At 38.4% G+C, this 72,089-nt stretch overlaps 3 protein-coding genes and 1 pseudogene across 4 annotated transcripts; 3 read left to right on the top strand and 1 right to left on the bottom strand.

Moving 5' to 3' along the window:
- The first annotated feature begins 18,811 nt into the window (after positions 1-18,811).
- On the top strand, positions 18,812-20,041 carry LOC307126018 (G-protein coupled receptor family C group 6 member A-like; annotated as a pseudogene). The gene has a single exon. The product of its transcript is annotated as a G-protein coupled receptor family C group 6 member A-like (transcript).
- Positions 20,042-23,064: 3,023 nt separating this feature from the next.
- On the top strand, positions 23,065-38,483 carry tmem63a (transmembrane protein 63A). Its single transcript, XM_079816373.1, has 24 exons — positions 23,065-23,166; positions 25,281-25,341; positions 26,787-26,948; positions 27,044-27,123; positions 27,293-27,362; positions 27,436-27,473; positions 27,639-27,781; positions 28,333-28,384; positions 28,471-28,579; positions 28,758-28,828; positions 29,304-29,384; positions 30,248-30,374; positions 30,461-30,591; positions 30,791-30,973; positions 31,092-31,245; positions 31,326-31,432; positions 31,534-31,620; positions 34,008-34,067; positions 34,168-34,330; positions 34,666-34,771; positions 34,852-35,019; positions 35,123-35,238; positions 35,569-35,622; positions 35,732-38,483. Exons 3-24 carry the CDS (start codon positions 26,787-26,789, stop codon positions 35,870-35,872), a joined length of 2,403 nt encoding a protein of 800 aa, XP_079672499.1. The 5' UTR covers positions 23,065-23,166; positions 25,281-25,341; the 3' UTR covers positions 35,873-38,483.
- A 7,780-nt stretch (positions 38,484-46,263) lies between these two features.
- Positions 46,264-55,486, top strand: rsph9 (radial spoke head component 9; the record flags this gene model as incomplete). The annotated part of the gene is made up of 5 exons (XM_079816346.1): positions 46,264-46,490; positions 47,979-48,147; positions 50,094-50,223; positions 50,462-50,608; positions 55,326-55,486. 5 exons carry the CDS (start codon positions 46,264-46,266, stop codon positions 55,484-55,486), a joined length of 834 nt encoding a protein of 277 aa, XP_079672472.1.
- Positions 55,487-55,737: 251 nt separating this feature from the next.
- On the bottom strand, positions 55,738-57,906 carry mrps18a (mitochondrial ribosomal protein S18A). Its single transcript, XM_079818332.1, has 6 exons — positions 57,742-57,906; positions 57,067-57,098; positions 56,799-56,903; positions 56,591-56,714; positions 56,245-56,320; positions 55,738-56,136 (listed from the first exon to the last, which is right to left on the bottom strand). Exons 1-6 carry the CDS (start codon positions 57,887-57,889, stop codon positions 55,992-55,994), a joined length of 630 nt encoding a protein of 209 aa, XP_079674458.1. The 5' UTR covers positions 57,890-57,906; the 3' UTR covers positions 55,738-55,991.
- Between the last annotated feature and the right edge of the window lie 14,183 nt (positions 57,907-72,089).

Raw genomic sequence — 72,089 nt, 5'->3', positions numbered from 1 at the left:
CAAATTAAGTCATTTTATTTTATCAGAGAAAATGATGATTATGACTTTTTTCAATGTGACATTTTCATAAAAAAATTAAGACATTTAAGAATTTTTCTCCCCCACATTGTCATTGTAACGCAAAAAAGACAATTATATATTATATAAGTTAACTAATTATATCTCATGGTAGTATTAGTTGTACTGCCTTTTACTCATTATTTTACTTAAATCTGCCTTTATACTCATTATTTTTTACTTAAAAAAAACTATATCACTACTGTATAGAAGTAATAATCTATTGAGAATCATAGCTGAGAATATGGCAATTACAAAAAAACTAATTACAGTAATGAGAATTTGAAAGGATAATGTGCTTAATTGTTATTAATATGTCACAATGCAAAAAAAAAAATGATATCAACCTAATCATAACGACTTCATTTTTAATTTTCCTAAAATATAATTACTTATTTTTAGTTGTACGGTTTTCACTTACCCGTGTGTGTGTGTGTGTGTGTGTGTGTGCAGGTATTTGTTTGATAAATAGGTGGTTGCTGTTTCTTACTCTCTGTAAAGCTGTTTAAGAATCCAGTCACATTCTAGACCGGCAGTAAAAGAGCCCTCTCCCCCTCCCCTCTCTCTCTCCTCCCTTCATCGTTTTCTCCTTCCCTGTAGCTCTTTCACACTCCTTTCTCTGTGTGCCCCCCCCCCCCCCCCCCTTTACCTCCCCCTCCTCTCTCTCTCTCTTTCTCTCCGTGCAGCTGATAAACCCTCTCACTGCGTTTCCAGGTCTGCCACCCTCACATCAGCTAGACACTGATCTCTGCCAAGCTGTCAATCAAACACGGTACAGACTACTGATACGCAGGTGAGAGACAGACAGCAAGAGAGAGAGGAGGAGGAGGAGGAGGAGGAGGAGGAGGAAAGGACTGCTAAGGTCTCTTGATTCCTCACCGTCTCTATGATACACCTTCTCTCCGTTTTATGACTCTCGCCCCTTCATCTTTCTCTTCGCTTCTTGTTTGCGTCTTTTGGTTTTTGTTTAGTTTTGTCTGCCAGTATAAACATACCTGCCTCGTCCTCGCAGGTTTGACACGGCGGTGATTGACAGCCGCACTGAGGGGCGTTCAGTCAGCGCGAGGGTCTGAGAAAGAGAACGAGAGAGCACACTGACAAACAGTGCGGCGTTTTAAATGTCATTCTTCATATCTGTCCACTTCAGAGTGTGTGTTCAACCCGTATCACACTGCTGCAGCCTCAACACACACACACACACACACACACACACACACACACACACACACACACACACACACACACACACACACACACACACACACACACACACACACACACACACACACACACACGGCGACCGTAGACCAAAGCAAATCTACTTATTGTGAGCTCCTTTGTATTATTTCTTTCCGTGCTTGACACACAGAAAGTGCTTAATCTGGTGCAAGCGATGCGATAGCGACTAAACAAAAGACAGATTCATCCAGCAAGGTGCCAGTCATAATTTATAGCAGAATATATCTTTTATTTACCACATCATACTCTTTGTCATTTATTAATTTTGGGCTATATACCATACACTTAAAACGTAAATCAGTTTATGGGCTAAATGAGTTCATTGAACACACCATAAGATTTTAAAGGATTAGTTCACTTAAAAATGAAAATTTCCTGATCATTTACTCACCCCCATCTCACGTTCGTGTCTTTCTTTCTTCAGTTGAAAAGAAATTAAGTTTTTGAGGAAAACATTCCAGGATTTTTCTTCATATAATGGACTTCAAATGCAACCAACGGGTTGTAGGTTCAAATCAATGCAGTAACAAAGGGCTTTGAAGGGGTTCAGAGACTCTACATGATCCCAGACAAGGAATAGGGTCTTATCTAGCAAAAAAACTAAATTTATATACTTTTTAACCTAAATTGCTCATCTTGCGCTGCTCTGCGACGTGCCACGGATTACGCAACCCTGTCGGAAAGGTCATGCTAGACGAAAACGGAAGTAGCCTATCAATGTCAGAAAAAAAGGTACATTGCTGTCACTGGGGCGGTACCCTAAGGTACAAAACCGAAAAGGTACTAATATGTACCTTTAAGGTATTAATATGTACTAATACGCACTCTTAAAATACTGTACCTTTTGAGGTACTAATATGTACCTTTTAGGGGTGAGTACTTTTGTACCTTAGTGTACCGCCCCAGTGACAGCACTGTACCTTTTTTTCTGAGAGTGACGCCCCAAGCAAACGTGCGAAGACTAATACAAATGCCCTTTACAAAAAAAACTCCATCTCCTCCAACTTCAAAATCGTCCGACATCGTAGGTCCGACATCGTAGCTAAAGGATGTTTGTATTAGTCTTAGCACGAGCGCTTTGTAAACACGGGGGCGGTACTTCCGCCTACGTCTAGCGTGACCTTTTCGATGTAATTGCGCAATTCGTGGTGTGTCACAAAGCAGCGCAAAATGAGTAATTTAGGTTAAAAAGTATATACATTTTTATATATTTTAGAAAATGACCGATGGTTTCGCTAGATAAGACCCTATTCCTCAGCTGGGATCGTGCAGAGCCTCTGAAGCCCTTTGAAACTGCATTGATTTGGACCTTTAACATTTTGGTTGCCGTTGAAGTCCATTATGGAGATCAAAAATCCTGAAATGTTTTCCTAAAAAACCTAATTTCTTTTCCACTGAAGAAAGAAAGACACGGACATCTTGGATGGCATGGGGGTGAGTAAATGATCAGGAAATGTTCATTTTGAAGTGAACTAATCCTTTAAGTATGGGCTAAATAAATTAAAGTCAGCATGAAATGGAAATTGTGATTGTATTGTCTCCCCTATTGTGATCCAAGTCAAACAGCTTCTCAAACAATGCAAAATGTTTGGTTGGATGTTTGTCTGCTAATAGGGCTGTGATGACTTATTTTTGGAGGCTAACCCAGAAGTTAGCATCACCCAAAAGGATTTTTCCACTTGCTTTTGGATTATAATAAGGTCTGTGACCAACAGAAGTGTATGATTCTTACACATTTTGTTCATCATAATAATCTTCACAAATGAACACAACTTTTATGAATTTTGAAGCCTCAGTACAAAATGAAACTGTAAACAAACTACATCACGGGCGTGTGACTTAATTGTCACCATCACTAAGCTTCCGACAACTCTTTCAAACATTTTCCCTCAAAGTCTGAGTTATATTAGTTTGCAAGAGTGTGATTACAACAAGGCTGTGAAAGCAGACTAGTAAAATGAGTTAATCTGTGATGTGAAGTGATTTAAAGGGGTGGTAAAACACATTCTTTTGAAGGCTTGACTGTGTTTGTGGGGTGCACTGTAACATGTGTTCATGCTTCGTTTAAAAAAAAATTGCCTTATTTTTCATATATTTGACCTTTATTCTACACTGCTCTGTCCCTCCTTGTAAAACGGTCTGATGCTTTCCGGGTTGTATGAAGCCAGTCCCTCAAAAATACGCGATGGGCTCAGATTGGTTAGCTGGCCCAGTGTGTTGTGATTCGCTAACCGCAGTGCACGTTTGTCGGAAACGTCACGCCCCTTACCTTTACCGGAGGCTGTGCTTTGGTCAGTATTAGAAACAACGGCGTCAATAAAACCATATGAGCCCGAATCAGACCCAGAACATTTGAGTGAAGATGATCGAGCAGAACCTGTTCAGTCCTCAAGAGTAAAGACTGCGGATCTATAATGATCGCTACTGAATGGCACTTTAACTTTTGTATTTTTAGAACGATTATAACCAAATATCTGTCACAAGAACTAACCCAAAACGAACACTAAGCACTGGCTTTAACTAGTAAGTTAGCCAAATCACACACAGAACCATGTTTAGCATGCCTGTAGATAAACAATACATAAAAGCTCTAATCAAAGAATCATTTACACTAATGCCAGGTTCGCTGTTGAGATTTTAACGTTAGTGTTTGTAACGTTAGGTGTTCGTAACGTTAGGTGTTCGTCGGATAACGTTAAGTATGAATGAGCATTTAACAGACTGGTTTGCAGAACAGCGTTGTCATCTGTTTACTTCCTTGCTACAACCTATTACAGGAAAACACATCGATGAAAAATAAATCAGACTTACAGGTTGTGGCCCGTAAACAGCTTCTGTTTGTAAATCCAGCTTTCAGGACAAGCCGTTGTGCATATCCTGTATTGAACTCGCAAAGTTTGTGGAAGTTGTCCTCCGTGAAATGTGCAGCGCGCGCGTCGTGCATCCACGCACCGGCAGTGTTTTTTTCACGCAGCTGACGTTGTGCAAATCCGGCATTGAAATCGCGAAGACGGTGGATGTTTTCCTCTGTGAGATGTGCTGCAGGGAGCCCTGCGCGCGCCTGTTCCCCGTCTCAAACACACGTGCATATAACATGCTGTATGTTAAACGCTCTGCAACGCACCCCCGTCCCAAGGAAGGCTGAACAGAGCAAGTACCCCAGACCTGCAATCCGGATGAAAATAACAGCGTTTCCTTGGCATCGTGGCAACAACACTCCAGCCTAACTATACCACAACAGCGCCGCGATACAAAATGGCCTCACCCCCCCTTATTTAATATTCTCGGAGGAGGGGTTTATGTAAATATTGGGGCTGGTGATGTCACCAACCCTGGAGGAATGTGTGTAGTCGCCTACTGGCTGTTTGCTGTAGTTCTTAGAAACTGATTTCTTTAAAAGCAAATATCTCCCTTTGCTTTAAACTTTGAACGTTGTAACTTTGTAGATGTTGTTTATGCTCAAGCAGCAACATTACACGGTAGCTAAAGTTAGAATAGTGAAATCGTGGTTTACCACCCCTTTAAGCAATTTTGAGCGTGGCATGGTTGTTGGTGCCAGACGGGCCGGTCTGAGTATTTCACAATCTGCTCAGTTACTGGGATTTTCATGCACAACCATTTCTAGGGTTTACAAAGAATGGTGTGAAAAGGGAAAAACATCCAGTATGCGGCAGTCCTGTGGGCGAAAATGCCTTGTTGATGCTAGAGGTCAGAGGAGAATGGGCCGACTGATTCAAGCAACTTTGACCGAAATAACCATTCGTTACAACCGAGGTATGCAGCAAAGCATTTTTGAAGTCATAACACGCACAACCTTGATGCGGATGGGCTACAACAGCAGAAGACCCCACCGGATACCACTCATCTCCACTACAAATAGGAAAAAGATGGAAAAATGTTGCCTGGTCTCTGGAGCAACATTTATGGAGTCTCTATTTCTGTTGAGACATTCAGATGGTAGAGTCAGAATTTGGCGTAAACAGAATGAGAACATGGATCCATCATGCCTTGTTACCACTGTGCAGGCTGGTGGTGGTGGTGTTATGGGGTGGGGGATGTTTTCTTGGCACACTTTAGGCCCCTTAGTGCCAATTGGGCATCGTTTAAATGCCACGGCCAACCTGAGCATTGTTTCTGACCATGTCCATCCCTTTATGACCACCATGTACCCATCCTCTGATGGCTACTTCCAGCAGGATAATGCACCATGTCACAAAGCTCGAATCATTTCAAATTGGTTTCTTGAACATGACAATGAGTTCACTGAACTAAAATGGCCCCCACAGTCACCAGATCTCAACCCAATAAAGCATCTTTGGGATGTGGTGGAACGGGAGCTTCGTGCCCTGGATGTGCATCCCACAAATCTCCATCAACTGCAAGATGCTATCCTATCAATATGGGCCAACATTTCTAAAGAATGCTTTCAGCACCTTGTTGAATCAATGCCACGTGCGAGCTACGCAGGGGACTTACGGCCCTGTCCCAAATGGCACCCTCACTGTCTTTCTCTGAGTCCGCACTTTCACGACGTAATGCCGGCTCGGCTCGGCAAAAGTGCGCATCGAGGGCGCATATCGACCTCAAAGGGGGCGCTCACGAGCACCCTTCTGAGACCTAAAATGCCAACTGGGACACCCTGCGGTCTCGTGGACTGAACTGACATGTGCAAGCAAAGGCCATTGTAAGTCCACAAAACCGAAAGTGCACATGAAGTGTGCCATTTGGGACAGGGCCCACGTCGTGAAAGTGCGGACTCAGAGGAAGACCGTGAGGGTTTAGGGTACCATTTGGGACATGGCCTTAGTTTTTTCAGTTAATTAAGTGCATCATCCGGGTAAAAAAGTGTACTTTTTCTTTATTTAAATGTTCAGTGTGATCGCACCACTCCGCATTATTTATACTACAAAACATCATACAGTGCATAAGTACGCGCATTGGGACGCACCTAGTATGTGAGCCGAGAGTGCGAATTCATTGTAGGCTATTCTTAAAATAGAATGTGAAAAGTAGCTGGATGACTACCTCCGGTAAGATTCTGAAGTGTGCATTCGATGGACACTTTACTATCCCATGAGGCCACGGGAGAGGATTTGAGAATGGAGGTAACAACTAACGCCGTAGGTCACATGATAATGAAAAAGACGATGATAGTAATGACAATATGGCAGATATAGTAGTACGTCCAAATTTCATTCATACTACACACATTTATTCTATAGGGGCGGCAGTGGCTCAGTGGTTCATGTAGGTTGTCTACAAACCGGAAGGTTGGTGGTTCGATCCCCTGTTCCACCTGACCAAGTGTCGAGGTGTCCATGAGCAAGACACCTAACCCCAGCTGCTCCCGACGAGCTGGATGGCGCCTTGCATGGCAGACACCGCCATCAGTGTATGAATGGGTGAATGTGAGGCAAAATGTAAAGCGCTTTGGATGGCCGTAGGTCTGTTAAAAGCGCTATATAAATGCAGTCCATTTACCATTTATAGAACATGCTTTTTATTTGGTTCCGAACCAAATACCTACTATACAGTATGCGATTTCGGGTGCAGCAATTAAAAGTATTAATCGATTCCGGGTTTTGGACTACAAAATTACCTCATCCCAGCAGCATTATATTGCTGCAATCTCATGTGAGTGGCAGGTTGCATGATGGGATAGATTTTTGGCAGGGAAACTGTTTGAAAACAGCAATACCCTGTGTCCCAGTTCACATAATATCCGCCCTGGATAGTATGCATATTGCCAGCAATAATCTGAGGGGAAGTTAATGTTTTTTATGAAAGATTATGAGGGCATATGATTTAAAAAAAGAAGTGCATGAATAAATTATTTATAATAACCACTGCAATATTTCATAAAAACAAAGTATTGTCAATTTCATGGTGACTTTAAGTTGTTTTTTATTATAAAATGTAATATATTTAGTGATATTTGATATAGTTAATGATGTAAACATATTAGATTTCAAATACTTACTGTTATAATTAAAAAAATTATGAATTTCTATTAAAATAATTTCAAGTACTGTAAATTTGATAGTGTCTATATCAAAATGTTAACTTTTATGTGCATTCCAACTAGCCTAAACTAGCAACCAATGGCAGATGAGGGAGTGTTCGGGAAATCAATTAGCATAATATCCCACCTAAATAGTATTCAAGATTAGTGATCTTGAATAGCCTACTATTTAGCCGTATGCGAATTGGGATGCAGAGATTATATTATGTTGTGTTTGGTACAGAAATTAGGCTACTTGTCACCTTTAGTTTAGATGTTACCACTTGTCACCTGAGAAAACATTTTCTACAGTGAATATTGTTCCCAAAATATAGCATACACACAGAGAAAAAGGGTGTGAAAATTTTACCTTTTAGGGGTACACCAGCTTGTCACTGGGGCAGTACCCTTAAAAGGACATCTTTGAACCTTTTTACCACAAAAAGGTTCATAGTATTACCTTAAGGCAGGGGTTTTCAAACTTTATGATGCCAAGGACCCCCAAATATGATGAACCTTTTACGAGGGACCCCCTTCCTAAAATCCATCTATATATTTTTTATGTATGAAAAAACATTTAAACTGTTAGATAAATAGTAAGTGTGACATTATAAATACAACATATTGTTTCCAAACTTAAATGGGCTATACATAATGTTGGATGTATAAACCTGAATAATTTTTCAATTAAAAATGATTTGAAAAAATGCATAAAAAATGACTTTTTTTAAAGCTAACAAAATGTCCTTGAATAAATACAAACCATTTGAATTTGTCACTGTTTCATAATATTTATTATATGTGCATTTTACTTAATAATGTTATGTTACATTTATAAAAGTTTATTATGTTAGGTGAACACATTTATCAATTTAATTGCCCTAAACACAGGCACCGCTCTTCTGCATAATGGTGACCACAAAATGACAGAAACTCCTCTAAATGTCCAACATAACTGAACATTAAACACTAACATAAACTAACAATATCTTTCCCTTTACTGAAAAAACATAAAATAACACTTTAATCCCTAAATTTACTCTCCTAATGCAGTCTCTTGCAAAGCATGCTGGGAACTACAGATCCACAGCCCAGTTTGTTCGTTTCACTCAGAATTGTTAAGTTGACTTAACAAACACTTAATAAGTAAAGTTGACAATACTCATTTTTAGTAGAAACTCAATAAATTTAAGTTCATGTAGTTACATGAGTTTTTTAAGTAATGTGAACAAGGATGATTTGTTCATTTTTTTGACTGTAAGCAGCTTATGTATACTGCGTTGAGAATACTGCCTTACAACCCCAGTGAGCAAGACAAAGGGGACTATGGTATGAAAAACTCACTAGAAAGATACAAAGCAAACATATACAATTCTGGAAGGTAGCCTATGTATATAGTAAGAGAGGAGAGAAACATTTAGAATGTAACAGAATGTTCGGTAGACTTTATCCATTTTTGCTTTGTCTTTTTATTCTCTGAAATTTTCTGGGGACCCCTAAGAACCTCCTGGAGGACAACTGGGGGTCCCCGGACCCCAGTTTGAAAACCCCTGCCTTAAGGTACGCATTTGTATTCTAAGGTATTAATATGCACCTTTTAGGAGTAAAAAAGGTACAAAGATGTTGTACCCCTAAAGATACCGTTTTCACACCTTTATTCTCTATAGCCGCGTTTCCACTGAAATTACCCGGAACAATTTGTACCAGGATCTTTTTTACAGGAACTTTTTTCCCCCCAGATCTGCTACTGTCTGCATTTCCACTGCGGTCTAAAGTACCGGGAAGATTAGGCAAATTAGTCCGGTGATGTAGGACTGCGCGCGGCTGCTCCTCCCAGTCAGCGACGGACAGTAATCATTTTTGCGCGATACTGTCTGCAACAATAACGAGGAGATGTAAGCAGCGCTGCTTTTGGTAGTTATGTATTGGTTTAATAAAGAGGTCATTAACAAAATGGCGGAAAAGAGACAAGCACTGATACTAAAGCGTATTCTGAAAGCTCGTAAAGCTAGATTTAAAATAAGACAACGTATGTTATTATCAGCTATTACGAACATTGACCGTGAGATGACTGAGACGAACGCGCGCCATCAGACAGAAAGAGCAAGACTGATATTTACTGAACGCAGAACGAACGAACCTCGCAAAATACTTTTAAAAATACCGGTTGAAATAAAATGCAGCGTGAATTCAACCAATCAGCATGTTCAGCGCCCAAGTCCCACCCCCGAAAGTTCCCGAACTTTGAAAAAGTACTACCCCGGGAGCAGGGCCGTTTGGAGGGGGGAATATTTACCCGGAACTTCATTTAGACCCTAGTTCCAGCGGTCGAAACACACCGAGTACCACATAGATATCCATAATAAAGGCTAGATGTCTTACGGCGGAGTCTCTAACGTCATCACCGGCGGCCATCTTGTCACAGGCAGGGCTCTATGGTACCTGATGATCTGCACGAACACAAATACTCTTATCTCACTGAAATCTTGACGGATTTACAAATGTTATTAACATGGCTATAATTATGGATGATTGAACAAATTATGAATCATTTTTCATAAGTATGCAGTGTCATAACTACATCTCTGACGTTTATAACAAACCAAACAGTTTGAAAATCGGTAGAAAATTGAGCAAGTTATGGTTATTTAAAAAGTGCAAGCACCCATGAAAACAATGTTACGAGTGAGCGAGCTGCCTGTGACAAGATGGCCGCCATGTGCGGACGTCGACCTCCATTGGCCAGCAGCTCGCACGAGACATCTAGTCTTTATTATGGATATCTATGGACCACCCAAAAGTTCCTAGTTCCTGGGGAAAGTTCCTGCGGTGGAAACGCGGCTTATGGTGAATTCAGGGTGATTGGGACACGTTTTGCCATTGAGATGACTTGGAAAAAGTGTCCCAATCAATCTGAATTCACCTGTAATATAAAACTATGATGATAATGAAAAAGCGTGTTACTGTTAATGTTATACTGGTTGCTTTGACACCTTGATTTTGTGTCTTGCTGAATAACTGATCAGTTGGAGCCATGGTCATCTACATCTAAACAGCAAAACGTTCAGGGGTCACGTTCAGTAGGACTATAGCAATAGCATCATATTCAAAATGCACACAGAGCATAACTGTAACCCAAACATGTGAGGCATCATTCTGTATGTCTCGCCACAGCAGGGGCCAAAGAACTTCACCACACTAAATTCAGTTTTATTCAACCATCCATTATGTAATTACACTAAGGCATACACAGAGACACAAAGACTTGAGCAAATGATCATCTAATTGCTGAGGAGCGGTTAACTGTATGTGTTGCTGTCCTTGTTGATTAGATTCTGTTTCAGTCTTCGCATCTGAATGTGATGTGTGAGGTGTTAGTGTGTTAGTGTGTTAGCGCATTAGCGAGGTGTCGGAACGAGGGGCCCATCAGCTCGTTAATGAGCAGAAACGCTAATCGTGTTTCACACTGACACAAACGCAATTAAAACATCTGTACCGCCGCGACCTGATCTTGCACGTCTTTCTCTCCTTTCCGCTAATGCTAATGTTTTGCAAACAGAGAGCGAGAAATTGCCAAGTGCCGTTGACTGTTATTATGACACCTGCCAATCATATTGGCTTTAAAGTCTTAATTCAGAGCGGTGATGTCTCACTTTTCAAATGACAAGAATATAATAGCCACTATGAAATCTGCAGCCATGATGCTAAGGTGTTCAGAGTGATTGCTAGCTCTTTGCTAAATAGTAACATTCTGGTTGTTTGCTAGGTGGTTCCTTGTGAAAAAGAAGTAGCCTATGCTCTAAAAAATGCTGGGTTAAAACATCCCAAGTTGGGTTGAAAATGGACTAACCCAGCAATTGGGTTGTTTTAAGCAAACATTTAACCCATTCACTGGGTTAAAACAACCCATTCACTGGGCAATTGCTGGGTTAAAACAACCCATTCACTGGGTTAAAACAACCCATTCACTGGGTTAAAACAACCCATTCACTGTGTTAAAAAAAATAAAAAAATAATTGCTGGGTTAGTCCATTTTCAACCCAACTTGGGTTGTTTTTATCCCAGCATTTTTTAGAGTGTACACTTTAGCATACTGTCCTTTTTTAAAACTATTTTTAAACTTATTACATAAATAAAACAACATACTTAAGAAATGTTGTTGGCCGGTTACTTGCATGTTATTTGCAATTAAATGAGAAAGTATTAAAGGTTGAATTTGGTTGAACTTGAATAACATTATTTCATAATGAAATATATTGTCTTTGAAATATGCATGTGTTGCTGAATGTACTGACAAGCATTCACGGTAAACTAAAATATACGTTAATGTAATTTCTATTGAAAGTTGTATTTGTAATTATACATTTGTAATGATGAAGATGCAATTTTGCACATTTAAAATATATTTACTCACATTAATATCAGATAACACACTTCAGTTAAAATTATAATCAAGTAGCCAACATTACATGTGCTTTCATTTGTTAGTCAACACATCAAAATAAGTGTACTTCCTTAAAGCACAACAAAAGTTTATTGAAACAATGATTTAAAATGAGTACTGTCAAATTGATTAATCGCGATTCGTTTGTATATAATATATGTGTGCATATTTATATATAGCCTATATGTGTGTATGTACACACACACACATAGCCTATTCACAAACTTTTGTTAGATGCGATTAATCGATTTGACAGCACTATTTAAAATGTACTGCTTTAAATTTGACATTATTACAAACTTAAGTCTTAAAAGTGCACTTAAGCGTGTTAAGAAACATAGTCATGAATGTGTTCTCTCTTTAAGTACACCTAAGTGTCCTTTATTTCATAAAATGTCTTTATTTTCTGTGCAGTACAGTACACTACAAGTGCACATTCAATACAAATAAGTGCACTTCTTTTTCACTATAGGGTTCTGTATGATATTCTAGTATGACACAAATCTATAAAGTATCCCTCTTTTAAGTCAGATTGCCAGAAAAGTAATGCATCTCTCTTCAAAAAGCCACACAATTTGAGGTATCGTTCATTTAGTGCAACTTTAATTTGGTATAGTGGTTTGTTTAAATCCCTAACACTAAATATAAGCAATGGTAATAGTGATGATTGTGTTGCGTTAAAATAATAAACATTATCAATAATTTAGGATACATGCCATTGATATGCATTTGTGGTCAAACACACTCAGTATGCAGAAAAGGCCTTTAACAACCCAAAGAAAGGCTCTTGTATCTGCAGGGGAGTGGGGTTTCTCATTTATTATGACAAATTAAAACCAGCATTTAGATTATGATATTCTAAATCTCAGAGCTCCACTACCCCCCTTCTGGCTAGAGAAAAACCCACCCGCACTGCCACGCTCTCCGTCCCACCCACAGCCCTCCCTCGTCCTCTCTAAAATGATGCATGGATGGTCGGCCCGGTGTTGTCCTTGTGATGGATTGGAGCACTTTGGGGAAAATTTCAGTTCACGGCCACCCTTGAAGAGAAGCTTAAGTAAGACTCTCTTTAATATTGTAATGGAGAACAGAGAGAGAGAGAGAAGCACCCAAAATGAGACCCCTTTAGATGATCTAATGTATATGATATGAATTCCAGGTCACTTTGAGAAAAGGATACGGTATGATTGACACTCATGTTAGTTGTTTTACAATGATTATGGAAAGGCAGATTCACTGTATCCAGGAATGAATTGCAGATTAGGTCCGTCCGTCACAGTGGGATTTCAGGTGATTTCTGCGGACAACAACAAGTAATTATCATACTGAAGAGATATTAGACCACCTGCAGGTGTTTAATACACTTGGATGGCCATAACACTGACACATAGACCCTGATATTATTAAACCACTTCATTAAGTAACTAGCGGCAATAAACAGGCCAGACTTCCATTCATAAATCCATGCTCTTTAAAATATAAATATACAAAATAGCCTGATGTCCAGTTACGGTTTCACACATTGAAGAAATTTGTATAGTGTAGAATGAAATGACAAACAGAAAGATTTTAAACCCACTACCACTGGCTTCAATATGATAATGAGACTGTAATGATATGATAATTGTATGGTAATCTGGCAAGGTTATTCAGAAGGGGAGGGGGAGGTTTCTGACAGAGCAACTGTCAAAATGTCACACGTTATAAACATTAAAAACACTCACCGAAATACACATATTGAAGGATAAAACTGGATAAGATGAATTCTATAACTCATAATTTGAAACTCAAATAATGCAAGTAATAAACGGGTATGTGATAGATACAGTGAAAGCCTACTTACAGACAGGATCAAAATCAGACGCATTAAATAGCAAACATGCCAAGACTGGCATAAATGGCAAATTATACAGGACATAAAATGACTTCACTGTCGAGTGTCGAAGAATAATAAATATCGAGTTCTTCACAGTTTTGTGGGATGAGGGCTGAAAAATATAAGTGCAGCGCTGCTCTCTAGTGGCGAGTAATAGTAATGGCGTCGACATCTACTCTCACTGAAGTGTTTTTCCCCACATAAGTTGCTGTTTTTTTTTTTTTGTAACACTAATTAGGCCTACGACTGTCTCTCCGCGTCGTTTCAACAACAACAATGACTCCTAATCGTACACATCAGTACGTTGATACCACACGAGTAGCGTTTTTCCATTAGCCTACTTCTCATCTCTTGAAGTTTTTTTTAAAAAGTTAGTAGGTACTTTCCAAGGAAAATCATCCGTGTGAGATCATGAAATATGAGAGACGCGATGTTCAAGGTAAATATCCCTTATTTTTTACTGTTCCTATAGTTTGCGATCAAACTGTGTTTTTAACAATTATGCAAAAATGTTGAACATATAATTTAACTGTGCTGAATATAGCTACACTATAGCCTATTGCCAAAAGTATTGGGACATCCCTCCAAATAATTTAATTCAGGTGTTTAAGTCACTTCCATGGCCAAATATAGCACATAGGCATGCAGACGCTTCTACAAACATTTGTGAAAGAATGGGTCGCTCTCGCAGGAGCTCAATGAATTCTAGAGTGGTACAGTGATAGGTTGCCACCTGTGCAATAAGTCCATTTGTGAAATTTCCTCACTACTAAATATTCCACGGACAACTGTTAGTGGTATTATAACAAAGTGGATGCAATTGGGAACAACAGCAACTCAGCCACGAAGTGGTAGGCCACATTAAATCACAGAGTGGGGTCAGCACATGCTGAGGCGTACAGTGCGCAGAAGTCACCAACTTTCTGCAGACTCCAGACCTCCAAACTTTGTGTGGCCTTCAGATTAGCTCAAGAACAGTGCGTAGAGAGCTTCATAGAATGGGTTTCCATGGCCGAGCAGCTGCATCCAAGACTTACATCACCAAGCGCAATGCAAAGCGTCGGATACAGTGGTGTAAAGTACGTGTGCTCTATGGAGTGACAAATCACGCTTCTCTGTCTGGCAATCCAATGGACGAGTTTGGGTTTGGCGGTTGCCAGGAGAATGGTACTTGCCTGACTGCATTGTCCCACGTGTAAAGTTTGGTATAGGGGGAATTATGGTGTGGGGTTGTTTTTCAGGGGTTGGGCTTTGCCCCTTAGTTCCAGTGAAAGGAACTCTTAATGCTTCAGCATACCAAAACATTTTGGACAATTTCATGCTCCCAACTTTGTGGGAACAGTTTGGGGATGGCCCTTCCCAGAAGAGTTGAAGCTGTTATAGCTGCAAAGGGTCCATATTGAAACCCTACAGATAAAGAATGGGATATCATTAAATTCATGTCCATGTAAAGGCAGGCGTCCTATAGTGTACCCCCAATTCACCAGGCATTAGCAATCATAGCAAAAATTAAACCCTGTATGAAAAACTGTCCCAATTTACCTAAATGCTTAACATTCATTCAATTGTATTTCTCCTAAATGCAGTGCACTCCGATCAAAGCAGTACATAATAATGATAATGATAATGCACTTTGACGCAACACTTATGTCCCTCTTTCCAGTTGTGTAATTTATTTCCTTTATTAAATAGGTCAGAGAGAACCCTCTGAACCGATCTCCCTCCTTCCTTTGAATCTTTGCTGATCTGTTCTTACATAAATTTAAATGTGCAATCGAAATAATAATAAAAAAATGGATTGTTCAAATTAAGTGGTAAAATGAAAATATTAGGTTTTAAACTCAAGCTGTGGTGGTTTATGTTGCCCTGTTTTGTCTTTATGTCTGATTTTGTGACATTGTGTCTTTGGTCGGTCAGTTGATGTGATTACTGTCTTGAGGTCATTGTGTGTGTGCATGTGTATGTTTATTACATTAAATCAATTGCTGTTTTTCAGAGTAAGAAATGTTTCTACAGCAACTATCAAACTAGCACTCGACAAGCAACAACAATTGCACCAATACAATTAACAGTGCAGCTTTAGAGGCACTAAACAACATATGGATTATTCTATGCATAATCACTTGATTATGTAAAGGTGAGTTGTTATGCAATGTGTTTCCTATACTGGGAGGTTTTTGCATACTTGGATTCAATTGTGCATTGCTGTTCGATAAACATTGATGAAAGTTATTTTATGCAAATCTTGCGTAAAATAGTATCTGGATTTAAACCTTTTTTAAGGTGTGTGTGAGCAGGGAGGAGACAAGGCATCTGTTTCTATGAGGAAACTTAAAAACATTTTAGAAACATCCTCACCTCAAACTCAGATCAGCTGAGAGGATAGGTGAGAATAGAGAAAAGGGTGAGACACAGAGAAGGAATGAAGGTGTATAACAATATGATTTGGCTTAGGGGGGTCGTGACTGTGGCCCAGTTTTAGGCGCACTGAAAGCCAAACAGTTAGGGGACATCATGTTTGGAGGACTCTTTCCAGTTCACCAAAGCTTCAAGATCAGGACGGCAAGCAGTCCAATTCAACAGGACTGCAAAAAGTGAGTCTGTGCATCACAATACATCATACAGTTTACATTAATTATTTCAAAGAGTGAGAAAATTCAAACTTGAATTTTTGAAATAACAGATTTTTTAATGTTTTGAATCAATCATACCAGTGGTGCCATCCAGAAACTGCCTTCTGAGCCCTTCTTGTTCTTTCTGACAGTTTCACCATACAGGTTGGTTCAGTCCCTAAGGATGACTGAAGCGGTGGAGGCTATCAACAACTCCTCCATGCTGAATAATATCACATTTGGCTACAAGATTCTTTGCTAAACCTCACCACAAGTCTTCTTTGTTTGAGAAACTCACTCCCAACACATCTGGATGTGATAGTTGGGCTACACCAGTCGAAGTGCTAAACAATTCTTGGAATAACCCTTTTTTCAGAAGACTACTCTCACTTCATAAGGTACCTGAATGATCTAGATCTAAGCCCTGACTCACATCCAAACAACACCATCCTGCAGCACTTCCTAAGAGGAGAGTTAAATAAAAGCCATGAAGAAATAAGGGTGACTCTAATAAAAGCTATACACCCTTGTTCGGTGTTTAGCGTAGGGCTGGCTGTGAAGTCCGTTGCTAATGCTGTTGAAGACATCTGTTCCAGAAAAAAACTGCAGAGGAGGCTTTGATATCCACTCTGAGGTACATCTCCTCTGTTATTTCTGTAAAATCAAATAACAAATATTCAAAAGCTTAAATATATTATCATCTTTTCCAGTTAATGATGCCTTGGCATCAGCTAGGTTTAATGAGATATATCAATTTAGCAAATCTGGAGACTTGGTAACTCTTTGACACTAACGAAAGTGCCACGCTACATGATTAACAATAACAGCATGTTTTTGTTCTTCCAGAATGGTGATTTCGCAGTGCTCTGAAAGTTGTCGCCCTAGATTTAAACATCCTTTTTTTGATGGCAAACCCACCTGTTGCTACAGTTGTGAGGTGTGTCCCGCAGCCTCTTTCTCAAACCAAACCGATATGTATTCATTCAATGTATATTATATTAATGGTGCAGTAAGCGATTTCTGAGAAATGCTGTTGAAAGTTTTTACTATGTTTCACAGAACCAAGATATGCTGTTGTTTTAATGTTGGCTGTAGTTACAGGACAGATTTGAGTGTCATTATTCACCTGGAGCACCTCATATGCTCTTGTGTACTGTATTTCCAATTTTTGTTCTTCCTTGACGTTTGTCCGTCATCTTCATTTGCACCGTCATTTTTCGCAAAGCATTATTTTGCTTCGCTTCAGCTATAATAAAGAGACATCTGGGCTTTGTTCAGCCCCGACAAAACGTTTTTTAAACGGAAACGGTGCTGCGTTGAACACCCTGTTCTGTTGACGCAAGAGTTGTAACTATGGCAGCCGAGAAGGCCATTCTTTGTGTTCTTTTTGAGGAATTTTCGGAGCCTGATGAAATCGATATAAATACGTGTTTAATACAGCAAAATACATGTAATCACTGCCCTTGCCGTCCAGAATAAAAGACAACATCCCAATCCCATTTAATGAACCTTTTTTATCTCCTGGTAATCAATTCTAACTTAAATCATTTTATTTCTAGTTCTTACTTTTTTAATAGCTTGTATTTTCTTTCTCACTTTATGTCAAGCACTTAATTACCATATATGAAATTTGGTATATAAATAAACTTGCCTTGCAATTAAGCTAAAGATATAAATAAATAAATACATCATCATGTTGATATATATATTACTATTAAACTCTTACGACAATCATGTCTTCTAATACCAGCGGACACATTAAACAACTTTACTTCCATTGTGTGAGCTGTCTCTTTAATACCGCGTGGTTTATATAAATTTTGCCACTGATTGGGCTGACATTTTTGACACACCCACCAAACGAGATCAAATGCATCTCAAACCTGTTACACACCGTTGCACACCGTTTCCAGGAAACATGGCGTTCAACCGGAAACCGTAGCAAAACGTTGCGCACCGGTTTGAGCTTTGAACGTGCCCCTGCTCTTGCATTGTGTGTTCATGAATTTTGGGCGCGGAGCAATGAAGGGAAGGGTGTTTGTTTGGGTTGATTTCATATAATCAACAGTATTTCTCAGAAATCACTTACTGCACCTTTAAGTCACTTACACCAGCTTCAGAATTGACAAAAAACGCTAAGTTTTGTCATACACATCCTGTTATGTAAACATACAAAAGCACACAAGCTAAACTGTAACTTGCAATTATGACTAGACAATTGCTTAATCTAATTCCATACAGAGATAGTTCACCTTAAAGAAAACATTCTGTCATCATTTACTCTCATTTACCCTCATGTCGTTCCAAACCTGTACGATTTTCTCTCTTCTACTGACATATTTTGAACATATTATGAAGTGAGCTAACCAAACCATTTTGGTTCCCTTTTGCTTCCATTATATGGTCAAAAAATACAGTGGAAGTCAATGGGAACCGAAACGGTTTGATTTGATGAACAGAATAAGGGTGAGTAAATAATGACTTAAATAAATGCTTTACTGGCTATAGGTCAAAATATCCATTTAAAAAAGTCAACTCAAATCAACTCACTTTCTAAGATTCAGAAGCAGTATAATAAAAGTATGTTTAATGGATTCTTTTTTCGTTCCTCTCCAGATTCAGATGAATGTCACAAATGTTCAGACAAATTCTGTTCTAATGCGAACTCCACCTTCTGCTCTCCCCAAAAGCCAATTTTGCTATCCTGGACAGATTATGTATCACTATTGTGGTGTTTGCTCGTCTTGGCCTTCTTTTGACACTGATTGTAATGCTTGTATTCGTGGTCAGATGGAACACCCCAGTGGTCCTCGCAGTAGGAGGTCCCATCTCCATCCTGATCTTGCTGTCCCTGCTCGGGACGTTCACCAGCGTGATGGCGGGAAACCCACAGACATACAGTGTTAAATCAGACAGATGCTTTTTGGCCTGAGCTTCACCCTGTGTGTCTCTTGCATCCTGGTCAGGTACTTTAAGATTCTGGTTGCCTTCCTGAATGATTCAGTTGTAAAACAGGCCACGAGGAAGATGTTCCTTGCCTACTGGATCATTGGCATTTGTGTACTTCTCTAGGGCATCATCTGCGCTCTGTGGTTGAGGTTGAATCCACCCGTGGTTTCTAAGAGCTCAGCAATACCGTCTGAACTTCACATCAGTGCGCTGAGGGAAACGTACTATTCTTTGGACTCATGCTGGCCCTCATCGGCCTTCTGCCATTGGAGTGCTTTGGGTTTGCCTAGGGCAGAACCTTCCTGAGTGCTACAATGAAGAGAAATCATCAGCATCAGCATGCTCATCTACATTGTCAGTTGGGTGGTGTTTGGAAACATCTCTGTGAACAAGACTGATATGGTCAGGTACAAATCTGCCATTCAGATGGTGCTGAAGCTCTTCTCCACATATGTGATTCTCCTCTGTCACTTCATGCCCAAATGTTACATCATCCTGTTTAAAAGCAAGTACAACACCAGCATCGGGAGTTCAGCAGACGCTTCCGTGGAAGTTCACGAGAGGTTCGGCGTAGGGATGGACTCGATCGCCCAGACAGCATATTTACTATTGACTCTGGCATGGAAAACATAATAAATGGATCGCTCTCAAATCCTTACCCTACAGGCAATCTTTCCTCGGTCCACCTCTCCACAGAAAATCTGACACGCGAGGTCAATGTGTCTGCAGGTTCCTTATCCGCACTGTCTTCTGGCTCTTCAGAGGAGATGAATGAGGAAAACCAGAAGAGACCGATTTTAAGCGGCTCCCAGAAACTCATCATTCGGATTAAGAATAATCGGAGAACCTTAAGCGTCCCGTGAGAATGGGGAATTTGTAATCAATAAAAAAATTTGAGTTTCCCGTTATGTTCTCTGTTTTGTCTTCAATAAGAGGAAACTAATATAACAAATATTATAAGAAAACACTCATATAGTTAATTATTTTGTCAGTGAAACCCTGTTTAATCAATTTTAAAAAATAAAGCATTTTTGTGACTGACATGCTTTCTGTGATTCTTTGTTTTTATCAGTATTGAGAGAGTGTATATTGTTTATAGTTTGCATATCAATGCATATCTTATTTAGCTCTTGTTCTGTCCAACCCAGGGAAAACAATAAATATGTCAATAAACAAGTAATTTAATAAACAAGTCAGTTAATGAACATTTCTGATTTGAGTTACGCACCTGTTTCATGTTATGTTGATAAGTCTGTGTGTATTTAAGCCCTTTGTTCCTTTTGTTTTTGGTTCGGTATTGTTTATGTTGATATGGCTATTATTCCTGAGATTCAAATTGTATTGCTAATAAAGAGTTTTTGTGTTATTTTGTTGGGCCTGCTATTACTGCAGCCTGCTTGTCATCTGTAGGGTTGTGGGGATGCTGGAGCCTATAAAAAAAAAAAAACAATAAATATAAAAAGTTTAATGATATATATAAAATGTAAAAAGTGGGAAGAACACAACTGTAAAACACTTAGAAACATATTGTGCTTGTACAACAGTAATACACCAACCAACTCAATAGTTGACATTTTAAACAAACAGTACATTCAGTACAAATCTATTTCAAATCTGGGCATTTTCACACTTAATTCGGGGGACATTGATTTTACCGTTACAGATGCAAGACAATTTAATACCATGCACCAACATCTTAATCAAAGCCACTTTGATTTAATCATAAGCTCTCCGAATTGTTGTTACTGGGGCATAAAAATGCCCAACAGCACAGTTTCTTTTTGGAATGAAATATTTTCCTGGTGTACTTGTTTATCTAATGAATTCAAATAATCTTTTTACGCATCTAAAAATGGGTTTACCACCATACGGGCTATGGGGCGTTCTTGATTCTCCAGGAAGAAACCCCATGCAATGACACAAAAACTTTAGACGGCTTCTGTGGAACTCCTCCCGCATGACAAACAATGACAAGCTTATGTAATAACTGTCTGCTGATTTTTTGTTTACCTTTCCTCCTGTGGGTTTTTGATGTCTGACATGCCAGAAATTCTTTAAACAGTAACACTGTCATTATATCTTCCTCCTCTATGATACTTTGATGATAAACAGCTTATGTAAACTTGGCTTTCCCGGATGAAGTGACTTTTATTTTTGATCTCGACATTAGTGAATCATGGCATCAAGGAAATTTGATCTTCTTGATACATTTTGTTACATCTTGATACATTTTGGGAATCCATTTTGTGTATTCCCATTGTCACCCTCTACCTGCCCAGCTGAAAAAGACATAGGCCTATACTATTAAACGTAATAAAAATGTACTTGATACTATAATGCATTTTTTAAATATTAGCCTACATATTTTTCACCTGGGTGCTTCTGGCAGAACATTTAATAAAATGCAATTGTTTCCAATTGTTGTTTAGCTATTTAGTTTTGTTGAGAAAAAAAAAGCAAAGCCTACTTTCTGTTAAAGGAAAAACAGAGACACCAAAAAGACACCATTATTCCACAAACATGTTAATGGGGAAATTTCTCTATGGAAGAGAAATCAATGGCAATTTACACTATATGACAGAACAAAATAATATTCCTTCTAGGTCTTGTTTCCATTCACTGTTGTAATCTCAGTTGCAATTTAAACATTGTTTAAATAATAAAAAAGTTACTCTTTAATAATCTCCAGTCTGAGTTGTAAGTGTAGTGCATACAGCAAAGACAGAAGATTAATGGCCCACGCTATATTTAGTGTGTTTACAGTAGCCTAACCAAGCGAAACATCTAAATGAGAATGTGTGTGCTTGTCTGTTTGTGTGTGAGTGTGTAGACTTTGACTGTTCATTTGCCACTCATGCCAGTATCTTGACTAGGCTGATTAGAGGCAGTATTCCTCAGCTGTCAGGCTGACTGAAAACAATCAAAGCCTCCATACCCCCAATCACCACAGCTCTCTCCCCGAGCGCCGCCGCCGCAATCAGCTGCTGATTAGGGAACCTGTCGCCCTTCTCCAGCCTGCAGCGGGGGTTAATTCGAGCGTCAGATGGTGTCGCAGAGGGCCACGCAGAGGGGAATGAGAACGTGAGCTGGATGATATTGGACGGATATAGCCGCCCTGTCAATCACTTGGGATTCACTGTAAAGGCTCAAAGACTCTCTTCATCTCTGTCTTTCCCCCCTCCAGGGCTGGGATAATCTATTTAAGCCAAATGTGTGGATGCACCAATTAAATCAGACACTGTTTGGAGATTTTTGCCTATTTTCAACACCTGAAAGCAATCTAATAACATGGGTGGATAAATAATGCATTACCTTGCATTGCACATAGCACATTGCATATTGTATTTTAGCTACTTTTATGTATTTATCTTTATAGAATGGACCTGCCTATTGGCTCTCCCATCTAACAGTTTTAGATTTGTAATATTTTAAAGATTAAAATTTAAAGATAAAATTCCTGTTATTCTTTTCTATTCTATTTAGTCTCTCTGGAGCTTAAAGAAACGACACTTAATTCCTAGCAATTGCTGCTGAATGCTGTTTTGTTTGGAAAAATAAACTTTAACTTCACTAAATGACCAATTTGAACAATTGACTTAATTATCATCATATTAGAGAATGCATAGCTATTATGTTTCTGAATAGATAAAATGCTATTATTTATGGTATTTTATTTATGAACGATTTGGTTTATTTTTTTATTTAAAGTAATTTATTTCATCGCGGGACTTTTATTATCTGCTGTTTTATTAATATTTTATTAAATTAATTAATTTATACTGCTTGATTGTGAATTGTATCCTATACAATGATAATTAATACAAATAAAAACAAAAAAGTGTGCTTTTGTTCCAGTGTTGTAGTGGGACACCGGGCGCAGATTGGTGTCTGCGCATGTGCGGAAATGAGTCATTGTAAAGTTTAGTTAATTCTCAGCTGACATCCCGACCGGTTTTAGACAATCCAGAAGCGGAAAAATTCAACCGAGGTATGTTTTCTGTTTCATAACATGTTTTACTTATACAATTCGAGGACGGGCTACTAAAGCTTTCGGTTTATGAAGGTAAGTTTGTCCAGCCGTTATACAGATGCGTCTTGACGTCACTGACAGCATGTCGATGTATGTTGTGAGTTTAGTGGCACGTTTTTTGTTTGTTTTGGTGTGTGTTTACATGCTGACATGAGTCCAGCGACATTTAGTTTAGTTGCTAGTTAACTGTATAGCTACCCATTTTTCGCTTTATACTCAACCAGCGTCTAGGACAGTTTTGACATCAGCTGTCAGTTTGGCAACAGTAAGTTTCCACATCATAAACAAGTCTAAACTATGGCATAACACTAATACACCATTCCCCCGGACTAATCTAAGCCTAGTCCCAGACTAAAATGCATGTTTGAGCTGTTTTAACTAAACGGACATATCTTAAAATTTGTCAGTTTAGTATGTCAACATGTCTTAAAATATGTCAGTGCCATTGTTTTGTCTAAAATATGCACGTTGTTTGTTTTCTAAGGCATGTTTATTAAAGCTACTGTAATGTACTAATTTAACTAAGGCCTAATCCTGCCTTAATCTAAGCCATTTCTGTGAAACCAGGCCTATGAGAAGTTACAGAAGTAGAAAGTAAGAAGTAGAATCATGCGTCATGGGACCATTCTTAAATTAGGTGAAATTATGTTTGTAAAACGAAAGCTCTGCTGAAATATGTTTTGCATTCACATCCATGCGATTTCAAACACACAGTGCAAACCAAGAATTTCTCAGTGTCTTCTTTAATTTGACACATACTGTAGGAGTGTGACTTATTACTGTAAAAGTGTTCTTAAGGCAGCTACACTGGGGGGAATTTTTTAATTTAATTTTAATTCTTAAATTTTTTTTCCGTGTGTTTTCCAGTACCAATATCTAAAAAGAGTTTGATTAAAACAAAACAAAAATATAATTTAAAGAGAAAACAATATATTTCTTACTCCACTGAAATATATTTTTCTTATTTTAAGCATGAACTCACTTAATTTTGACTTAATACCTTAAGTTATTTTCATTACCTTGATTGAATGTTTTTGTAATATCCTCCTGGGACCCACGAAAAGACTTTTGTCCACTGTAGTGGACATTATATTTGAGTGAATTTCTCTGACATCATAACATGTCACATGTCACAGTCTGGATGTCCTGTAAAGAGCACACTCGGGGCTTTGCAGAGATACTAAATGTTTGGAGGTTTCACCAGGGCAACAACTTCTTCTTGGTCTTTAAAAATGACTGACATTAATGTTTAGCACTCTTATGGAAATATGATAATATATTTTAATTATAATTTAAATCTGATTAATTTTCAAATTGTTTGTTAAAAATCAACATCTCAGGAAAATGTTATGGGGTTTCTAATCAAAATATGACTTTCTGTTACAAAACAGGGCATTGATTTAATAAATGACCACTGTAGTGGACGCCAAGACTTAAATCATGTTTATCAGGCATTTTGGAGACATAACAAGTGAATAGGGAAAGAAATTACATATCAATATTCCTATGAAATATTAGATATTATTTTGAAAATTTTACCAATTATTACTCCCATTATTACACTTATTTTTTCATTACATGTTGCACCAAGAATACATTAATATGCAAATTAGATGAAGTATATAGATACATTGTATTGAATGGGAAAATCCAAGTATGGCCATTTTACCCACATATTTCATAAAGTAAAATGGTATATCAATGCATATCATTGTATCTTTCATAACATAGTTCAGAATCATCTTTAAACAAAGTTTGTTTAAAAAAAATCCTGAAACCTAAAAATGTATTGGTGAATTAAAAATAAATCCCATTGTTTTTGCCTATACATGTAATTTCATGTCATTAAATTTTTTTAACAACTGAGTCCTGGTGTCAACTACAGAGGACATATCATAACAAATTAATAAAATATAATTTTTTCAAAAATGTTTTTTTTTCCCATTTGTTTCTTATGCTCTAAACAATGTAATGACATGAAAAAATAATACATTCAAAACACTTTTTTTTTTCTGCGTCCCAGAAGGATATAACAATCTGTTTTGTTAATCTGTTTTTTTCTTCTTCTTCAGAGCCACTTCAGAGTGAGTAAAACTCTTATGCATGACCACCGGACGCTGACAACGCAGAACAGTATGTAATAATAATAAGATATGATTGTATACCTTGATTTAAACATGAGTCACCTGACCTGATCTTTAGGAGACCCACTCGCCCACAGACACTGGGTGAAGTGGAAAAGGGCTTAGACTTTGACTTATTTGTGCAGCCAGTGGTCATAGTTTGATCCTTACTTAAATAAATGGCAGTACTTTGAATCATTGTGTTATATCATATGGCAACATAAGGTTCAAATGTTTATTATCAATAGAGTCACCTAAAATACACCGTTTACAGCACTCCAAATCGCACAGTACTGCACTTGATTTGTCTCCCCTTAGCCAATTCAGGTTTTGCAGGCTCTACGAATGAGTTAGATGGAGACATACAAAATGTGCAGTGCAGGTTTGAAAACCCCTGATTATTGTGTAATTCAGGTTTTTTTTTGCAATAAAGCAATAAAGGACTCCCTTTAGAGTTTGAACTGAAGTGCATGTGACATTTCACATCCTTCCACTGATTTTCACAACATTAAATGGAATCTAATGTGGCGGTACTCGTGATGGCATGAGAATGACACCATGATCCATTGATAGAGCAATAAGATGGTTGGTATACAGTATATTAATTTTTAGAACTGTGACCAGCTTATCTTCAAAATAGTGTTCAATACCAACCTGCAACGTACCACACTAGATCCTCTAAAAGTACTCTTCTCAATGTTCCTAGATGAAAAAGCTCCTATTGTTGTTCTGATTTTTAATTTTGCTGCCCTACAAACTGGAATAATTTACAGAAATTACTGAAAATTGATGCATGTATTAATCTTTTACAAAATTGGTAATACCATGCTTTGAATTATACAGAGTGTTTTATATATCTGAATGTAATGTATGTACAGCAGTGACCAAAAGTGATGTCCAGCCTTGGGAAATTGATATCTTCACCCTTTATTTAAATATTATTTGTTAAATATTTTGTAATCCTATTATGTATTTGTGTTTGGAGTCAATTTTATTTGTGATAACGCAATAAAACCGTGCAGACATAATGTTTGGCCAGGCTTTCATACTACGAAATTATGAAAGCATGCAAATACAAGAGCGAACCAATGAGATATTAATAACTGATTGTGTTGTAGTAAATGTATGCTTTTTCCTGTGAGCTTTTTGTTTTTCTGTGCCAAATCATTTTGTCCATCCAAGTTTAGTGTTTTGTTCTTCCCTTCATATTTACTGATGGTTTAATCAAATTTGTACGGTCATAAAAACAATTATCCCCTCCGGACATCATTGCAGGATGGTGTTCTTCCCCAGCCAGGGGTCATTGTAAATAAGAAAGGTGAACAAACAAGCAAACAAACAATAGTCACCAGGGATGTTGATGGCATATGTGTCACCGAAACAGATCTTTTCAGAGGCAGCTGTTTGTGCCCTGAAAAGAAATCACTGTACAATTTGTACCTATTTCTCCTCCAGATGGCCTCCACGTGGCGGGGGCAGCATAACTTGTTGGTGGTTAATGGCACTGGCCATGTGGACAACGGGAGCTGTTTCAGTGCCACGCAGAGCACTGTGCTGAAGGGGGTGCAATTCGGGGGTGTGCCCATCGTTCTGCTGCTTGACTTTATAGTCTTCCTGGTAAGTTATGGTGTTAGTTGGGATCCAATTGGCTGCCGTTGCTAGTGTTCTGGTGATTTGATTGGTTGGATGGTACTGTGTGTATCATCCTGCAGGTGCTGCTATCGGCCTTCACTGTGATCAGAAGGAGACTGTGGGATCATGGGAGACTCGCTCTTGTTGCAGAGACTGAAGGGTATGTGATATGAAGGCAGCACTAGTCGCAGTGGAAACATAATGTCACAATGTTACTATGGGGAACATACAGTGTTATAATTCATTGTAAAATGAGTAAAACATGACAAGTTTATAGCTTTAAACTAGCAAGTATTAGTATAAAAAATGATTATTAAAATCCGTTTCAGAGACTTCAGTAAACGACGTTACCGTCGAATGACATCATCCATGTCCATGGAGGAGCCTGAATACGAGAAGGTGAGTTTAGAACACATCATCCTCATTATAACATCATTCATAACATCATCAACATCTTCCTCATTTCCTGTAGGGCTGCTGCTCTTGGCTCACCTTCATCGTCAATATGGAGTAAGTGCTGTTATGTTTTTTCCCCCGGAAGCCTTTTGCATGTTGATTTTGTCACTTATTACTAAGTTCAAATAAGGGAAGTGCAGATGGTGAAAGTGAAATTCTCAACAAAATAAACTGAGAAGTGAAACTGATCTGTGTGTGTGTGTGTGTGTGTGTCTGTAGTGAGACTACGATCCAGGAGAGATGTGGGGTGGATGCAGTACATTATCTGTCATTTCAGAAGCACTTGGTCATCCTGCTCTTGGTCCTCTGTGTGCTGTCTGTGTCCGTCATCCTACCAGTCAATCTGTCCGGGGAACTGCTGGGTAGCTCGCGCACACACACGCACAAAGAAATTTAATGTGGTCTCAAGAATGCTTCATAAAGTAGCTTGGCTATAAACCATAGTGAGCTGTCTCGCTGTTCACTGTCTAGATAGGCAGGGATTTGACTAATACCAGAGAAGCTGACATAGAAAAAATGACTGGGAGAAATATGGCGACTGTAGTCCAAAATCAATTTTTGACATTTTGATGTGAAATTGTCTATATTTTTAAATTGAATTAATATAATTCATATAATGCAATGTAATATAATATTTTATGATACTACATTGTCTAAATGTATTGCTAATTTAAAATATGAAATGTAGTCCTGGCGGGTTTTCTGACCTTTCTTCATTCAAGTTGAAAGGGGATTCATTTTTATAAATTTTTAATACAATATAATATAATATAATGGTGGCAAAAATCTGAAAATTTCCAGGGTGGTGGTGGTTTATAATCTCACATAATGTCACCATATAATAATTTTTGTTTTTTACATTTATTTTCTTAGTTGTGTGTTTCAAAAAGACTGACTTTCAACTGTGTTCCAGGCAATGATCCATACAGTTTCGGGAGAACGACCATAGGGAATCTTAAGCAGGGGTATGTACCGTATGTGTCTATGTGCATGTGACTGTAGGTATCTGTGTGTGTCTATTTGAACGGTATTTTATATGATGTCTTTGCAGTAATCAGCTGCTTTGGCTGCACACAGTGTTTGCAGTTCTATATCTCGTGATCACGGTGGCCCTGCTGAGACGCCACACCTCTAAAATGAAGGGAACCAAGAGAGATATAGTAAGCCATTCACGCACACACACACACACACACACACACACACACACACACACACACACACACACACACACACACACACACACACACACACACACACACACACACACACACACACACACACACACACACACACACACACTGGTTAGTGTTAATCTAACCCTGGTTTATTTTTCCATAGGCCAGAAACACCCTGTTTGTGAGGTCTGTACCCACTGCAGCCACTGATGAGAGTATTAAAACTCACTTTATGTAAGTGGGAGGACTTTTTTTTTCTAATCACTTTATTTTTAGCCATTCATCCAGACATATTTTCCATCCCATCTCCATGCTATTTGTTTCATTCGGTGTGTTCAAGGCATATTTTCAGTTTACATAATGTGGGTGGCCCAGTAGGATCTCAAAGGCAGCTACTGAACAAATGACTCATTGGTCAGCATTTATTCATTCACCGTAATTGATTAACATTTCAGATATGGATTATACTTTAATAATAATAATAATAATCACGAATGTTGCCAGCAAATGTAATCTGTTCATTTGAGTGACCAATTGGCTCAAACAATGGCTTTATTAGGGCCAGTACTGTCTTGTTTGTCTGAGCAAAAGACAGGGGATGTGTTTTTGAAAAATTATCATTATTTTTGCAATTCTGCTTGGTGCCACTGATGTGGAAATTACACACTTAACTTTTAAGGTGTTAACATGATTGTATATTTGTTTGCAGGGAAGCATACCCTACCTGTCAAGTGACTGAAGTTAAATTGTGCTATGATGTTGCCAAACTGATTGACCTGGACAGAAACAGGTGAGAATGACAATTTGACATAATATTATTTGTAGTTGTATATAGTTGTAAATATCTTATTGGACATACTCTCACAGACATGCGTGATACAGTGTTATTTTATGTCTGCCACTTTTGTTCTGACCAACTGAGAAAAAAAGCATCACAATAAATCGTGCTACCAACGGTGATTTAAATCTAACGATCAATTAGCTCATATCACATCAAACCGTGCAAATTATTATTATTGTTATACTTTGTTCTCAAATTTTTAATGTTAACAACATCAGCATTGCGTGACTGTGTATATAGTGTGCATTAGCGTTACCTGTAGATTTTAATTTCTGTACAGTCTAATCTTTTGCTTTTGACTACGGGTGAATCTCCAGTTGTCACTGATGATTGTCGTTTGGACCTTTCTGGATTACAATCCGCCATCCAAATGATACGTTTAATTATTCCAGCTGCTGTGAGAAAAGGCTATAAATGATCCGCCACCTGCAGCATCCTCACATGCGATACTACTACTAGCCGAACTCCTTCTTTATATATACAGACGTGACGTAATGACGCAAAGACATGCTCGAATTTCCCATGGAAATCCACCAGTACCACTTAAATTAACGCATTATTACAAGCTTACCATTGTGTTATCTACTTGCTAAAAAATTTATATTGGATCATTTTTAACCAAAAGAATTCCGGACTGCAGCTTTAGACTAAATGAAAATTGGCAACATTTCTTTTGCTACTAGCTTTTATTTTACTTCAATTAACACATAAAAAAAAAAAAAAAGGTTTTAGTCAACTGGAATAACCTTGATATAATCATTTAATATTTTTTTGAGCTCTAGCATTAACTGTTTTGTAATATTTTCTAACAGAAAACGGGCAGAAAAAAACCTGCAGCATTACCGTAAGATACTCGATTACCAGGGACGACGTGAGGTCATCAACCCGCGCCCATGCAGCCACCTGTGCTGCTGCTGCCACTGTCAGGGGTGTGAAAAGGTGAGTAGTACGACCACCATTAGCAGTGGCCTTGTTTTGACTTTTCTAAATTTGGGCATCTAAATAATGCGTGTGTTTGTGTGCAGGTTGATGCTATCGAGTTCTACAGCTCACAGGAAGCTGCTCTGCTTGAGGAGGAAGTTAAACTAAAACAGAGTAGGATGTATCCTCTGGGCATGGCATTTGTCTCCCTGCAAAATGAGTACATGGCCACTTAGTAAGTGATTCACACTAAGACTCAACTGCCTTTTCTTTTCTGCCAGCATATAAGGCAGAATTAATTGCAATAAGCTCTGTGAAAAAAGATTGAGGATAGAGTAATATATAATTTTGGACTGAAGTATTTTCGAATATATTTTCCAAGTTAATTTAAGCTCACTTTATTTTTAAGCGGCTGTGCTTTTGTCTTTCCTCAGTATTCTGAAAGATTTCAACGCTCTAGAGTGTGGATGCGGGGCAAGGGGTGTGGTCGGAGAAGAAATGGGTGGAGGAATCAACTGTGGGTGTGGCTGGGAGCCTCAGACATCCTCTAAGAGTGCAGAGCTGAGGGTGCACAAATGGAAAGTGAAGTATGCTCCTCACCCTCATAATATCTACTGGTATGTTCTATTATACCTTTTTTTTGTGCATCTTATTATCAATACATTTAGAACATGCTTGTTGTATTATACCAATTCACAATTCTGCTTGTCTTAATCTCACGTTCTGTCCTTTCAGGGAGAATTTGTCGTTACGTGGGTGGCGTTGGTGGCTACGCTGTGTGCTCCTGAATGTTGCACTCTTCGTGCTCCTCTTCTTCCTCACAACACCCTCCATCATCATCAGCACCATGGACAAGTTTAACGTCACCAAGCCCATTCACTATCTGAACGTATGTGAATGAACACAGCACTTATGATAATGTGTCCACATGGAGTGCAGTGGTGTGAAGACTGTGTGTTGTTTTTGTAGAGTGCCATTATCAGTCAGTTCTTCCCCACTCTTCTACTGTGGACCTTCTCTGCCCTGTTGCCCACTATAGTGTATTACTCTACACTGGGAGAATCCCACTGGACCAGGTAGACATCAACAGAAAAATAAACACTTGCACTCAAACTTAATATTTTTAAGTTTGCTTAGAATAGTTTGCTTAATAATGTGCATCTGTTTGTGTGTGTAGGTCTAGTGAGAATATGAGCATGATGTACAAGCTCTACACATTTCTGATCTTCATGGTGTTGATTTTGCCATCACTGGGCCTCACCAGGTAAGAGCATTTTAAATCTTTCTCCGCAGTTCTAACACACTATTGCATACACACACTTTTAAAGTAAACTAAACTAGGTTGTGGGTCAGGGCTGCACGATTAATCGGGGGGAAAAAACTGAAATTGTGGCTTAGTGTGATTTATCAAATTGCAAAGGTTATATGTAAGAATGTTCATGTATTCAGTGCTTTTATTATTCCCAATGTGTGAACAGCTTGTAACAAAAATTAAAAAAACGAGACCTTGACCTTGACAACCTTCCATGACAACCTTCCAACCTTCTATAAAAGCTTGTAGACTGATTTCTTTTATTTTTATGTGAAGGTTGTCAAAAGGATGTGACATTTAGGCGCTTACAAGAAAGATCTGTACTGTATAAGTAAGAATGCAAAGAATGTAGATAGTTATAAGGAAATAATGAAAAAGAACTTCACAGCTCATTCATTGAATCATGTTCAGTCTCTTGTATGTTATGTGTACAGGAGTGCAAGTATGAGCAATTGCTTGCTGCAGTTCACTTGATGGCCACCTGTGTTGCTAAAGACACAGGTTTCTGAATTCTGCATATAGCCCCTTTTAAAGGGTTAGTTCACCCAAAAATGAAAATAATGTAATTTATTACTCACCCTCATGCCGTCCCACACCCGTAAGAACTCCGTTTATCTTCGGAACACAAATTAAGATATTTTTGTTGAAATCCCAAGGCTCAGTGAGGCCTGCATAACCAGCAATGCCATTTCCTCTCTCAAGATCCATTAATGTACTAAAAACATATTTAAATCAGTTCATGTGAGTACAGTGGTTGAATGTTAATATTATAAATAGTGATGCACCGATCATGATTTTACATGGCCGATTCCGATACAGATTTTTTTCAAGAAAGCTGGCCAATTCCGATACCGTTTTTTTTTTTTTTTTTTTTTTTTTTAACACAATAAAAGAATGAAAGTATACATGAACAAGATGTTTATTTGGTATTTAACAGGCTAAATTGGCTTTTGGCTAATGAAAACAAGTCCGCAATCTGAAATTAACGGGAAATTGAATTGGAAATTAAAAGGCTGAAAGGTGAAATTAAAGGCAACAACTGCATATTCTGCAATCCAATCAAAGATATTACTTAAATCAGCATTTGTTTTTAAATTCAGTGTAAAGAAAAAAAGTCTTTACCAGTGAAATGAAATAAAACCAAAGTATATCATTGTTCCAAAATGTTAAATCAAATAATGTTTAGTGCAACGAAAAAAAACTAAGATGCTACAGCAGGTGCTTTTTAAATCAAATTAAGTCAATGTAATTTTAAGGTAAAATAAAAATGATCATCCTATAGGCTACAGAACTGATAGTATTTCATTTCAAAAGCTACAAAATGAAGTATTTCGGCTTTGTCACAAGTTAGTCTGTTTCGTTCTCATCCGATCCAACACTTGAGAAGCTGAGCTGAACAAACGCTCACTATCTACGCTTGTGCAGGCGGAGAGGTAAGCTCGCGCAACTTCAGCTCGCGCAGGAAAGCGGCTCTTCATTCCCTTCAGCGTATCTCGTCTCTTCCCTCAGTTCTCCAGTTTCCGTTTGTAACACACAAGTGACATGTTCGCGAATGATTGCAATATAGGCATACTTCCGGAAAAATCGTCAGAAAAATACAAAGAAAACCGGTTGCCGATCGCACGCTAGAAGCAAAAACCGTCCGGTTCCGATTTTTGGCCGGTCAACCGGTGTATCCCTAATTATAAAGCGACGAGAATATTTTTGGTGCGCCAAAAAAACCAAATAACGACTTTTATAGTGATGGCTGATTTCAAAACACTGCTTCATGAAGCTTCGGAGCGTTATGAATCAGTGTATCGATTCAGCGGTTCGGAGCGCCAAAGTCACGTGATTTCAGCAGTTTGGCGGTTTGACATGCGATCCGAGTCATGATTCGACACACTGATTCGATACGCTCCGAAGCTTCATGAAGGAGTGTTTTGAAATCGGCCATCACTATATAAGTCTTTTTTTTTTTTTGCCTCACCAAAAATATTCTCGCCGATTTATAATATTTGTATTATTATTAATACAATCGTATTGACATGTAATCAATAAAAAATTTTAACCAAATTGTGCAGCCCTACAAACAAACACGGCAAACCTGGAGCTTTTAATAAAAATTGCATTTTAAATCACAGTTTTTATCGGAAAATTTGCAATGAGATTTCCCCTCCAAAATCATGCAGCTCTGTTGTGGATTACAGTCTAACTTCACTGTAACATTGTTAACCTTGTCCTAAAAAAACTGCAACCACCTGTGATCCATGGGATAAATTTGACCCATAATGAAAACCATAAATGCATTCTTGATTAGTATATATTGGGTCTAAAATGTATGCTCTCCTTCCACTCAGTCTGGACGTGTTTTTCCGCTGGTTGTTTGATAATCACTCTGAGGGGAAGCTGAGGTTTGAGTGAGTATACTTGTGATTTATTTGCTCAAAGAATGATTTATTCATTTTGTGACATGCACCATTAAAACGATGGCTTGGCTTCTCTCTTTGTCTGTCTCAGGTGTGTGTTTTTACCTGATCAGGGGGCGTTCTTTGTCAATTACGTGATCACAGCGGCTCTAGTGGGCACAGGCATGGAGCTGCTGCGGTTGCCAGGGTTACTGCTCTACATCGTGCGTCTGGCTCTCGCACATTCGGCTGCTGAGAGGAAATATGTTAAACAGGTCGGTCTGTCACTTACCTGTCTTTCTGTCTGTCTGTCTGTCTAAAGGCCTATTAAATTAAAATATAATTTAATAATACATGTTATTTACTTAAAGTACCCTGGTATCTTTTCAAAAGATAATGTTATGAAATCTTTGTTTGTTGAATATTTAATTAAATCTCATTCTATTTCTTTTCATTAATTATTATACTTTCATTTGAATTGAGCATTGACATTTCTGATAAGCTGTATAGACATTAGGTTGAAAATAAGCCGGATTATCCCTTGAAACTGATTTGAATAGAATTAACAGGAATGTGTTGCTGATCCACTTGTAATCTGGTCTCTCTGTAGAATCAGGCGTACGAGTTTCAGTACGGCGCGATGTACGGATGGACTCTGTGTGTGTTCACGGTCATCATGGCTTACAGCATCACCTGTCCTGTCATCGTCCCCTTCGGTCTGATTTCTTTCCTCAAGGCCTTTCTACACATTATCAGTGTCTGTAACATTACATTAACATACAGACAATGCTTGCAGGTCTGCTGTACCTGTTGCTGAAACACCTGGTGGACAAACACAACCTGTACTTCGCTTACCTGCCCGCCCGCCTTGACCGGCAAGTTCACCTGGGAGCTGTCAATCAAGCATTGGCTGCACCAATCATATGCCTGATGTGGCTTTATTTTTTCTCTGTGCTCAGGACAGGTAACGTCCAATAATTGGCTGATTAAATCAGTGTTTCTCAGGCATTTTGTTTATTGTATTATTCAATTCATATAGTGACATTGTTGGCTGTGTGTCCTCACAGGCTTCATGGCGGACACGTCACTGTTCACACTAGTGGTTCTGTGTGTCACCATCTTTATCTGTATAAGTTACACTTGCTTTGGACATTTCAAATACCTCAGTCCCCACAACTACAATGTAAGCTGCTTTGTTCTTTGTCAGAGTTTTGTCCAACTTTACAATGCCACAATTGTTATAGTTTTGCCATAATTTAACAGTTATAATTTAACCACCCCAATTTAAACCACTTGCATCCACATACAAAATCCTCTTATTTTTTTTACTTCTCTAAATTTCTCCACTTCTCTGTTTCCAAATCCAGCTTTCTTATAAATCTGGCATTGTATGCTTTGAATATTGTTTGCTCCGAGATGTATTTCCAATGTTCCTCTACTGTATGTCACTTTGGATAAAAGCATCTGCTTAATGCATGAATGCAAATGTAATTGTGCATGTCTGTGATTTCAGATTAAGGAGGAAGATGAAGATGCAGATATAGTTTCTGAGAGCTCAACTGCATCGGCAAGTTTCACATTTTTATATTAAACACCATCACACATTTTGTTTTCAATTGATAGACTTCGAAATGACCAAAATCTCTCACTCTCTCCATCTCTCTTACTCTACGTAGGTGTATCTTCCCAAAGTTCTGAACCCAGACGCATTGTCCGAGTCTTCTGATGAGTCCAGCACTCGGCAATCCTACGGCACGACAGACACAAGTCCGCCCTTCCTCAGCACTGAGGAAGACTGTCCAGACTCTGATATCTAACAACAATAATCAGTCAACATATAGACCAACCCCAACTGTCCTTTCACCTTTGGAGGAAGTGGTTCTTGCCATAATAGCGGTTGGAGGTCAGTGTGGAGATGGAGGGGATATACTCTTGAAAACAGAATCTTTTGGAAGGGGAAAAAAATTCGCTCAAGCTTTTTGTTCTGAATTTTTTTCATACACACTGAGAGACATGAGGACCATTTAATCATAAACTGCCATATTACAAATGCAAAAGAGCTTTTTGGAAATCAATTCTTCTCACCAAAGACTAAAGTCTTTTCTAAATTGCCATCCAAACACGCTGTCCAAACATTTCTACATTACAAAAACAGCTTCGCCAATGAGCACTTGCCAAGGAGTACAAATATAACTTGAGTATATCAAAGCGCACATGAACACTTGAATCATGGCACTTGTGCCTTGTTGGAAACAACTTAATACTCTGTATAACTGTAATTTGTGTGTGTGTGTGTGTGAGGAGAGAGAGAGAGTGCTTACATATTGATCGTCATTCTTAATGTTTTCTGATTTAAAGTAAAGTTTTATACAAATATGAGCTCATGGCTCAGTGGCCTTTCATTAGTCATTCTATAATTTAGGGTACATTTCACATCAACAAAAAAAGTGTAAAATCAATATGCTTTCTCAATAAAACGACTATAGGTTTCAGTTTATATGTTTTATTAGTGTAACTTATCTGCTATCTGCTAAACACTATTTTGATATATATTTATAAAACAAAAAAGATCCCTGATGAGTCCACTGTTATGAACAAACTGTATGTCACTACATAGACTGAGCAAGTGCCACACTTTAAGTGACTCAAATATTCAATGTTTTTGGTCTTTTTTTTTACCATGTCCAGAGCTTATTTTAAAAGACTTCTAATACTTTTTATTTTTTTGCAGATATTTGTGTAAAATTCTCAGCACAGTCACTAAGGACAATAACTTTTTTTTTTCATCATAAATCTAATTCATCATAAATCTTTTGATCATTTTGATAGTTTTAAGAATGTCATACAAAACTCCAGTCCATGTGGATGTAAACTATACCCTGAAATAATATCAAAAGCAGCAGTTTAGATATTTAAAATGTAAAACATCGGTCAACATAGTTGACCATGACAGTAACATAGTTGACAGTTTCATCGTTTGGCCTAATAGTTTCAATAGCAGGCATTTTATGGCCAACCAAATGTTATTTTCTTAATCAGGTTAACCTCACATTTTATTATTTATTTGAAATAAAAGCATTTAAATTTACAATTGAACAGTTGTTTTTAACTTCTATTTTTTTTTGTTTTCAGGGGGTGTTTGGTTAGTCATATAGTTGACAGAATTTTGCGGACGTTAATAAAATGAAATATTTTCTTATTTGAAAGAAAATTTAATTTAAACTCAATCTATTTTTCTAAGCAAGATATTTAGATTGTAGAAATACATTTAAACTCAATCTATTTTTCTAAGCAAGGTATTTAGATTGTAGAAATAAATTTAAACTCAATCTATTTTTCTGAGGTATTTAGATTGTAGAAATAAAGTTTATATAGATGTTCTTGACTTGACTTTTTTTGTATTATTTTGAACCCACTCACTTTAAAACTGTAATTTAAGGGATATAAAGGCAATTTCAAGCAAATAGAAAAACTGGGTGCATAAAATATTAGTGTGAGATTATAGTATTTATTAATAATTATCATCAATGTACATGAAATGTACCCTAAATTATAGAATGACCCATTTTTGTGTGAGTACTTGTATAGATGGTTTATGAGGACTGTCTTTGGAAGTTTCTATAGACGCTTCATGAAAGTCTCCATAAAACATGGAAACCCAACACGTGTGTGTGTGTGTGTGTGTGTGTGTGTGTGTGTGTGTGTGTGTGTGTGTGTGTGTGTGTGTGTCTGATAGAATGAATAGAATGTATTTGGCTGATAAGTGGCTGTTTGAAGGCATCATCACTGGGTGGCACTGTTGCTTTCTGATTTTTCTGGGTCTTCTCAGAGCATTGCCATAATGTCAAGTACTGGAGAAAATCATTTAGACAAAAAAATGACACAGAGATTTAATTTATTTAGAATGAAGTAAGCAGGGCAATGCATAAACCTTAAAATACATCAATCCTTAAGCATCCATGAGACTAGTGTAATAAAATTGCTTGTGATGTAAAGTTCAACTCAACTGTTATGACCACATAATGCCTGTAAACCCGGTAACTTTTGCATGATACCCGCAAGTATACCAGAAAGGGACTGTTTACATGGAGCAAATTGTAGTCGCAGGAATTGCGATTAACTAGAAATTTGTATACCTTATTGATCAAATAAGAAACAGGGCTTTGCTAACTAATTACATGTACAACCATTACATTTCTGCTTTTAACTGTTATGCAATGGGAAGATATTATGTATATGAAGGGAAACTGTTGATATGGTTCCTGTGTATGTGTTTTAGTTCTGTATATTCATTATATGAGTGGAACAGAAACTGAATTGTAGTGTCTGATCATTTAAACGGCTCAACCTCGGTACACCGAGTCTCATAGTCTTAAGCCTCAGATTTTCCTGGAAATGGATGAATAAACGTCCTCCAAACACACACTTGACACATTTCTCCTGACTGCGGTTTTCAGCTCATTAGTCAGGATAGAGCGAAATCGTCTTAATTTAACACCATAAGCAGCCCACAAACTCTGTGGCCGTAGTGACCTGCTACAAACGCCAGGATCAGCGCTCAAAACTCCATAAGAACCGAAACCGATCTAATGAGTGTGTGTCTGTCATTTGCAAACATTTGGGGTAACCCAATCTTATTTCTTTTTAATAGACGTTGAGGGTCTATAACAGACAAAAGGGAAGATCTCTTCCAATGCTTTGCCTGTTGCCATTCAGGAAGGTCAGCTTATAAAGCAGGGTTTCATCATGTTGCCAGCTGGATTGTTGGGTACACTTTTAGGTTTCCAAATATTTCATGGCACAAAATATCTAAACTTTGTGAGTAAGTTAGTTAAAGTCAGCATGAAATGGAAGTTGCGATAGTCTTTACTTCCCTGCACTGTAAACCCGAATATGTTGGCAAAACTCAAAAAATTGGAGGTCAATCTAATTAAATTTAAGAAATGTAAAGTTTAATTTAGCAGAACTTGCAGATTTTTATTTTGTACTCATAAATGCTCCACTCGTCACCATGATGGTAGCATTACATAACATTAAACACTAATAAATCTCCCATGCACTCAACATTAATCTTGCACAAAAACATTATATAACACTTAATTTTAGCATTCGAAAGGGAGAGTGCTTTTAAATATCATGGCAAAGCATGCTGGGAAAAAGAAATCCAAGCCCAGTTTCAGTTAAACTTAAGTTAGTCTTAATTAAAATAAACAAGTTCCTAAAACTCAAAACAATGAAACAATTCAGACTTAAAACGTGTCGTTTGTGAACTCAAAAGAAAAAGAAAGTTTTAAATACTCATAAAAGTTCATTTGGTTGAACTAATTTGTTTCATCTGAGTTGTCTCTACTCAAACCAATTAATTATTTTGAGCGTTAGGGTTTACAGTGTATTGTGACATGTCCGAGGGAAACCGCTTCTTGAACAAGAAAAAATGTAGGCCGGGACTTGCATGGGGAATTGATTGGATGGTTGTGGTTTGCTATTGGTCGTTCTCACATGAGTGACAGGTTGCTAAACACGTCATCAGAGTATATAAAAAATAAAAAAAAGGCATATAAAGTAAATAAAAAAGGCATGGATAAATCATTTATATTCAATGCTGCGATTTTCCATAAAACAATAAGAATTTTCAATTTTGATGATATGGTGACTTTTTCCTGAGTGTGTGTATTTGAGTGTGTAGTAGGACAGATCTTTATACACAACACTTTTTAAATCAAACATCACAGATCTTACACTACAGGTCACATTTTGGTGTAAACCACATGTTCACAATCATATACAGTACATGCATTTTACAACTTCAATTCATTCTGTGAGAGATAGAAATATCAGCATTTACAGTTTTTGACACCACAGAACAGTTTATGGCCCTAATAGATGCAAATGCCCATATGCAACTTGAGACAAAAGATGCATATGAATCAAATAAAGCATTTCAGTAATTATTTAAATGGGCTGGAAACACGCCGATAGCAGGTCAAGTTTCATTGAATGGTGTTTGCAGGATGGCAAAACTCCCAGACCAATGCATTCTGGTTATAAAGTGAGTCAAGTGTTGGCAACTGTAGCAAATCCTGAAAAACCTTATTGCACCTCTATGATAAGGAAAACAGCTGATGGAGGCCTGGATGGAAACCAATAATTAAGAAAGAAATAAATGTTTTGCTTTCTAAGACAAGCATCACTGTTACTATTCCTCATACTTATGTATTTAAACAACACCCTAATACTAAATATAAACTTCACATGTAACTCAACCCTTGCTGTTTTTGCCACAGATGTAAATGATACCTTAAATTACAGTTGTTGTTTTTTCAGTGATCAGTCTTGTGATTTTCAACTGACAAAAGAGGTGTATAGAGACCAGAATATCATCGAGCAACGCTTTAGAAACTGCTTACAATTGCCCTGGCACCATCTTCGTGACTTTTGCGCAAAGAAAAAAACACTCAAAAACAATCTCATTTCTTAAAGAAAGTACCATTTCTTAAGCCTGGGCTCTGGACAAGTGGACATGACATGGATTCTGTCATGTAACATCACTTGGTTGAACATGCGTGCACACACACACACACACACACACACACACACACACACACACACACACACACACACACACACACACTGACTGAATGGCTCGTCTCCAGCTGCGTTTGGTCTTTCAAACTACAGGAACTAATTATTGTTTAATTTGTATGTGGTGTCTCGAAATACCCCAAAGATGATTCATCCCTCCATTAACACAGACGAAGATGTTTCCTCCTCTCCTCCCTTCTTCTCTCCTCTTTTCAGATGGTCCGAGCTCTTTTTGGAAGCCATGATTGATGCCTCTGACCTCGTGACCCGGAGTACGTATGACTGATCTCTATGCCAGCCAACCACAAAGCCCGACGGCATTGATTTCCCCTTCTGATCCCTCCCTTTTGTCTGCTGGGATTATTCCCATGGCAACGCTGGTGGTCTGTAAGGTAACGTTCTCAGAGCCGAGAGTAATAGACCCTCGCCAAGCCCTGGGGGTAAACTTATTCCACTTCACCCAGACAGGACTTTAAGGAAAACTAATAGCAAAGTTTTGTTTCCTTGCCAGACGTCTCTTAAGGTTTGCAGAGTTTACTCAGCGAAGAAACCGAGCCATAAAGAAAAAGAAAAAAAGAGTAAAGAAACTGAAGAATTAGAGGGAGAATTCCCAGATTGGGATATTTCATTGCTCCGTTATCTGATCATCAACAGAATCTAACGGAGCAGGAAATCTGCCTCTGAAACTGTTGTCTGTAACTCTCTTTGTCTTAAAGGGGTCGTTCACCCTAGAGTCTTTATACTTTTCATGTTTTTATTTTTTAATTGTGTTATTATTTGTCTATTTGTGCACTGAAACTTTCATTTAGCAAGACATTCTGATTCTGAAAATGATTTATCATTATTTATTCAACTTCATGTCATTGAATATGACTTTATTGTGTGGAAGAAGTGGAATGAGGACAAGTGCTGAGATGTCTCACTTTTTGTGAGGAATATATTTAAATGAAAGTTTTTATTTGCTCTCAGTCCTATTAATTTTTGCATTTGTGGAAATATGGCACATGCATACGCATTGATGTCAATGATGCTATCCTGTTATCTTACGATATGGAATCTTGTGGAAAGTCACGTGGAGTACTTTTAGGGGCCATTCACACAGAATGCATTTTCCCTCCCCCACAAGGTCTAGAGGCGTGTTTTTTAAAAGTTGAACTTTTTTAAACTTGACCACCAAGCACAATGTTTAAACACATCCGTCTAGCGCATTTACAGTGGGGAGAACAAGTATTTGATACACTGCAGATTTTGCAGGTTTGCCTGTAGTTGAAGTATGTAATTTTTATCATAGGTACTCTTCAACTGTTGAGTGACGGGATCTAAAACAAAAATCCAGAAAATCACATTGTATGATTTTTAAGTAATTAATTTGCATTTTATTGCATGACATAAGTATTTGATACATCAGAAAAGCAGAACTTAATATTTGGTACAGAAACCTTTGTTTGCAATTACAGAGATCATACGTTTCCTGTAGTTCTTGACCAGGTTTGCACACACTGCAGCAGGGATTTTGGCCCACTCCTCCATATCGACCTTCTCCAGATCCTTCAGGTTTCGGGGTTGTCGCTGGGCAATACGGACTTTCAACTCCCTCCAAAGATTTTCTATTGGGTTCAGGTCTGGAGACTGGCTAGGCCACTCCAGGACCTTAAGATGCTTCTTACGGAGCCACTCCTTAGTTGCCCTGGCTGTGTGTTTCGGGTCGTTGTCATGCTGGAAGACCCAGCCACAACCCATCTTCAATGCTGTTACTGAGGGAAGGAGGTTGTTGGCCAAGATCTCGCGATACATGGCCCCATCCATCCTTCCCTCAATATGGTGCAGTCGTTCTGTCCCCTTTGTAGAAAAGCATCCCCAAAGGATGATGTTTCCACCTCCATACTTCACGGTTGGGATGGTGTTCTTGGGGTTGTACTCATCATTCTTCTTCCTCTAAACACGGTGAGTGGAGTTTAGACGAAAAAAACCCTCTATTTTTGTCTCATCAGATTACATGACCTTCTCCCATTCCTCCTCTGGATCATCCAGATGGTCATTGGCAAACTTCAGACGGGCCTGGACATGCGCTAGCGTGAGCAGGGGGACCTTGCGTGCGCTGAAGGATTTTAATCCATGAAGGCGTAGTGTGTTACTAATGGTTTTCTTTGAAATTGTGGTCCCAGCTCTCTTCAGGTCATTGACCAGGTCCTGCCGTGTAGTTCTGGGCTGATCCCTCACCTTACTCATGATCATTGATGCACGAGGTGAGATCTTGCATGGTGCCCCAGACCGAGGGAGATTGACCGTCATCTTGAACTTCTTCCATTTTCTAATAATTGCGCCAACAGTTGTTGCCTTCTCACCAAGCTGCTTGCCTATTGTCCTGTAGCCCATCCCAGCCTACAATTTTATCCCTGATGTCCTTACACAGCTCTCTGGTCTTGGCCATTGTGAAGAGGTTGGAGTCTGTTTGATTGAGTGTGTGCACAGGTGTCTTTTATACAGGTTACGAGTTCAAACAGGTGCAGTTAATACAGGCAATGAGTGGAGAACAGGAGGGCTTCTTAAAGAAAAACTAACAGGTCTGTAAGAGCCGGAATTCTTACTGGTTGGTAGGTGATCAAATACTTATGTCATGCAATAAAATGCAAATGAATTATTTAAAAATCATACAATGTGATTTTCTGGATTTTTGTTTTAGATTGCGTCTCTCACCGTTGAAGTGTACCTATGATACAAATTACAGACCTCTACATGCTTTGTAAGTAGGAAAACCTGCAAAGTCGGCAGTGTATCAAATACTTGTTCTCCCCACTGTACATTGAAAAACAATGGAAAAGTAGCGCAGTGGAATGGAAAAATGTGTTCTGTGTGAACAGCCACTATGGTGCATTTTGCTCTTTTGGAGCTTGACAACCTCATTCATTTTTACTGTATAGAAAAATTGTATCTGAATATTCTGCAAAACATCGTTTGTGCTCCACAGAAAGGAAGAACGCAATATGAGGGTGAATATATGATTACAGAATTTAATTTTTTTAAACATGGAAATCATGCGCTCTTTTGGAAAAAATCCAAAGAAAAACGGAAAAGGTACTAGTAATTTCTGTAAACCCTAAAACACAATACAATGCATAATTTAAAATACAGGGAAAAACCCGTGAATATGGAATATTCCTTCATATTAACACAGTACATTTGGCCCTATTTTACAGATAGTGTACTTGGAAAAGAAAGTCTACACTCACCTATGTTCAAGTCTCCATAGAAGTCTCCATAAATGTTTTATTTTACACAGTGTGGGTCGCTTCTTCATGTGGGCCGCCATGTTGACATCACATGACCAGCTGAATACGGTGACTTTATCTCGATAACCTCTTGGTTATCGCTTTTGTTTTCAGAATAAATGAGCAGGGTATTTCTACAATAGGAACATTTAAAGGGCAAAAATGAAAATTGACCCTACCTCAAGTTGTTCCGAACCTGTATGAATTTCTTTTTTTCTGCTGAACACAAAAGAAGATATTTTGAAGAATGTTGGTAACCAGTTGACGGAGGCCATTGACAAGGCAGCAAAACCTAAACATAAGTTAGTGCACCTATAAAGCCTTATGAATTTTCTCAATCTGTCATGTTGATTACTACCGACAGACTAGCATGAGACAAATATGTCCAAAGATGTGGAATACAGACATTTTTACTTCCTTTCCACCCTCATTTCTCTCTTCCTCTCATCCTCCCCTTCCTGTCTCAAATCTTCCCCCTCAGCTCGTGGTCTTTCAGAGGGGTCTGCACTTTGTGAGTTATGGCCCGAGGCGGGTGTGATGTTGTCGCCACTAATCTCCTGTGAATGAGGCTGTCCGTCTGTGTGCGTGTTGAACTTGTGTGCCGCTAACTCAACAGGGTCTTTGTGGCTAACCGTTCTTTGACAGTGCTGAAGTACCGTTCCTAATCACAGTAATGCAGACATATGAGCCTGCTAGTGCGCACACACACACACACACACACACACACACACACACACAGGGGCCTGCTTTAAGAGTGCTAAGCACTTGACACCTGTAACGGATGTTGCTTGTCAAGGTTTTACCATGCAGGAAAAAGCTTACGCTATAGTGCAGACATATATCCACCTTATTTTGCAAAGCTGTTTTCTTTGAATGTGCGAGACTTACGGTTCATTAGGTAAATAATAGAAGAATAACAAAGTGCAGTAAACGGTAAAACAATTTGTGCTACAAACCTTATGATTATGATATTAAAATAATATGATAAATAAAGTTAACAATGAACAGGTAAATTAACTGGAAACGAAAAAAAGGAGAACCAATTCACTAAATATATAGCCTAAAGTTAGAACTACCACAATAGCATACTAATAATTTCATCCCAAAATTAAAAGAAAAATAAGACGTTATATTTCGCATAGGAAAAAAAAGAATCCTACTTTATAACCTTTTAATATTTATTGCATTGTAACATTATTTTCATGATTTCTATTTAGTGTAATGATTATTCTCAATACTGCAATACATTAATGCAAATCAGCCTGGCCATACACAATTATCAGGCTATTTTTTGTTTTGTTTAATGCAGCATAAATAAAAGGCAGTGCAACAAATACTATCAGGGTGTATAGATACTTCACAATTTAGAAAATTGGGGATGAAATGTTCTTAATTGCTATTAAACAAACAAATAATAAATAAAATAATATAAATATAAATAATTAAAAAATGTATTTTTAAAGTATATGTATTTAGCATAAATTAAAGGCATTTAATAAATAATTTATGAATTTGGGGGTGAAATGTTCATAATTGTCATTAAAACAATGTCACGACGCAAACAAATAAATTACTAACTAACTAAAACTGTTTATAATTACCATAAGTTATATACTTTTTATAAATATATAAAACTATAATTTCCTATTTTGTTTCTTTTGATTTTGGGTTGAAATATGAGTGATATGTTTTCTAAAATGCCTGTGCAAAGGAGAAATCATACTTCCCTCTCTACTTCTGTTTGCTTTTATCCCAATCATCGCACAACCTGTATCTTCACACACATAAACACGCTAAAGTGTTCTCAACAGGCAGCTGACTTCTCCCGTCACCCAGCCCAGGGATGCTGTTAACAGCACTAGTTCGCACGTTCAGTGTGTGAAGCTGTTGGTATCACGCAGAGGGCATTAGGTCGGACAGAACACACATCCTGCCAGCTGTGTCAGATGCTTCCTGTTTGTCTCTCTCAGCAGATGAAGAGCCCCCCGTGAGCGACCGATCTGTTCATCACACAAGCACGGAAAAATCTACTAATAATAAAATATGTATTTATTGTATTTTTAATTAAAAATATAATTAAAACATTTAATTTATTTGAGCAATAAATTATTAATATGTTTCTCACAAGTATATTTTCTAAATAAGATCTTTCACTTTGTACCTCTAGTGAGCAGAGCGTCTATGAGTAGCTATAGCAACAGGCTACTATGGCTTTTGTTTACCTTAGCAACCACCGAGTCTCTTGAGTGTGAGGGTGATTAGCTTGCTAGCAGCAGCATTCCAACAAGCTAAATAAATACAAATCATTTAAGTATTCATTTCAATTTTTTTTTATAAATATACATCTGTGCATAGAGATGGATTCCGATACTTTGCATTACTCTGTGGATTTTACTGCTGGCAGTGGTTTGACTCTGAGTAGTGAGCAGAGAGCCGCTCTTCAAACCTCTCTGGTCATACTGAAGAGAAACTACAAATTCAACCGGGTTTTATTTTGGGGAAAGATTTTGGGGCTAAAATGTGACTATTTTATTGCTCAAGGAGTTGAAGAGGATGAAATTAGGAACAAAAAGTCTTTGTACAGGTAAGGAATCATGCATATTTTTTTATATAACGTTAACTGCTCTAACTCAGTTATATAAAGTGTAAGTTATAATTTGGCTAAATAAATATTGGGCCGTAAACACCATAGACACCACAGATTAAGGGGGAAGTAGAAATGGCCTAATTATCATTAATATTAATAATTTATATTTTGTTTATTGTTTTAAAAGTTTTTTTGTGTGTGATTTCCCTCAGTTTTACGACAGGCAACGGCTGACAGTAAAATCAAGTGACGCAAATTTTTTGAACGTTTGAAAAAAAAAAAAACTTTGAAAAATATGAAAATATAATATCACCTCTTCAAGCTATCCTAAATTCAAATATGCTGATTCATGTAAATCATAATTTAATGTGACGAGACAATAAATGTTTCGCATTTTTGACATATTAGACATACGAATAAGAGTGAATGTGTACATTCTTATTTATTTTTCCCCTATTCCCTTAAATTCCCTTTAATCCTTTAATTAGCGTTAGTCTGTGTAAAATGTATAGCTTTAATAATAATTTTTTAAAATAAATCTTTATAGAGACAGAGCGTAGATGTGGCCACGCCCACACCGGGGGGGGAAACAATCCAACGCTCTCCATTGACTTTGCATTGCGGGAGGCTGCCTCATTGTCATTTCGGACTTATAACAAAAAACAGAACAATGTCTAAAAGCTGATATGTGACAAGGTGTACAGCAAACAAGCTAAAAAACACAGAAATACGTTTTTATAAGCTGTCGACCCAAAAAAACGAGCGTTTAAGAAGATAAAAGTGGATGCAGGCAATACGAAGTGAAGCTTCAGCAGGAAGAATGGGTACATTTTGGGATCCTGACACTCAGTATGCCTCAATATGTCTATGTGTGCAGTAAACATTTTGTCACTATTATGTCAAATATCCAAATGTCCGTTTTATATATTATATTTACTGTCGCTGATTATGTTCCCCTCTAGTCGTCGTAGTTCTCAGTGTAAAATGACCCGCGCGCTCGGTCTCAATGGCCTGAATCCACTTTTTTGTACTTAAACGCTCGTTTTTTGGGTCAACAGCTTATAAAAACGTCTGGGTTTTTGCTTCTGGGTTTTGTTTAGCTTGTTTGCTGTACACCTTGTCACATATCAGCTTTTATACATTGTTCAGTTTTTTTGTTATAAGTCCGAAATGACAAAAAGGTCGCTACACGCAATGCAAAGTCAATGGAGACGGTTTGATTGTTTCCCCCCCCGGTGGGCGTGGTCTTCAGATTATGACGCGTGTCGCTCTGTCTCAATGTAGTGATCATTCAATTGTAAAGTTCCAAAAATGTGCAATTAAATATTTTATATTACTTTTTTTTTTAATAAAAATATTTGCCTATACATTTATTTTATCAGACACAACGTGTCAGTATTATTTGGTCAGTTATATTCAATACCAGTATTTGTTTAATCTCGTTAGTGAGTTCTAATTTTATCTATCCATCCATCCATCCATCAGTTTAAACTGCATAGATTGGCACCTGCTGCCCCAAGCAACCGAGTCCATAGCTGCAGATGTGGCATTAGCAGCACAGGGGCGATTCACGGGCGACCCGTCCCATGAGTACGTGCACACAGAGACACGCACTGAGGGAGAGGGGGACGAAGCCACGGAGGTAGAGGTCACGGTGAGTGGAGGGACAATTGGGATACATGACACAGATGGGGACACAGATGGGGCTATAATAAGCATGTGGAAATAGGAAAATAGATTCAACAAAATTAACAAAAGCCCGTCTTCCTAGGTTTATTTGGTGTATCTGCACCTTCTGATTGTGGCATGTTTATGTCTTTATGAAATGCAGATCTTGCTTTGTTAACCAAACTTAAATTTTTTTGCAATCAATGCCCCGTTTTCACAGACAGGGCTTAGATTAAGCCAGGATTAGCCCTTAGTTCAATTGGGGCATTTAAGTATCTTTTTTAAACGTGCCATAGACAAAAAACACTTGTGTGCATTTCGAGACAAAACATTGGCACTGATATATTTTAAAGCTATGGTCTACGATTTCAAAGATTGTTCATTATTCATAATCTCGTTTAGATGCTGGTTATGGTTCTACAGTACAATCCTAACAATATGAAGACAAAAAAGAATGAAAAAAATCCATTCACTCTATTGGGTGTACACCCGCAGAGAAATTGACCAATGTAAGCTGTCCGGCCGGACAGCTTACATTGGTTAACTGCTCTCATCCAATCCCTGCTCCACTCGCGTTTCCCCCCGACCGCACCCCACCCCGCCCCCTCCTGCGACATGAAATTTTGCTGGCAAGTAGGCAGCGTCAACTCGGCAATGGAGAAAAACCAACAAACAGACAGCGGCAAGCGGCCCCTGCTCGCCCCAACAGTCAAGGTTGGAATAAAGAGAAAGTCAATTGAGGAAAGAGCAGATATTTAAAATAAATGTGAAGAACGCCGGACTCAAAGCCGAGTCAATATAGGGTCCACCGTTGCCCGTTGGAGGAAGCTTCAGAGAAACCTTTGGACTTAAAACCGACGCTGATTATTTGTTGAGCAGGTAAACATTTATTTATACTTTTATGGTGTGGTGTATTACATAAATAGCTTTTTATCAGCATGACAACATGATCATGCTGCCGGTCGGCATTGGAATGTTAGCCGTTTAGCATCGCCTATCACGGGTCAAAGTAATTATATTTCTTGAAGTGCTTGACTATTTCAATAGGCCTAACGTTAGCGGTTTTCTGTTCGAGCCGATAGAACATTGCATGTGTTGCTAATCTTGCGTGGGCGTGAACTCAAACGTGTGCCTTTGAGCTATCAACATCTCTGTTCCAATGTTTACTCCTGCTTGACTGAGTGACGTTGTTCAGGTCGTTTCCCGGTGGGAGGGATCAGGTAGCACAGAGGGGAGGGGTGTGCTTGTGGAGGGGCGGGATGAGTTTTTTTTAAATTCAGGCTTTCTCGACTGATTTTCAACATCGTAGACTACAGCTTTAAGATTTGACAGTGCAAATTGCTTTTTAGTTAAAGGGATAGTTCACCCAAAAATGACAATTCTGTCATTATTTACTCACCCTCAAGTTGTTCCAAACCTTTATGGGTTTCTTTGTTCTGCTGAACACAAAAGAAGATATTATGAAGAATGTTTGTAACAAAGCAGATAGAGCAACCATTGACTACCATAGTATTTTTTCCCTACAATGGTAGTCAATGGTTGCTCTATCTGCTTGGTTACAAACATTCTTCAAAATATCTTCTTTTGTGGGTGAGCAAATGATGACAGAATTGTCATTTTTGGGTGAACTATCCCTTTAAGACAACTCAAACATGCATTTTAGTCTGCGACTAGGCTTAAATCTTGTCTGTGAAACTTGGGGAAAGTGCCTAAACATTTCAAGGAAAAGTGGAAGCTTCAACTAAACACACACGCACACAAAGAATGATGAATGTTGTGTTTATGTGGACGTGGTAATGTTTGGATGTTAAACAACTGTTATTATTTATTCGGTTTTCTGTTTATTCATGGTTTATAATGGAGTAAACATGGTAGATGGCAGCCGTCTTATTGAATGTTTACAGAGCGATTAACATGCCTTCCTTTCTGCAGGTGAAAGTGAATGAGATGAGTCGATTGGCCACGACCGTGTCAAACATCGATAAAGATGTGTCCGTAGTGCCGCGTGGTGCATTTACCAAGAGTCCCAGTGGCAAAGTGCAGATAAACCGAAGCTTTGGAGGTATGATTACACCCAAAACTCTTAGAAGTGTTTGTATATGCTTTCATCCGGAAATCAGATGCAGCTGTGTGAATACAAAACACTAAAGTCTGTATGTTTCCATTTCTTGGTGAAATGTCAGCTCTTATTTCAGTTCTCTGAAGATACTTTCTTGTAATCAGTCTTCAGTTCATCTCTTTATGTTGTCATTCGTTTGAATGGTCCCCAGATCAGTTTTAAGTTTTGCACATGATCGCAGGTCTACATCCCACTGAGGCTGCGAAACTTCACAACTACCTGCACTTCCGTGAGCCGGTTAATCTGAAAAAGAAGTCCATCCTAGAAATGTCTGACTTGAACCCTGCTCTCGACTTCCTAGATCCTTTGAGTGAGGACATTCCCAAAGGTAATTAAAAGGAATGATCTTTCATTACCTTGATGTGTGACGATTTATTCTTGATGCGATTTTATTTCCAGGCACAATATTATTTCTGAAAGTACTGTGCAGGTCTCCAAGCTCCCACACTGTAATGAAACGTTTGCACTGAAGTCCGATTCCCTCTTTTGCATTAGACTTTATTATTCAAAGGTGAACAACACCTGTTAACACCACTATACTTTCCCAAAAATGATGCTGACATGCAAATTGCATTTAGGAAGTCTTAATAGTGGTGGGAAATATGAGGATGGTGTAAAAATCCTTCTGCAAGGCATCCCATGATCCCTGTTGCAGGATTTCCCTGGGTTAATGACAGATATGATTTGGCAGCTGCCTAAGGCCGAGCGAAAGCCAAGGAGACATCTGGGGTGTTGTTCGGCAAACTATGATCCCATTGTTCTCTTTTCTTTCTGGGAAGAAGCGTTTGAGGGATTGCCATTTTCTACATCAACGATACATTTTCCCGCACATATATCTTGGTGTGTCTTCCTGACTCTGTGTTTGTCAGATGGGAGTGAACTAACAAAACAATTATTCAGAAAAATATTTGCCAATTATTGTTCTCCGCAAATTCAAGTCCGACATAAGCTTGCTGAACGGTATTTATTCAGCGCGCTTCATGAAGTTTTGCCTGTTGCTTGCCTACAGGCTTCAGACCACTACTGATTGTTTAACATCAAGTTCCTCAAGGAATATCTTGTTCTGCTGATCCTGAATCTTAACCAGATGGAATCTGATTTGTTTAACATACCGAGCAAAGCACTAGAGCATCACTTTGAGATTTACTGTAAAACATGACTTTGGCTTGTGACTCTGGCGTTTATGCCTCATAGAGCCCTCATTGCAGGATTAAGAGTGACCTCCTGTTAAATGCGACCTTAAAGGGAAAGTTCACCCAAAAATGAAAATTCTGTCATCATTTACTCATCCTCATGTCCAAACCCATAAGACTTTCATTGATCTTCAGAACAAAAATGAAGATATTTCTGTCCCTCAGTTGACAGTTACGCAGCTACTACTTTGACGCTTTAAAAAAGTTCATAAAGAGGTAAAACGACTCCATATAATTTAGTTGTTTTGTCAATTTTCTGAATAGACTTGATCGCTTTATATGATGAACTGATTTAATTTAGGCTTTCATTCACATATAAACATTGTTGTGTCAGCAGGAAGGGCATCCGGCGTAAAACCTGTGCCAAATCAAATGTGTGTGTGAAGCGGACCCTGCAAATGAGAAGGAATAACGTTAGGAAGATTGTTTCACAATGATCAGTGAACATAAACAGAAGCTCAACCGAACCTGCTTGACGTGCGATAAGAGAATTAACCTCATTGGTTCTTGCGGAAGCTCAAACGAGATGTGTAACACGAGAATTAACCTCATTGGTTCTTGTGGAAGCTCAAATGTGCTGTGTAACTCACGAGAATGAACCTCATTGGTTCTTGCGGAAGCTCAAACATGCTGTGTAACTCACGAGAATAAACCTCATTGGTTCTTGCGGAAGCTCAAACGTGATGCGTAACATGAGAATGAACCTCATTGGTTCTTGTGGAAGCTCAAATGTGCTGTGTAACTCACGAGAATGAACCTCATTGGTTCTTGCGGAAGCTCAAACATGCTGTGTAACTCACGAGAATAAACCTCATTGGTTCTTGCGGAAGCTCAAACATGCTGTGTAACTCACGAGAATGAACCTCATTGGTTCTTGCGGAAGCTCAAACGTGATGCGTAACATGAGAATGAACCTCATTGGTTCTTGCGGAAGCTCAAACGTGATGCGTAACATGAGAATGAACCTCATTGGTTCTTGCGGAAGCTCAAACATGCTGTGTAACTCACGAGAATAAACCTCATTGGTTCTTGCGGAAGCTCAAACGTGATGCGTAACATGAGAATGAACCTCATTGGTTCTTGTGGAAGCTCAAATGTGCTGTGTAACTCACGAGAATGAACCTCATTGGTTCTTGCGGAAGCTCAAACGTGATGCGTAACACGAGAATGAACCTCATTGGTTCTTGCGGAAGCTCAAACGTGATGCGTAACACGAGAATGAACCTCATTGGTTCTCTCACGTCAAGCGCACATGCTTGAGCTTCTGTTCACCACAACTGATGTGTGAGTTGATGAAAGTTTATATGCAAATAAAAGCCAAAATTTGATCTGTTCATTCATATAAAGCAATCGTGCCTCATCAGAAAATTTGGACTAAACCGTCTAATTCATATGGATTAATTTTACGATCTCTTTATGAACTTTTTGAAGCATCAAAGTGGTAGTTGCGTAGCTGTCAATGGATTTCACCAAAAAGATCTTCATTTGTGTTCCGAAGATGAACAAAAGTCTCATGGGTTTGGACATGAGGGTTAGTAATTAATGACAGAATTTTCATTTTTGGGTGAACTATCCCTTTAAACTGTAAAGATAGTTGATGTAGGAGAAGTCTGTGATCACCCAGACTACGTCAGTTATAGGATAAAGAAGCATTTCCACTCAGGGAATATTGTTATCGGACTCCGATTTAGAAGGCAAATGCTTCTTTGTTGTTTCTCAGTAGAGTTTGAAGGCACTGTCACCCTACTGGAGACATGCCCAGACTTAAAGTGTGTTAGAAACATCTCAGCTGTTTCATTAAAGAAGGTGATCTGTTCTTTATTTCTCTCTCTAAGGGATGGCCCTCACCTCAGGCAGCACCCAGCTAGGCTAAAAACTGAAAAAGTAGAGCAGGTCTCAGACAGGGGGCATTTACCCGCCCTGCGTAACAGCTTCCACATGTTCCCCTTGACCAATCAGCTGGAAAAAAAACCAATCCCCTCTCAAGAAGTGCCAGAGGTGAACAGGTTCATCTGGACGTCTCAAATAGTGGGTAGAGGATACTGGGAATGGGCGGTGGTATTTATCATTGCCACCCCACCCTTCAGCTTCACTCAGGTTTCCTTGAATGTGGCCTGGACAAGGGAAAAGTAGGGAGGCTTCCCAAGAACTTGGAAAGGCAGAAAGTTGTATAACCGCATGGCTTTTGAGCCCAATAGCACTGTAAAAGATTAACCCTCTGGGGTACTTCGGGTCAATAATGACCCGAAGCGTTTTTATAATAAAAAAAAAAAAAAATCGTAGCTTCATCGGAATGGTCCGAAACTTGGTGACTTTATTGGTACTTGGTATATGAACACCCCAAAAACAGGATTTTCACCCTGGGGAAAGGATTTGAAAAGTCTAAGTGGTCGTAAAAAAAATAGTCACACTCAGGACCTTCGGGTCAAAAATTACCCCCATAGGAAATGAATGGGAAATTGGCAAAAATATGAAAATACAGAGTTTTTTTGTGCATACAATCTACAAATCAGCCAGGATGCAGAAAAAAGGACTCAACAGTGAAGGGGTGAATCTCTAAAACATCAAGAGTGCAAAACAGACAAAAAAAACTCACACACACACATACAAAAACACAATTAGCTTTTGGAATGGCACTTTGCAATGGTGTTTTTGTGTGTATACCGGTAAGTGTGTGTGTGTGAGTTTTTTTTGTCAGTTTTTTTGGGTGTTCATATACCAAGTTCCAATAAAGTCACCAAGTTGCAAACCATTCCGATGAAGCTACGATTTAAATTTTTAGATCCACTATAGTGGTAAAAATTTGCTATTGCGTGATAAAAATGCTCAATGTGTCCCAATGATGGCACCGATCTCATTTAACAAATTGCTTTCATGAGGCCTAGGCTTGACTCTAAAATGAAATACAGCTTTATTAAAAAAATAAAATAAATTATATATATATATATATATATATATATATATATATATATATATATATATATATATATATATATATATATATATATATATATATATATAAAAATTTCTTTTATTATATTCAATGGGAAAAAATGGGTCATAATTATTGCATAAATCATAAAATTATCTCAAAACACCAAAAAAGAAAAAATATTGAACAAAAATATTTCATTGTTTTGACTCAAATCTTTTTTATCTTAATCCCGCCCTCCGGGTCATTTTTGACCCGAAGGTCCTGAGTGTGACCCATAAATGAAGTACCCCAGAGGGTTAAGGGAAATGGTTTTGTCTTTTTATCTTATATAGTATTGCATCTCTCAGACGAGAAAATCTAATTACTACATATCTTCCTCAAAAGCTTTTCTAATTAGCGTAATGTGACGGTCATGCATTTTGATGAGTGCTCTATAGAACAGCTGTCTGTTAAATATTTGGACTCATAATAAGGCAAAGAGTCACACTGGACTTTTGAGTGTTTTAGGTTAAACATTGTTAGCAGTCAATGCTCAGAGCTGCGGTTCAAACACACAGACTTCCCTGGCATGGAGCTTTGCGGTACTGGGCGCGAGCCAATGTCGGCAGCTGGATGCAGGGGCCACCCAGACAGAAAGACCCCAGTACGCCACTTCTTTATACACTGCTGTGATAATAGTTATCCATAACGGAGCCAACTCTCTGTCACAAGACTTTCTTCTCCAGATTTTACTCTGTATCTGTCACACTATCAGGGTCTGGACTCTGTCAACAGTTGTTATGTCTAATGGTTTAAAATTCAGGTTCAGTTTATGCAAAATGCTTTTTGCTCTTTTTTTCTCCTCTTTGATCTTGCACAGTAGTATAATTCTAGTCTTTTTCTTGTCATTTTGCTTACGGTGTGTGTTCTTCATGCAGGGTCATGGAGCCTGCAGCTTGAGCAGGGCGGCACCGTGTGTGTATTACGCAGTTTGCTCTGGATGGGTCTCACCTTCTTCCATGTTCCCCAGACCCCTCAGCATGGGTACATCTACATGGGGGACGGACTTCTAAACCTTGACCTGCCCTTCATGATATAGCAGTCAAACTGACTTCTCTTTGTTTTTAGTGCCACATTTTAAAGACAGCAAAAATGTTCAAGCGTTAATGTATAATCAACTCTGTGACCTTACATTCACTGTGATTTTCTTTACTGTCAGGAAAACATAAACACGTCAACATGTTTGGACATTTGAAGTTGCGTTGGTGTTTCCACCCTTAAAGCAGACACGAAAGTGTACCTTGCTTTCTCTCTGGCACAAACACATGCACACTCAGAAACAGCTGCTGGTGAGGTAAACAAAACCATTTTATTTGGACATCTGCCTTTGGAAAAATAGAATGCTAACATTTCTCCAAATCAGAGTAACCCAGATCAGAGGGATGAACAAAGATCTTTGAGTCTTCATGTTTCAGCGCACTCTGGTTCAACAGTCTCTTTGTGGCTGAGGCAATGAACAACACGAAAAAGAGAAATCTTTGCCATAGATCCTCACTGTCCCATACAGGAAGTCATTGATTTGATTGGGTAAACAGCTCTGTTTATCAGTGCTTTATGTACAGTGGTTTGGGGCTGTATCTGACGTTGTTTTTCAGGGCAGGATGTCCGACAACCATTCTCTTCTTACACCACTTCAGCCCTGTCTTTAAGATGGGTTTCACAGACTTCACAGAGTAACGTGTCAGATACCTGCAACAGACCGTAAGAGACAGATTTGTAAGATGCACCCAATCTTAAAAAAAAAGGGACATTATAAAGCTCTATTTGGTGCTGTTGTGGCACCTGAGGTGATCGTACCGATTGAGAGGTGGGTTGGGTTTAGGTTTTGGAACATGGCCTTCAGGTAAACGGGGTCTATGATCTGGTAGGAGACCTAGAAAAAAAATTATAGTAGTTGACTTATTATTAATATGTACATCAAAACAGCTGAGAGTTGATGCTTAAGTTACATTTGGGTATATGAATGTATAAGGGAAAGTGTATATCTGAGGTCCTTTAACTGGCCACTATTTCATTACAGTTTAAAACCGTTTTAGATGCTGTGTTACGTTCACTTTATTGAAATTGAGCGCCGCTGTTTTCATACAACATAAATCAGATGAGTGCATGATTATAATTCTTTCAAATGAAAGCTCCAACTCACCTGCTCGATGGGCCATCTGTACACAAATTGCTATCTTGTTATGTTCTTGAGCACAGAGGCCTGTAATGCGCCGAGGGAGCATCCCGCCATCAGAGCGAATGAACTGACTGAGTAACAGCACGTCCTGCATCACGTATGAGAGAGAGAAGTCTTAAAGATAACGGGATACAGATAACGGTTTACAGATGTCACATGTGCGAGCACTTACAGTGTAGTTGTACTTGTTCTGTAGGTTCCATCTGTAGATGGGACAGGCAGCTGTGGGATTGGGAGGCTGTGGTCGATCAGATGTAGGCTCTATAACACCCTCTATCTATGAAAAGAGAGACAAAATAATCATTATTATAGAATTGCAAAAAGTCTAGACATAAGAGTTACTGTTCTATCCTGGTTGCTTGAGGGAGGACTGTCTTTGCAACTGGAATAATATTTTTAATAAATTGCTTTCTAAAATGTGCATGTGGGATGCTACTTACAACTGTTGTTTTGCCCTCCTTATTCTCCACCACTGTGAAACACAAAATGCACAAGAATTGATAACATTCCTTGATGCAAACATTGAGAATGACACGGAGGTAAATACATCTCTGCTATGATAACACTGGAGTGCTATTAAAAATGCTTTAATTTAGCATTTTTCTAATTTATAGTTTAAGCATGCAAATTATGTTATCGGCAAAACATTCTGAGTAAAATGTTGGATTGAAAAATCAACTTATTTCTTTATATTTTTGTACGTCAATGTGTTCACATGCATTTAAGCTGGCAAGTCTGTGCAAAACCACATGACCGATGAAACTTATTTCATTAGTAGCTTAAAATGTGTGTAGAATGTTATATATTTCTTATTTCCTTGACGTAATAACGTGTCTTTGGACATTGCATTTCAATTTAATAGAATTAAATGTTCTATTAAATCACAGATTTTCAATGTGCACTCATACTTTTAAACAGCACTGCATATATATATATATATATATATATATATATATATATATATATATATATATATATATATATATATATATATATATATATATATATATATATATATATATATATATATATATAAATAAAAGCTCAATAACATCTATGACATAAAGAGGACGATGCTATGCAGACGTCCCGAAATCATACTCCAGTATACTCACCCTGTCTAAGTCCGCGACACGGGACACTCCCCAAAAAAGAGAACTGTGAGAAACCTGGTATCCTCTGAAATAAACCCTTGTTGATGAGATCGCTCTGAATGGACCTCAGCACTGTCCTTGCGGACTGCACAACACTGCGCGCCGCCATTCTTTCTCTGACAGTCACTTCCTGGTCAATTACGCACTTCCGCCTCCTTGTGAAAGTTGAGTGCGGGCGGTTTGGCGGTTAATGCAAATTCATCATCCGACGAAATAAATCAGCCAGTAAATTAACTGTTTTATTACTGAACGGTTCGTGAGTTGTGAATAACAGTAATAATGACGATAAAACACTGCTCCGTTTCACTAGCTTTCGTTTTTTAACTTAAAATATATATTTCATCTTGCAGGTAAGAGTGATAACTTAAGCACACTTCAATTTTTCGTCAAGTGAAAGTTGCAGGTAAAGTCGTTAATGAGGTAATATAAGCCCCACATTGTAAAGACTTACTAAACTAAGTTACATTAAGATTAATTATGATCTTTTTATGTACACAAAGCATTCATTGCGGTTGGCCAAACTGACAGACTCTGAATGTTCTGGAAGAACAGTCTCGACTTTTAGACAAGAGATGCCAGTCAAAGGTAAGTAAGTCACATAAAAAGGTGAGTTGGAATGTAAAAGCAGGTTGTATTTTGAAAATGTGACATTAATTGACAATTTGCAATACAGGGAGTGCAGAATTATTAGGCACGTTGATTTTCTGATCATATTTTTTTTCCAGGCACATTTGACCAATTCCAAACCACAGTAATCCTAATAACTACTATTGATTTAGTATTTAATAATGTATAAGTGATATATAATTGTTCATGAAGGCTGGAAATGAAAATCACCTTATATTCAGGTGTGCAGAATTATTAGGCATGTTTTCTTTTACAGATAAATTGAGCCAAAAAAGAGATTTAACTCAGACTGAAAAGTCAAAAAGTATTAAATGCCCATGAGAAGGATGCAATACTAATGCAATACTAGACATTGCAGTTAAGGCATGACCATTCATCTTCCAGAATCTGGCAGTACGTTTTGGGAGTTCATTTTAGTCCATCCTGAAGTCCGTTTTGCAGAGATGGACTAAAAATGAACTCCCAAAACGTACTGCCAGATTCTGGCAGATGAATTCTTCAAACAGTGGTACTAGAGGATGTGGTGCTGGTCTTTCAAGAGTCATTCTCAACCTATCTGTCCATAAAGCCTATAAAAAACCTTCTTCATGTATTTTACAACACTTCAGCTTGTGATTCTTATCTAGTGGGGGTCATTTTTTAGGATTCTTTACCTAACTGAAGTCTCTGAGATCCTGACACCTTGCACTTCTGGAGACTCCAGGTAGGTTGCAGCTTTGGAAAATGGTGGCGCTGGAGACTAAAGGGTTCCTGATGGTTTCACCCTTAATTCTTCACCTTAATTCTTAATTCTTTTGCAGTTAACAGGTGTCTTTTCTCCGCCACATGTTTTTGTCAGATCCTGCTGACCCAACGAGCATTTCACTGTCCAATGGTCACGATTTTCATTTCCAGCCTTCATGAACAATTATATATCACTTATACATTATTAAATACTAAATCAATAGTAGTTATTAGGATTACTGTGGTTTGGAATTGGTCAAATGTGCCTGGAAAAAAAATATGATCAGAAAATCAACGTGCCTAATAATTCTGCACTCCCTGTAGTATGTTGGCTAGGGTGACCAAACGTCCTGGTTTTTAAGCTCTGCCCTGGCCCTAATATAACAATTTATCCATCCACACAGAGGGGGCATACTTTAAATGTATTGGAATTAATAAGGAATCTTTGAGTAAACTTCGAGTATCATTTGAGTATCTCATTGCCGGGGCGAGTGTCCTGGTTTTTGGTATTCAAAATATGGTCACCCTAATGTTGGCTGAATGGTAACTCAAAGAGAAACCAGATTAGCAAAGGTAGGTTCAGTAGAGGTACATTGTATATTAGGGCGTTTTCACACCTGAAAGTCCGCACCAAGGTCCGAACCGAAGTTCATGTTTTGATACTTTTTATACATTCGGTTAGTTTTGGTTTGGTTTCACATTGCAATTATGTGAGCGGACTAAAGAACTTTACATGACGCACTTGCGTCCACTCGTCATCATCTATGTGGGCTGCATCTGGACATTGATTGGTTTGTAAACGGACTTGCGTCTGACGTCAGCGTCTTTGACAAGAATGAATGAACGGACGCATATCGTTGCCACTATTGAACAGTGCGCATTGCTTGACTATTTTTTATTCGTTACGTTTAAAAGTAGAGATGCTCCGATCAGCATATTTGGGGCCGATCACCGATTACCGATCACCAAGATCATGATCTGCCGATTGCCGATCACTGCCGATCACAGAATGGCAATCTTTTATCTATAATCTTGCAGAGTTTGCACCATTTGCAGAAATGAAACTAACTCTAAATTAACTGAGTCAAGATCTTGAAGAACCACCAAGTGTTTATTTTAGAAAATTAGATAAGACTTAGGGCTACTGTGGGCCATCTTTCCCAAATAAATGTTTATAATAAATGTATATTATTATCTCACTTAAATATTTGATCATGCAGTGCATTTTTGTTTTTAAAAAAATTTTTTCAGGTAGGTCTAACATTAGTATTGAGGTAAGAAATACTAAAGACATTTAATAAGAAATCAAATGTAAATTAATATTGGTCTTCCCTAAATACATTTCATTAGATTAATCCTTACACTTAAGGTTGCAAAAGTTAGTCATTCAAGAGCAGTGAGTGTCATAAAGGTTCATCAAACACCACAAGACAAAAAGAAACTCAGAGACAGCAGCAGTTTATTCGACAGCTGTCACTTTAACACGGATACGGTTACGGTTACATGCAGTTGCACAAACGTTCACTTGCGAGTCACGACGGGGTTTACGTGCATACTCGTCAAGACGGTAATTTAGTACATACATTTGTGTGTATCTGACCATTTCAGCGCAATTTGTACTCGCAAGCTTTTTGTGAGATGGCCTGTGTGTGTGTGTATGTCTCTCCAGACCGTGCGCGCGAGTGCTGAGCGGTTTGAACACTGGCAAGACTTAAAAATAAATGCAAATTATACACTTTAGTGACGATGCGACACTGCCTCGATTGTGCAAAGTGGCAAATCCTGTGTCAACTGCGCAGCTCGATTTTAGTGCACAAGCGATGCGCTGATGTGAAGCCATTTGAGCATTTTGAAAAGGGAGAGAGAGAGCGCGCGCACGCGGTGATTCACGCGCGCTGTTTGTGAATTTACGTCCCACAGAAAGTTTTCAAATGACTGCGTAAGTTATTTAATCTAGAAATATGAATTGTACCTCACCTTCAGCATTATAATTATTTTACCCGCGCTGGAAAGAGAATGAGACGGTGTTGCTGCATTTCATGCCCTCGCTCTCACGGCAGGCACGGGTTTTATGTGTCGTCAGCTGCGATCGGTTCATGAGATCGGCCTTTTTGGAGACCGCCGATCAATCATCCCAAAGCGATTATCGACTGATCGAGATCGGTTGCCGATCAATCGGAGCACCCCTATTTAAAAGTGGACATTTCAAGCTTTATATACACATATTTCTCATGTTTGTGAGACAAGTAGCCTGCTGAGTTTCAGTTTATTTGAGACCCGCTCCAGTTCATGTGTAAGGTCTGAAAGTCCGAACCATACAGAAAATGCTTTCACACTAGAAACGAACCGAACCTTTGTTCAGTTTGATCCAGACCGAGACTACCTCTTTTCGTCGGACCAAATTTCGTCTGTTTGGTCCGGACCGTGGTACGGGGGAGGTTTCACACCTGCAATTTTGATTCGGACCAAACTGAAAAGTCCGAAAATCCGGACCAAACAAGGTAGGTGTGAAAAGGCCCTTAAAGGTACAGTGTGTACATTTTAGCGGCATCTAGCGGTGAGGTTGTGAATTGAAACCGCCCACCGCCCACCGCTCACCCATCCCTTTCGACGCATGTAGAGAAGCTACGGGGCCGACACAGGACAAAAATGTTGTTGTCGGAGAGAGCAGAGAGTGACTAGCGCTCTGTAGAGAAGTTTGTCCGTTTAGGGCTACTGTAGAAACATGACGGTGCAAAATTCACTGTAAGGGGACCCGCGGTGTATGTTGATAGAAATGGCTTATTCTAAGGTAATAAAAATATAACGGTTCATTATGTAAGACTTTTTACACCACTGAAAACATAGTTGTGTATATTATAATTAATTTCTGTCAATAGATTCTCAAAAATACTACACAACGGTTACCTTTAAAGTTTGAACATTTAACTGTGTTCCAAGCAACTGGTTTGGAAATATAAATTAGTTGTCAGTTGCTAACAACACTTATAATTTTCTTAAATGGCAAATTTAATCGAACCACATTGAGTTATAACCATGTGTAGCCTAGTTTTTGCTTTTGCAACAGTTTAGGACTTCATGCTTTTCATGAATGCAGTGTTGGCAAAATGTTTCATGCGCTTACTTTTATTATATATCTTCTCTACTATCTACTAGCACCAAATGAAGCGATACAATTCAAAGAAATGAACCAAAGGCAAAGAATTCACTCGTTTTATCTGACTATATGTAATATCTTTCAAGAGCATCTGAACATTGTGCTGTGATTTCTATTGTTGTTCACAATGGAGTATAAAGGCGCTTTGTGGATGGTATTCTCATACTATCAGTTACTAATCTTGGACTTATTTTTTTTGGTTACTGTTACCAAACTGCACCTGCATAACTAGACTTCAGCATACGTCAGCGTACAAATGAAAGTACCGAAAGTCATTCATGAATTTTTTTTATGTAGTTTTATGTAGTTTGATCTAGACAGTTTGAAATTGATCTAGCTTTCACTGTCATGAAACATCTCCCATAAACTTACCAGAGATTTACAGACGTAAAATTGTCATCGTTTCTAGTCTTGAACAATCACAGATTCTGATACTGGAAACAATTGTGTCACTAAATGTGTGAATTGCTTTTTAATATGAATCCTTGTCATAAATCATATTAATTTGAATCAGACAGAGCAGAAAGGTAGAACTCAAATTACAGTGTTTTGATATGAGCCAAGACTTCACTCTGAATTTATGAGGACTTGTGGTCTGGAAATGCTTTTCTTCCAGATGTTTCCAGATTTTCACAGTGTGTAAAATTCATTGATTTGTGTACTTGGAGAGGGAAATAACCTCAAATATATCTACGGCGTCTTGATGGGAAATCAATGACATAGTAAATAATATCATATGTGTTTTTTAGACATTAAACCTGAAGTGGTGTTTTGTTTCAAACACTCTGAAGCAGTAAAACAATGATGTAGACAAGCTATGAAAACCCCACAGCTGCCTTTCAGAAGTTCAGAAAAAAAAAATTACAGAGCTTAACGGCAGAGGAACATGTCCTGACATTCTCTTACAGTGTATGAGATGCAGGTGTTTTGCCTTGGGTTTTCGTTTCGTGTGGTTGTAGAATCGTTGCTGACCCCCTATGTCCCTCATGTAAACAGACTTTCATAAAACAATCAGATTAAGACACAAAGAGGCAGTCATTAGATTAGGACACAAAGAGGCAGTCATTGTGTGATTATGCATGTGGATGTTACATATATTGATATCAAGGAGTTTTCATTTTGTTCAGCTTTCCTTTTATTGTAAGCCAAATTGTGTTGATAAGAAAAGCCAGTCTTGCTGATGGTGGGTGATAAAATGGCTCATAGATTTGGTCAACTTGGTGTACGCTCACAAAGAAAGGCTCTTGTTGAGTTTGTAAAGTTGCATGAAAAGCCTTCCCATTTATCCCTGCCCGACCACCTTATTCACAGTCCTTGGCAAATATCTCACCAGTACTGATGGAAATGGATGTTAACAAGGTCGTCTCTTTAGTGAACAAGCACATAAATTCACACGGATAGTTATTGGCCTTTACACTGGCGCCCCTTGGATCTGGTGGGCCTTTTGAATTTCTGGCAGCTTCACAAAAATTATTGGTGTGTTGAATAACAGGCTCCTCTTGTACTTTCACACAAAACGGTTGATTAGAGAGCTCTTATGGCGTGGTTGAAGCCCTCTGATTGTTATTATGTCTGTTCTTCTTGATTTACGGATGTAGGTGATGTAGTGTATCCCTGAAAGAGGGCAAGATGTCTTAAAAATAGAGGGAAGAGATCTCAGACAAAGACTTTCAGCTTCATGACATCATATCAATGGTGGGAAACCTTTTCCATGAACCTCGAATGCTGTTTCAATAAGAGGAGTCTTTTGAGAACCGTTTGTTACTGATGATAAAAGACTGAACATATTGTTTGTTGTTTAATAATACTTAGTATATTAGTATCGTAGGGCTGCAAAGGGGCGGTACATTTCCGGACATTTTCCACGGGAACTTAATCTGGGGAATTTTGGAAATATTCCAATTTGGAAATTTAACAGGAATTTATGAGAATTTATTGGACATTTGGGGAAATTTATATAAACTGTATCATATATAAACATTTTGTTTGGTCATAAGCAGACATGTTATATATTTATTAATTTACTTCTTGCATATTGAAATATTTTCCAATTAATTACTTCTAATAGTAAATACGTAAAATATTTTTTTTATCGCTGCAATTGTTATGCATGTGTTATGTATTTCAGTGTCACATGATCCTTCAGAAATCCCTGTAATATGCTGATTTGATACTCAATTATAAATGTTGGAAACAGCTTCTTAATATTTTTTGGAAACGGTGATACTTTTATCAGGATTCATTGATGAATAAAAAATTAAAAAGAACAGCATTTATTCCAAATAGAAATCTTTTCTAACAATATAAGTCTTTACTGTCACCTTTTATCAATTTAAAGGGATAGTTCACCCAAAAATGAAAATTAGCCCATGATTTACTCACCCTCAAGTCATCCGAGGTGTATATGACATTCTTCTTTCAGACGAATAAAATCTGAGTTATATTAAAAATGTTCTGGCTAATCCAAGCATTATAATAGCAGTCATAGTTGCTCTGTTTTTGAAGTCCATAAAAAATGCATCTGTCCGTCAAATAACGTGCTCCACGCGGTTAATAAAGGTCTGAAGCGAATCGATGCGTTTGTGTAAGAAAAATATCCATATTAAAAAATTTATTTCATTTTTTTCTATGGCTCTGCATCAGCCGTCCCCGCGCCATCACTTGCAATACATGCAAAATACCAGCGCGATCATAGATATATACATAGATTCCTCATTAGTGCCTGTGCGGATCGGTCGAATGAGGAATCTACGTATATATATATATATATCTTTGATCGCGCTAGTATTTTGACCTTATTCGCCGGAAGTTATGGCGCTGGGAATACTAGATGACATTCGTCTGATAAGAGGTAAAAAAATAACATAAATACTGTTCGGCTTCTCGCAGAAACCGATCGTTTCGTGTCTTAAGACATCAATGTGTCGCCACGAGCCGTATGGTTTAATAAGGATTCGTATGTCTATGTGTTTTTTCTCTTATTGCTCTCATACTCTAAAATATCCCCATTGACATGCATTATACGACTATCACACTGCAACAGTTGGAGTTAAAAATCTTCATTTGTGTTCTACTGAAGAAACAAAGACACCTACATCTTGGATGCCCTGGGGGTAAGCAGATAAACATAAACATTTCGTTTTTGGGTGAACTATCCCTTTAACACACATCCTTGCTAATTTCCTAATTTCTTTCAAAAAAGAAAAATGACTGACCCCAAACTTTTGAAAGGTAGTGTAGGCCTATATTGGTAAAAAAGATTTCTATTGTAATTAAATGCTGTTTTTTATCTATCAAAGAATGCTGAAAAAATGTGCATATTAGAATGATTTCTGAAGGATCATGTGACACTGAAGACTGGCGTAAGGATGCTGAAAATTCTGCTTTGCACTATTGAAATAAATTATATTTAAAGTCTATTAAAATATAAAACCAGTATATTAAATTGTTATAATGTTTCACAATATTGCTGTATTTTTTTTATCAAATGTGCATGTTATGGAGAAATGCACAGTGCATGGCCTCAATAGCCACAATAGAAATTCGACTGAAAGCGCATTACATCTGGTTGTTTTAACCAAGATTATGCTGCAAGATTTTTTTCAACTACATTTAAGTTCCCTGTTATAGGCTAACCTGCAATTTGGCAAATTCCCAGTTTATTCCGATATATTCCCATCAATTCCCACGGAAAGTTTCCAGCCTAGAAAATACCCGGAATTTTGCAACCCTAATCTGTAATAGACCGGCACTTATGATCCTGTGCCGACTCCTGATTATATAAGTGTGTCTGTTACAGTAATGTTATCAGTATCGGCACATCTGTTAATCTTGGACTTGACCCATAATTCAAGTGCAGTAGTCAAAGTTGTGTCTATTTTGGGATCCAGAAAGTTGGGGCTTTCTGATCAGTGTTTTGTGTGTGTGTGTGTGTGTGTGTGTGTGTAGGGTGTGCTGCACAAAGCAGGCTTTGTTTCTCCAAACTCATTCCTCTGGTCATCAACACTTCAGTGGTCACATTCCTTGACAAAAGTGCTGTTCAAAAATGGCATTTAAAGTGTCTGGCCACCTTCTCATAGGCTTTGATATTCAAATGAAATGTGTAACTCCATAAATAGAAGCTGAGCTGAGTGTGGTGGACTGATGGGGAGTAAATCAGATCACTTTCAGAAGATGAAAAGAGAGCTTCTGACGTCCCTACAGACAGAGATGGAGGACAATGGCTCCATGTTGATTCAGTGTCACAGTGAGAAGTTATGGGTGTGCGCATGAGGTTAGCACCACAGAAACATGTAGGGGGTGATGAGCATGACTCCAGGAAGAGCCATGTAGAGGTCACAGACGATATGAGAGTGCTGATGCAGACAGTAACATTGCCTGTGGAATAAGAGCACTGGTCAGAAGGAAGTCTTCCTTTCATAGACGAACCGTCCACTGAAAGAGTAGCTAAGCATTTGGATTCAACATGTTAATGTCTCGCTGTGTGGGGTTTGTGCCGTTTGTCTGTGTTTGAATGCAGTCTAGTAAAAATGTCAGTGCAGAATCAGTTTGCATAATTGTTCTCATGCAGGCTCACTGTCTGACTTTGGTATTTCCCAAATTACCCAAGTTGAAAAGCCCCTGTAATTCAATTAACCCAGAGAGGTTTTTCCTGCCTGAATAACTTCACTGCAAAGCTGCTGTAGCGCGAGTCAATTAAGAAATTTGAAAACAGACCATCATTAGTTCAATTTTTCTTGAACTAGTTGGAAATTGGACCTAAGTGCTCTGCAAACACACACTTGCACTACACTAGTATGCACTATAAACGCACATGAACATGTAAACAAACCCTCCTTACATTCAGCATTACTATACAAACTCGAAAAGTGTCTCATCACAGACCTCATTCATCAGAAAAAGCCTTTTCAGACACTTCCCTGCTTGTCTGAATCCAGATGGAGTGATACATGAATGATGGCATTCATAATATCCACAATGTGTATTCACGGCCCCCTGTCCGATCAGAAATCTGGGATATATCGCACTGCCAGCAACGTGAAATTTCACCCATCCGCACAGCAACAAATGTGTCTCTTTCATCCTTTCTCTGCCTCCCTTCCTCACACCCTCCCTCCCTGGTCTTGTTCTCCTTCTCCCTCTCTCTCTTTTTCTCATTCCCTTTCTTCTCCGCTCCCACACTGAAGCCAGGCGGCTGGAGAGGCTCTGGGTGTACGTGCAGAGTGGCAGAGGCTCTGCTCAAAGAATCAATGCGCTTTTGGACAAGCCTCAGGAGATTCAGGCCTCTCCATGTCCCCGTTCTTTCTCTTTCTGCCCAGACTCTTCACATCCGCCAGCTTCTATCCTCATGTGCCCTTTTCATTCTCTTACTTCCTCTCTCTTTCTCCTTTCTGTCTATCTCTCTCTCCACCTTTCTCTAGTTTAGGCAAATATATGCGTACGCTTCAGCCCATTAGCGTTAATGTCATGCAAGGCGCATCCCAGTCAACACAATGACTGATAGACTCCTGAGAGCTTGTGGTGCAGGAAAGGAAACATTCAGCTTTTTTTTGTCTTTGAATTGCGAAATGAAAAGTTTTTGTGGATAAGTTTGTTTCTGCGACAGCTAACAGTCTTAATTCCTTGTTTCATTTAGTTTACTCCTTGCTAATATAGTGCCCTCAACTGCCAAGCACTATTGTAGGGATTACAAAATCAGAAAACAATATTTCAGACACAGCAACAGAGTTGAAAAACGAGAGTCGACTCGATTCCTGTGCTGGAGTCTACCCCAACTCTAGGGCGATTCAGAGTCGAGGAATCAACTCTTTTGGAGTCGACTCCACATCACTAAGTATAAGCAAAACATGATTCCTCCGTCTATTGTGCTTTAGTTAAGTTTGCTGAACATAAGTCTTTTGTCGCCAGAATATTTTTTGGCGTTGCTATGGTTACCACAGTGTCAATCATGCCATTTCGGAAGTGAGTCGAGTTTTGTACACACATGGAATGATAATTTAGGCGACTCACTCCCACATTTAAATGTGGATATCACTCCTGAAACTTTAGTGTGCATGTGGCCTTACTGTGCGTTCACACCGCCGCCGGCGAGAGCGTCAAAGTGGCCGGAAGTCATTCATTCTCAATGGGAGCCCGGCGGCGAGCTCCGGCGAGAGCGGCGCGGCGCGTCTTGGACGATTTGGGCGTCGAGGAGAGTTGAAATCAGGTCAACTTTATGGTAATGAGCTACGACGCGCTTTGGCGGCAGCCGGCGGCAACCAATGGGAATGTAGAAGTGCTCTGCTTGAGATGATTCTAGAGAACGCAGCGCTGTAAACTTTGGTTCCGACCACATAGTTACCAGGCAAAATAGAGGAGAGGTTGATCACTGCTGGTGCGGCGGGTTTGATAAGAAGATGCACAACATTATTTATACACCACACAAATGGCTTTTAATTGGTTTATTTCGTTAGCAAACATGTAACTATAATTGTTAAGTTCTTTCCATCGATCTGCTTTTTTTAAACTTTCACATTTAAATGATTTCATGAGGTTATATTATACGGTCATACCCTACTTGTGGTCAGTCTGCACAAACGCCGATCAACATGATTGTTTGCTTTGCAGCCGCTTTAAATGCCGTTTCAAAAAAGACCAAGCATTCGATCTACGTCAGAGCGGCAGCGCGTCCACGAATCTTCTACAGCGTCGATGGCAGGGCGGCCAGAGCGAAGTTTGACGCTCTCGCCGGCGGCGGTGTGAACGCACAGTTAGAGAGTAAGTCATATTTAATTTATTATAATTAAAACCTGATACTGAAAAAAGGCGTCTTTTTTTTTCTTTTACACCATGAATCTTCTTTAACTCAGACTTTGGAATATAAATAGAGTAGGTGTTTGAGTTGCGATTCACGTGACACCCCCTATGTCAAATGTGCCATTCAGAGGAAATGAGCACCTGCCATAAAGATGACATCACTGCCCTCCACTCACTATCAGCCTTGTTCCCCAGTTCAATTATTTACATGACTATTTGCTCATTAGAATCCATCCGGCTGGGGAGCTTTCAGTAATATATGTGGCTCTGAAAAATGTTTAGACATTTGAACAGCATTAGATATATTGCAATAGATAGCAAAATATTCAAATGTAACATATGCAAACAAATAATGTCAGACATTCTCCCAGAACTAGACTTTTCATTCTTTTATTTTTGTCCAAAAATACATTTCAGGGTTATAGCCTGCATTACTTAACTGCCCTGCTGAGGAAACCTCAGGTATGTTTACCTTTTACTGTTGTACTTAAACTGTCCAATAGGGGGTAGTATAATTGTTAGAGAAACATTGCATTGTGATCATCTTTTACTGTCTGGAGATCCATGTGGACTGGGAGATGTGCCAGATAAGAGACATTTTGGGGGGGGAAACTGAATATCACAGTCAGCCCGTCTTTAATATTTTTGAATTAACCCAACATACATTTTATTCTAAATGTACTCGGAGGAAAGCTAGTCTTCTAAAACTATAAGGGAGTTAGTGATGCTAGCCTGGAAAGTAGGCCTATGTGCTTAGATAAGAAATGTTCCTGTTGACAGACTCATACGTTAAAATATGAAATGTAAGATTTTATTAATGCATCATTGTTTTTGTTATCAAAATGACCTTCATTAGCCCCCAATTTATCATTCTTAAGTCAACACAATGAAAAATCCTAGAAACAGTCTACAGTTTGTAAGTCTGAAGGACACTCCATTCACATAGTTACAGCGCATTGTGTGTGTCTAAGGTGGAATTCTGTGAAAAACCCCTATGCCCTGTTCTCCTCTCAGTTGGGGGTCATTCACTGTCAAAGACTTGAGACTGTCTCCTTCAGCCTCCCTGTAAGTGTAGGGAGGAAAAGCAGGTAGTCAAGAGCTTCTTTAGTCTGAAGTATACGCCTAATTAGAAGATACACTCTTACGAAAATAGAGGAAAAACTAGGAATTAGCTACAAAGGTCAGAAACCTAGATAGATCCCATCATCTTAATGGACATTTATGCGCACAGAAAAATCGTAGTATATTCAATCTAGGATTATCTTCAGTATAGAAAGAATTACCTTTTCTTTCTCTAGAGAAAGAAATTTCTCATTTCACAGTTTTGTTTTTGTGAATCAATGTCATAAGATGCCTATGAATGAAACCATAGATATATAATACTGGGAAGTATAACTGCGTGTGTCACTATGTAAATCATCAGAGCATGACATCAATGTACAAATGGTTTACCTCACCTTTGAACACATTTAACTGCTGAGCTAGAATAATGTGAATGCAAATGGACTAGGGCTGCAACTAACGATTATTTCAATAATCGATTAATCTGTCGATTATTTTTCTGATTCATCGATTAATCGGATAAAAACATTAATTCCCAATCCTTTATTCAAAAACAGAACTGACAGTGCAAATTCACAGTGCAAAACATCTTCAGAAAGTGCACAGGTTGCTACAATAAATCTATAAATCTTTTTTTTTATTTTTTTATAAAGAAAAATACTAATCAGAAAACTTAACAGGATATTCAAACTTGTTATCGACACTACACTCAGACGCACACACTCACAAACAAAATTTAATGGGTTTAGTTCAATTGTAATGCATTAAGAATTTCTCTAAAATGTCCAAACCCATTATATACTCCTGGAGAAAACATCTACTGTATTAACTTATTAATATGAATGATATTAAAGTTTAAACATGCAATACAGACACAGATTTAACTGCTGTGACATATAAAAAAATATTATGTAACAATTAAATAAAACTACTCCTAAAGAAGAACACAATGTCTTATTTTCAATGAATGATATTCATTCTTTATAACAACTTGCATACAACATTCCTTATAGATTAAATATAGATTAAATAATTAATGTATAATAAATATAATGAATCCTTATTAAAACTAAAGAGGTGATTTTCTCTGTCTTTTGTTGTTTGATTAATATTAAGAGCACAAATGGAAGCAGGTAATGGACTGCCATCACTTTAAGACCGAATACTGACCGAAAATGACAATAGATATTAGTCATAGTTTTTGTCATTCAAAGCTGGTTTTGATTTTTGTCTCGTTTTTGTCTGTGAAAAATGTTGTTGATTAAAATATTGACAAATTGTTTGTCAACGAAATTAACATAGCAACAGATTGTAAAATGAATGGGCCAAAAAAGGCAAGTGAATAAAAACGTGTCTTTAGTCTTGCAAACTATACCACCCCTGCTTTACTACTGTTATTCACAAGCTAACGCTAACTTGTCATGCTTGTCAAGCTGGATAACTAGTAAACAAGCACCAGAAGAGCTACTGGAGGGACGTCACGCTCCTCACTTCGAAGCGGAACAAAAGTGGGATTTTGTAGTGACTTAACGTTACCCTAGCCTGGCTCCGCCCTCCTACGTACTTCTGCTCAATTTTCATTTTCCTTCAGTACTACGTCTGGGACTGCTGTATATGCTTAGGTTTTCGCCCGAATAATTTTTTACCGGTCCAATCAGCGAACAGAGGGAGTGGCTGAGAGCGATGACGTTGATGCGCTAGTTTGAGTTGTAGTTCAGTAATGGCGGCGGAGAAAGATGGGAGTGTGTGGCAGCGCTGACGAATGTCCAGAAGTTAAAGCCGGAGTGTGGCGAGGTGGACGAGCGAGCGAGATCGGTGTGCGTGATTGAGACACACCGGTCTCGAGTCCTCTCATGAGGGAGCACGGAGGTATATAAGGACGAGCGACACCGGTGAAGGACGAGAGAGGACCTGGCCTGGATTTTAAGTTGTGTTTTGTTATGTT

This window comes from Gobio gobio (genome assembly GCF_949357685.1).
Source record: "Gobio gobio genome assembly, chromosome: 5".
NCBI classification, from domain to species: domain Eukaryota; kingdom Metazoa; phylum Chordata; class Actinopteri; order Cypriniformes; family Gobionidae; genus Gobio; species Gobio gobio.
This window is presented reverse-complemented; position numbering and strand designations above follow the sequence as displayed.

What these genes read in the sequence shown, in the direction of transcription:
- tmem63a (XM_079816373.1), top strand. Translation starts at nt 26,787, where the DNA reads ATGGCCTCCACGTGGCGGGGGCAGCATAACTTGTTGGTGGTTAATGGC. An exon ending in CCATCACTGGGCCTCACCAG is followed by an intron (nt 31,621 to 34,007) that starts GTAAGAGCATTT and finishes CCTTCCACTCAG; the next exon opens with TCTGGACGTGTTTTTCCGCT. An exon ending in TCCTGTCATCGTCCCCTTCG is followed by an intron (nt 34,772 to 34,851) that starts GTCTGATTTCTT and finishes CAATGCTTGCAG; the next exon opens with GTCTGCTGTACCTGTTGCTG.
- mrps18a (XM_079818332.1), bottom strand. Translation starts at nt 57,889, where the DNA reads ATGGCGGCGCGCAGTGTTGTGCAGTCCGCAAGGACAGTGCTGAGGTCC. An exon ending in AGGAGGGCAAAACAACAGTT is followed by an intron (nt 56,904 to 57,066) that starts GTAAGTAGCATC and finishes CTCTTTTCATAG; the next exon opens with ATAGAGGGTGTTATAGAGCC. An exon ending in ACAGATGGCCCATCGAGCAG is followed by an intron (nt 56,321 to 56,590) that starts GTGAGTTGGAGC and finishes TTTTTTTTCTAG; the next exon opens with GTCTCCTACCAGATCATAGA.